The 70,416-nt window shown below is 36.8% G+C and overlaps 6 protein-coding genes and 3 pseudogenes across 17 annotated transcripts; 6 read left to right on the forward strand and 3 right to left on the reverse strand.

The window, feature by feature from the left end:
* Positions 1-3,785: 3,785 nt before the first annotated feature.
* On the forward strand, positions 3,786-5,874 carry LOC137713694 (transcription factor TCP14-like). The gene has a single exon (XM_068453031.2). It carries the CDS (start codon positions 4,334-4,336, stop codon positions 5,603-5,605), a length of 1,272 nt encoding a protein of 423 aa, XP_068309132.1. The 5' UTR covers positions 3,786-4,333; the 3' UTR covers positions 5,606-5,874.
* A 7,032-nt stretch (positions 5,875-12,906) lies between these two features.
* Positions 12,907-16,048, forward strand: LOC137713515 (uncharacterized). 5 transcript variants are annotated; one of them, XM_068452819.2, is made up of 10 exons: positions 12,907-13,161; positions 13,251-13,420; positions 13,503-13,567; positions 13,859-13,899; positions 14,037-14,125; positions 14,230-14,343; positions 14,541-14,618; positions 15,190-15,255; positions 15,580-15,660; positions 15,766-16,048. In XM_068452819.2, exons 1-10 carry the CDS (start codon positions 13,044-13,046, stop codon positions 15,871-15,873), a joined length of 930 nt encoding a protein of 309 aa, XP_068308920.2. In that variant the 5' UTR covers positions 12,907-13,043; the 3' UTR covers positions 15,874-16,048. The 5 variants fall into 5 exon arrangements, 3 of the variants coding, with proteins under 3 accessions (XP_068308920.2, XP_068308919.2, XP_068308921.2); XR_011065315.2 differs by having other exon boundaries at positions 12,917-13,161; positions 14,230-14,320; positions 15,157-15,255; positions 15,766-15,833; XM_068452818.2 differs by having other exon boundaries at positions 12,917-13,161; positions 15,157-15,255.
* A 1,411-nt stretch (positions 16,049-17,459) lies between these two features.
* Positions 17,460-20,270, forward strand: LOC137713692 (transcription factor bHLH47). 3 transcript variants are annotated; one of them, XM_068453028.2, is made up of 5 exons: positions 17,460-17,580; positions 18,115-18,216; positions 19,044-19,162; positions 19,309-19,436; positions 19,641-20,270. In XM_068453028.2, exons 2-5 carry the CDS (start codon positions 18,143-18,145, stop codon positions 20,064-20,066), a joined length of 747 nt encoding a protein of 248 aa, XP_068309129.2. In that variant the 5' UTR covers positions 17,460-17,580; positions 18,115-18,142; the 3' UTR covers positions 20,067-20,270. The 3 variants fall into 3 exon arrangements, with proteins under 3 accessions (XP_068309129.2, XP_068309128.2, XP_088540243.1); XM_068453027.2 differs by having other exon boundaries at positions 17,483-17,718; XM_088684117.1 differs by lacking the exon at positions 17,460-17,580 and adding an exon at positions 17,605-17,729.
* A 333-nt stretch (positions 20,271-20,603) lies between these two features.
* LOC137712594 (HVA22-like protein a) lies at positions 20,604-22,284 on the forward strand. Its single transcript, XM_068451691.2, has 5 exons — positions 20,604-20,795; positions 20,937-20,963; positions 21,090-21,212; positions 21,654-21,888; positions 22,034-22,284. Exons 1-5 carry the CDS (start codon positions 20,734-20,736, stop codon positions 22,118-22,120), a joined length of 534 nt encoding a protein of 177 aa, XP_068307792.2. The 5' UTR covers positions 20,604-20,733; the 3' UTR covers positions 22,121-22,284.
* A 222-nt stretch (positions 22,285-22,506) lies between these two features.
* On the reverse strand, positions 22,507-26,367 carry LOC137712592 (microtubule-associated protein RP/EB family member 1A). Of its 2 annotated transcripts, none has more exons than XM_068451690.2 (8): positions 25,860-26,367; positions 25,078-25,146; positions 24,876-24,962; positions 24,123-24,229; positions 23,872-24,014; positions 23,681-23,754; positions 23,434-23,547; positions 22,507-22,936 (listed from the first exon to the last, which is right to left on the reverse strand). In XM_068451690.2, the coding sequence occupies exons 1-8, from the start codon at positions 25,965-25,967 to the stop codon at positions 22,781-22,783; spliced, it is 858 nt and encodes a 285-aa protein (XP_068307791.2). In that variant the 5' UTR covers positions 25,968-26,367; the 3' UTR covers positions 22,507-22,780. The 2 variants fall into 2 exon arrangements, with proteins under 2 accessions (XP_068307791.2, XP_088540242.1); XM_088684116.1 differs by lacking the exon at positions 25,860-26,367 and adding an exon at positions 25,261-25,340.
* Positions 26,368-29,407: 3,040 nt separating this feature from the next.
* Positions 29,408-30,277, forward strand: LOC148691087 (small ribosomal subunit protein uS4y pseudogene; annotated as a pseudogene).
* On the forward strand, positions 30,278-31,086 carry LOC148691088 (pectinesterase 3-like; annotated as a pseudogene).
* Positions 31,087-42,455: 11,369 nt separating this feature from the next.
* Positions 42,456-47,130, reverse strand: LOC137713106 (RINT1-like protein MAG2). Of its 2 annotated transcripts, XR_011065275.2 has the most exons (5): positions 46,701-47,119; positions 46,486-46,584; positions 45,359-45,462; positions 43,254-45,263; positions 42,456-42,826 (listed from the first exon to the last, which is right to left on the reverse strand). XR_011065275.2 is itself a non-coding variant. In XM_068452361.2 (4 exons), exons 1-4 carry the CDS (start codon positions 46,990-46,992, stop codon positions 43,347-43,349), a joined length of 2,412 nt encoding a protein of 803 aa, XP_068308462.2. In that variant the 5' UTR covers positions 46,993-47,130; the 3' UTR covers positions 42,456-43,346. The 2 variants fall into 2 exon arrangements, 1 of the variants encoding a protein (XP_068308462.2); XM_068452361.2 differs by having other exon boundaries at positions 42,456-45,263; positions 46,701-47,130.
* A 6,831-nt stretch (positions 47,131-53,961) lies between these two features.
* On the reverse strand, positions 53,962-56,622 carry LOC137713205 (F-box/kelch-repeat protein At1g74510 pseudogene; annotated as a pseudogene). Of its 3 annotated transcripts, none has more exons than XR_015955995.1 (2): positions 56,476-56,622; positions 53,962-55,700 (listed from the first exon to the last, which is right to left on the reverse strand). The product of XR_015955995.1 is annotated as an F-box/kelch-repeat protein At1g74510 pseudogene, transcript variant X2 (transcript). The 3 variants fall into 3 exon arrangements; XR_015955994.1 differs by having other exon boundaries at positions 53,962-55,787; positions 56,476-56,621; XR_015955996.1 differs by having other exon boundaries at positions 53,962-55,696; positions 56,476-56,606.
* Between the last annotated feature and the right edge of the window lie 13,794 nt (positions 56,623-70,416).

Consider the following 70,416-nt stretch of genomic DNA (forward strand, 5'->3'; position numbering starts at 1 on the left):
AGAAGGAAGCACACTCTTATAGCCAACTTAGTGCGATAAGGCTTTCATGTTCAGTTTTAAGCTTTTAGCAGAGGCTATATAGATTAATATGTTGAGTGGAACTTTATTTGATTTGAATTTAGGTTTAGGGTTCCAACTTTTACATCCAGAAAGTTGCCAATGTGAAGAAGACTCTAGTTTTCGATAAGATATTAACAATTGCACAGCTGACGAAGATGGTAAGCTGTCTCGTTCAATGGCATTACATAAGTGGCAAGGCATGTGGTCTCAAAGAAAGGCAACATTTTGCTAATTCCTGGTTCACATTTCTCGACAGTAACCCCACAGTGCTGTCATGTACAGTAAACTCTGCCATCTCAAATCAGATGTTGCCACATGCTACAATGGACTTGTTCAAATGGAGTCCCATTAGGTTTCGTTCAAGTTATTAGAAAGAAAAAAAAGTCATTAAACTAGTGGGGTGGAAGTTATTAAATGTATTAGGAATATATATTTACTTGCGGGGAATACCTTTTATTTTCACTGAAAGACCTCTTATAATAAAGTGAAACCCTAACTGTCGTAGAACAAACGATGACGTGCAAAGTTTTAAATAGAAACTGATTTTTGCACATTTTTTCCTCTTGCATTTCTCTCTGTTTTTAGCCGTTTGATTGAATAAATTAATCAAAATAAAAGAGAACAAATGAACAAAAAAAAAAAAAAAAAAAAAAAAAAAAGAGTCGGAAGAAGAAAACAGGAGTGCTAAAAATCTTTTTCCTTTTAACTGTAGTATAGTTGACAGTTAATCATAAACCAAGAGTTGATAGTTAATGTGTTTCTGCAAATATCATAAACCAAGTGACCCTACAAAGTTTTAAATATACGTAAAGATTGAAGGCATTGCAAATCATTCATACAAAGGAAAAAGAAAAGATAAGGGGCATTAAAAATCAACAGTGGTTGTGACAATCAGGTCAAGAAACTGTCAAAAATGTTAGTCATTATCTCTCTGTTGTAAATTGGTACTTGACAAAAAACCTGAGAAATTCAAAACCAGCTATATAAAGATTAAGACTTGTTTTCTTTGATATAGCAATTTTGGTTATGTATCTAGAATAGTTCATCATCGACATCTTTATTCATCCAGTTTCTTTATTTAAGGGATTGTGCTATCCACACAATCCCGTTTATCTTTCACACATCCTCTCAACTTTTAATCGGATCGAATGAATTGAAGATGATCAAATAATAGAAGGGGGTGTATGAAAAGTAAAATGGAGTGCGTGAATAGCACCACCCTATTTAAACTACCAAATTAGATTATGCCACATGTTCATTTGATTTGCAAAAGACAACAATACTATCAGATTAAGTATATCACATCAAATATTGTGTGGAGCAGATCACATTAGCTGTGATACTCAATAAAAGCATCCAATCAATTTCAAGTTGGCAATTTTCAGATATTATAGCAAGTAATCTGCAAATATATTACAACTTTTTCCCAGCTTCATAAAGCTCAATATCCAGATCAATTCAACTCAACATAGACGGAATTTTCTTTCATATTATATATTGTGGTCTAATTAATGATGCAAATGGATTAAAAGAGAAAACCAATGGGGTTTGTAATGTGATTAACTAATTAATTTAATTAAGTAGATTGGTCAAATGAGTGGATTTATGGACCAGCATGAATGTAAACAAACCTTAACACAGATTCTTTAGAGAAAACCAAAATGATTTAGATGGGCCTGCAGCCTGCACATAAAACCAGTAGCCCTGTTCGATCATGATTGCATATTCTGCATGTTTTGTAATTTAAAATTTGGAAGGAGTACTGCTGATCATCCAGGGCCATCTGCTTGTCCCGAAGGGTAACCCACATTAGCATTTATTAAGGAACACCAAAACCAAAAACTTTTAATACCACCTAACCGTCGTTATATAGTACAAAATGTAGGGTTGCGAGAGGTAGCAGAACTCTTGTGGTCAAAACTCTTATCATGAATGCGTAAGTAAATGATTTGTTTATCGTTGGAGTAACAGATCCTCGCAACTTGCATAATAAGGTAGAACCCTAGTTACATAAAAGGAATCAAAATATACAAAAGAATTGAAGATGCTTCCGAAACTCGACCGGAACCTATAGGCCAACCATATTATAATAAGGAATACCAAAACCCTAAACTCAATACCATTTATCCATATACCAAAATAAAATAGGGGTGTGATATCCACACACCCCATTTTACTTCTCACACACCTTTTTGATTTTCGGTCGTCGGATCGGATAAATTGAAGAATATCAACGGACAAAAATTATCAAGAGATGTGTGAGAAGTAAAATGGAATGTGTAGATAGCACATTCCAAAAAAATATATAAGTACAACTTCATAATATATAACTCTTGTCGTGAATGCGAGACTAGAACTCTTACCGTTAATTCATAGATAAACATTGCGTTGATCACTTAAGTCACAAGTCTTCGCAACATGCACTAATAAGTAATCCAGGTACCCAAGAAAAACTTGCATAAGCAAACCCTAATTAGGGTTTTGGATCAAAGAGAAGAATGGAACACGTCTGAAACCTAGAGACTAAACCCTAATGCCAACAAAGATTATAGGCCCAATAGGCAACAGTCAGCAAGAAGGATCGAGATCAGGAGGAGGGTAAGTTTAAAGATATTTTACTGGTTGGAGGACTTAAGGGATCCCAAAGTTCCCTTGCCAGCAACTAACAAATAACAAAGGTGCAGAGCAAAAGGCAAAGGGCCAAAGGCAAAATGAAATGATTAATTGAATGAGACCGGGACCCACTTTATGTAATCTTTCCTTTTTTTAAAGTCTCTAAAAATTTTTTTGACTTGGGGTTGGGTCCCACCTCGGCCACCATTGTCTTTATGGGATTGAATGATAAAAGGAGCACCTCACGTGGAGAGTCTGAGCCAAAGGGGATGTCCAACCACAATAAAAAGGGGAACCCGTTCACCTGGTCTCCTCCTCTCCCCTTTCCCTCCTCATATCCTGAAAATTCCCCAAAAAATTGAAATTTAAAATCTAAATGTTATTTGATATTTGGGTATTTGGCAATAGATGTTTTGATATTTTCCTCCACAGAACAGAATGAAAATTTTGGAAAGGAGTTTTAGACTTGTAGTGCAAGCAGCTAAAGCACTTATTTTTTGTATCTGAAGTCTTGTGTTTGATCCCCGTTTTCCTTTTTTTCCTCTTAAAAATTTTCAAAACTAAATAAAAATCTAGATATTAAATTTTTTATAGGATCTAGATTTTAATTGATTTGGTGTTTGATCGATATCATGGATATCTTGATATTTTCCTCTAAGGAATAGAAAAAAAACTAAAGATGGTTGTAACTGATAAGTGTTTAAGAATATTTATATTGTCATTTGCACCCTAAACTTTCTATAATTAGAAATAAAAATATACTTGTGAGGAGTGTATAATGAGATTTTTGAAATCCTAATAAACATTCTTTATTTATCCATGCATGTATCTGAAATTCTGTGTTTAATAATTAAATAAAAAGCTAGATATTAATTGATTTGATATTAGGTGTTTGATCATATGGATATTTGGATATTTTCCTCTAAGGAAAAGGAAAAAAAATGAAAGATGCTTGTAATTCATATAAGTGTTTAAGAATATTTATTTATGCATATGAAATACTGAGTTTGATTTTTTGCCTCCTTTACCATTACTTGTGTAATTTATATTTTTATATATATGAAAAAACAATTACAATATAAAAGAAAGAAAGCTAGAAAAAGCTCAGCACAATAACAAAGCAATTTCTTTCCTTTAAAAAATTGCTTTTTAAAGCTCACCCATATAATTCCCACTCATTATCTTTGTTGCTTAAAGCTTGCCCGCCCAGCCCTCTCTTCCTCTCTCCCTCCCTCCCACCCTCCCTCCCTCCCTCCCTTATCTTCTCTCTCTCTCTCTCTCTCTCTCTCTCCAAAGGACCATTTTAGTCCATACTTCTTTCTTTCTCTAGCTACTCTCTAACAAAACATATCATCTAAAACAAAATTTCAGTTTTTTTTCATACACAAATTCCAGCCAACCAACAACCAGAGAATTTTTATTTATTTATTTTTAGAAGGAAAAAAACAGATTTGTCCTGTAAAAATACTGTCACTAAGTGACTGAAGAGAGCTGAGAGCTGAGTTGAGCTGCTGCTGAGTGAGAAACCCACCAAAACCCAATTATACTAACAACTAAGCCCTCTCTCTCTATCTCTGCACTCTCTCTCTTCCACACTCTCCCTACTCTTCTCACACAAAATCCTCCACAAACCGATCATAATTCTCTTTCCCATGCGATCATGGAAGGAGGTGATGATCATCAACTCCACCACCACCACCACGACTATCAACAACACCAACAACAACATCACCACCGTCCGAACTTCCCCTTCCAGTTACTAGAGAAAAAAGAATTAGATCACCAAGAAGCCGCCTCCTGCTCCAACACCACCTCCCCCTACCCTACTCTAGCCATCACCACCGTCGACCCCACCACCACTAACAACACCGTCTCTACTGCCACAACCACAACCACCTCAGCTCTCCAAGCTTCTTCCCCCGAGGCCTCCAAAAAGCCACCCCCCAAGCGGACCTCCACCAAGGACCGCCACACGAAAGTCGACGGCCGAGGCCGCCGCATTCGAATGCCGGCTCTATGCGCCGCAAGAGTCTTCCAGCTCACGCGCGAGCTAGGTCACAAGTCCGACGGAGAAACCATTGAGTGGCTTCTCCAGCAGGCCGAGCCCGCCGTGATTGCCGCCACCGGTACCGGCACAATCCCCGCCAACTTCACGTCACTTAACATCTCACTCCGCAGCTCCGGCTCCAGCATGTCGGTCCCCTCGCAGCTAAGATCCTCTTATTACAGCCCGAATTTCTCTCTCCAACAGAACCAGCGGCGGAGCCTCTTTCAGGGCATTGGCCTCTCATCTTCTGACAGCTCTTCGACTCTCCTAAACTTCCAAACAAACACCATGCACGCTTCCATGTTGCAAGCCAAGCAGGAGCTCCGGGATACTGTGTCTTTAGATCTCTCGGAGGCGGCGTCGGCAGGGGAGGGGAGCTTGGGAGGGAGGAAGCGTCGGCCGCCGGAGCAGGACTTGAATCAAATGGGAGGTGGCGGCGGTGGTGGTGGAGGAGGGTACTTATTGCAGTCGAGCACTGGTGCGGTCCCGGCCAGCCACCCACACAGTCAGATTCCGGCTAATTTTTGGATGCTGGCTAACTCTAACAACCAAGTTATGAGCGGAGACCCTATTTGGACTTTTCCAGCTTCGGTCAACAACAGTGGAATGTATAGAGGAACGATGCCCGGTGGCTTACATTTTATGAATTTCCCCGCCCCAGTCACCGTGTTGCCTAATCAACAACAATTGAGTGGCTCGGGCGGCGGCGGTGGTGGTAATGATGGCGATAACATGAGTGATGGGCAGTTGAATATGCTCGCTGGACTCAATCCGTACCGGCACATGTCCGGTACAGGTGTTTCAGACTCGCAGCAGGCAAGTGGCTCACACTCACACCACGGCGGGGGTGACGATCGGCACGATAGTACTAGTCACCACTCATAAAGCGGGCGAATGGCGGTCGGATTTTATCTTCATGGTCATCGTTGGTGGTCGTCATTTCTTCCCACACGTGTAGTAGTTTGCTGTGTAACAACACACGTGAGGTTTGATTGATTGCTCTTAAAATTCTGAGGTTTATTTTTATCTATTTATTCCCAATTTTTTTGTGTGATTAATATGATATGGCCGGGAGAAGAGAGGTTTTGTTAGGGTTTGAAGGAAAAAAAAAACAGACACTTATTTTTAACATGAGTTAATTATTTTGGCTGCTCTCTTATTTCTCTAATTTTTGGCGATTAATCACAGTATACTATCATCATCGTTTGTGTGATCAATTCTCCCTTCTCTCTTCTTTTTATCTTCTACGAAAAGTAACTCGTCGAAATTCTAGAATAAAACGGCTCATACTATGAATCAAGTGAATGAACGGTTGGACGAACAGCTTATACTGCTTCGTAATTTATGCATTTTTACTGTGTTGGTGAAAATGACTTTTTTTGCATGGTATATGGTAAGTCTCCTACCTAACTAACAATTGGATTCCCTCTTTTTTCCTCTCACTTTCTCTCTCTAGATTCTCTCTCTAGGCCACCACCATGTTTGTGTCCATGTTAATGGGCAGATTGTGAAAGGGCTGAAACAGTAGCACTAGTAGTTTTACTGCAAAATGCAGGATTAAAAAAAATCCACAGCCTTTTGATCATTCTGATTCTTCATCTCTCCTGCCATGAATCTCTAGGGTTTACTGCATCAATTATATAAAATTTTCAGCCAAGGTGGGGAAGGGTAATAGGACGGTAGGGTCCACACCTTATCAGTTCCAGGTGTTCGCTCAGGTGGTGGGACCCGGATGCTGGTCATTGCCCAAACCGATATACAACGTCACTGACAAACAGGTGCATCATTCCTCATCTTTTTTTTTTTCTTCTTTCTTTTCTTTCTTTCTTCTTTTTAATGGTGCAGTTGCTGACACCATAGAGGGTATCGGTAGTGAGTTTTAAAATTATTTAATAACTCTACTGTGTCGTGGCCCACCATCTCATCAATCAATCTGCACCTTTTATTTCTATGAAACGACCTTTTGATTGGGTACCGTTGAATGATTGGGTCTCCGACTCTCTTATTCATGGAGGGGAGATTTTATCAATCTACGATATGCTACGTTTTATTACATAAATGTAGGAAAGTGTATTTTTTTTCTTCAAGTGTTTCTTCACTTATATAAAGACATGTGACATACATACTGAAAAATCTCTTCAATGGAGGGTAGGATTTTTTTCAAGAATTTTCTAGTTAGCAAACCATGCATAAATTTATAAATTGCTATTGCTATTCAAACACTTCTTTTTATTTCCTAATTACTTTTGTTAATTCTATCTATTGATCTTCTTGAATTCATTCGACCCGACGGTTGAAAATTGAGAAGAGTGCGTGAAGTAAAAATGAGTGTGTAGATATGATTACTCTATTTCCTTTCTTTTTATAGGAGTAGATAAATTAGTTGTGCTTTAAACTTCAAGAACAAAATAACACAAGGATTGTACACTTTGCACCAATTGGATTCCACACATTTAATTGATACCCACATATATATATATATATATATATATATATATATATACCTAAAGATTATATTCTTAATCACACAAGGGACGATTGCCAATTACATTTGCCAGAAGGCACATGACATAATCAATCTTAGTAATGTCCTATCCTACATGACTTAATGGTGGTTTGGTTGTGGTTGGCCGGGTTTGTTTAATTTGTAAAATGAATTCATGAAAACTTTATTATGATTCAGCATATGACATGCATAAGAGTACTTGATAGTTGGATGTGCGGTTAAGAATAAAATAAACAAAAATTCAACAGTCATAGACTTCGGTGTATAGACTTGTGCATATTAGAAAGTCCTTCCTTTTCTTTGATGGTGGTCAAAATGCGATCGAGTGAAAGAAAGAATGACTCGTTCTTGAGACAAACAGTTTAACTGGATGAAACTTGAAAGCAAGATAAAGGTTCTAGCTAGGATTTATGAAAATTGAGAACTGATAAAAGTTTTTATGGGCTCCCTGGTCTGCATAATTTTGGAGTCTTGAGTTAATTGGGATCAATGCAACTCTTGGTAGTGCTCTAGTTAATTTTGTGGCCATCGATCGCTGTTCTTATATATTCTTAGTGATCCTTTGATGAATAAAGTACACAAAAAAAAACAAGTGTAAAGTGATTAGTTGTTGTTATCGTGTATTAAATATGCAGATTTATCAAATATAAAAGTATAATCTCATTAGGTGTCCACACGTAACAGATTAGACATTTTTATAATATTCCATGTCGAATAAATATCATGTTCACAAGATTTAGCCAAATTATAATTGAGTTGTATTTGGTTTGGAACAAAAGGATATTGTAGTAGATCACCGTTGGAAGATGTAATGTACACATCAAAACTAACAAAATCACCTTTAATCAAGTGAATATATATTAAACATAAAAAAAAAGGTGTTAAGTAAAAAAGTTCAATGGTGCAATACATTGTTAAGTTCGATGACTAAAGAAACTAAAATAAGAGTTCATGGACTAAAATTAAACTAGGGGTAAAGTTCAGGGATCATTGCTATAATTCGGTCAAATGGTTCACATTCACATATATGGCTACATATGCATCTACATTCACTTATTCATGACATTCAAACCCTTGCGCATAAGTTGCAAGCTAACATGTTTATGGAGAATCGAATTTCAGTCATGATTAGTTCTTATTACACATTATTGGTTTGTTAATATTCTTTAGCAATTTCTTCGAAACTTTTGTATGAGTAAAGGAAGTTAAAGATCCTGAGAGGATCATCGCTGTAATATAATTTCAGTTAAAAAGTACGTTTAATTTACAGCAAATACACATTTAAGAGATATCCTGATATATATTTGTTGGACGTTGTTCGTTGTCATGACTGATGATCATGACAAGTACTGTGATTTGGCATGTACTATCTTTAATGTTGTTGTGTGAGAAATCTGTGTCAAACCCATCATCGCAAAATATAACTTGGTCTGGGTCGTACACATATTGTGCACATGGTTTTGAACCCTGTCGACGACACAGCCGATGGTCCCATGCATGCAACCAGGAACCAGCAAATGAAAATCTCGATAGATTGTATGCCAGAAGTAGCATGATTAGACCATCTAAACTTATTTAGCCATGCATGAAATCTTCCTGAGCGAACCAACAAACCTGCCTCCAGTTGGGAATTAAATCAAAACCTTATTAATATTCTACTAATTTGGCCCATAAAATCACTTATAATCCCGTTTTCTGTGATTGATTATTAGGGCCCAGAAAATCTAATAACCCCACCTTCCACGTAGGCAGTTAGCTTTTTTATCCCCTTTTTTTTTTTTTTTTTTTTTTTTCTGATGGAAATAGATGGAGTGGCATGTCACATGTGCCTGCCTAGCTAACTACTGGCTTTTAGCTTAAGGATTGTTTGTTGGGCAGCAAGAAAATTGGATCAAATGACCCACCACCACATCCACATCCACCCTTAAATGTCATGCTTTTTTGCGATAATACGACCTAGAACTCTCCACTTCTGTAGAGCAACATCTTGGGTGTAATTGTTTTACAATTTCTCTCGTTATGTGATCATTATTTGACAAGTCATATGATAATGAAGATATATTGGATGACTAGTTCATGACTAGTTTAGATACATTAACGAATTAATGTTATTACGGAAATATTTAAAAAAACACAAACACCTAATTTGATCGACCTCTCCAACTAAATTATTCTTCTATAAGTATCATTGGTTAATTCATCTAACTACTATATAGGTAGTGCAGCCTAGCACACAGTTGAATTTAGACCCAATTTTTGGGGAGAAATGATTTTAACTCCTCTTTTTCCCTCATACTCTCCTCTCATATATGTTAGTTGATAATTGTTTTTTATTTTTTTCAATCCAAAGGTTAACCACCTTTGAATTATCGACTATGGATTTAGGGGTCCGACAATAAGGGGAATCTAGCATACAACAAGATACTCACACTATCTCTCACATTACGTGCCCTCATGTGGTGTGAGAGAAAAAGAGAGAGATATCATCGACACGAACAAGATCTCCTCCAAGATTGGGCATAACAAATTGGTGACAATGGTAGTTGTCAAAAGTTGTTTCATGTATACTCAATCACAATGAGTTTTTTTGTATTAGAAATGAGTTTTCTGCACAAACTATTTTCCTATTCTACACTTTTATTTATTTTTATCATTTGATTCTCTTATTATAATTTCATCCAAATATTTAAAAAATAAATAAATAAATAAAAAGACGTGGAGAAAGAGATGGCCATGGTAGTTGTTTGGGTTTATATTTGACACTGGGCTTTGTAATAATGAAGGCCCAAAGATGCGAAAACAAATAGAAGATTAGGCTCGGGCAAGTCAATGGGCCCAAGATGAATTGGAAGCTATTTCAATGAAGGCATAGGCCACATGTCTATGATTGAAGTGCCCAAGATGAATTGGAAGCTATTTCAGCGAAGGCATAGGTCATCTATCTATGATTGAAGTGATGGGCAACAGAGAACACCTCACCACCAGCCAAAAATCACTTTTCAAGGGCATGGCTGAGTAAATAGGTGATGACTCACTGCCATCAGAAAAGACATTGTCTAAAAGTAAAGCTTAGACAGTCGGGCCAAATTGTCTATAAAAGTAGAGAGGGACACCAGAGACAATGACACTCAACCAATCAATCAAAAGACATCCCACTTTGCTCTCAAGCAAGCAAGAAACCAGAAAGCTAAACTTTGTCTATATCTTGTCCTTTTTAGTTATAGTTCCCTTATGGAAAGCCATCTTTTGTCTAGATTAGAAGCTCTGCTACCTTCCCCTAATGTTGTAGTATCGATTCCCTCTTATAGAACCCTTTTACTTTTCATCATCCAGATTATACAAACCCCCTATAAACATAAAGAAAAGTGGCTGCAAGAGGTTGAACCTTGCTCGACAAGGTTAAATCTTGCCCAACTCTCTTTTGTTTGTACTTACATATAATATATCTATTATTTAGTGCATTTTCCTTCAAGTTTTAAAATCATTTTCAGCTGTTTTACACTTAAAAGTTCCATCCGCAATCAAATCTGGACAAGTTAATGAACCTGTTTTCATTAAAACGAACTTTGACCGAGAAAATGGTTGGAAGGGCCTTGAACTCCCTTCATTTTGGACATACAAATGTTATGGATTAAAAGTCCTTGTTTACAAGGCAAGAAAAGAACCTTATACAGACTTAACCAATCTGTGACAATCCTTTGATAAAACAAGAAGTCTAAATAACTTATGGTTCAAGTAACCAACCTATTTCACCTCCATTCAATAATCTGTTACACAAAGATAACAGTGGTACGCTTAGGTCCTTGTTAGTTTTGATTGTGAGCTTCAAGGCCTAAACCAAAGGCTCGACAAAGACACCTTTCAAACTAACAATCAACTTGTATTGTAGCACAACAAGCAGCAAGATCTTGCCCGACATGCAAGAAAAAGCTAGAGGCTTGAGAAGCTGTGCGAGGGACTAGATCCTAAAATCCAGCCCGAACAGTAGTTAATCATTTTTCGTCCTTTTTGTATTATGGTGTAATATTCTTATAGACTAAAGAGTAAACTGTCCCCATGAACTAACAACCCTTTCGAAATTGTCTCCCAAAACTTATATTTCAGAAAATCAAGGATTTAAACTCGAAGAAAGAAATAGTTCGTGAAGAAACTGCCAATTTGTTCTTGTTTTGGCCTTTTCATGCTAGTCACATTCTCCTTTTCTTCTTCGGCTCAAAATCCACGCACTCACCTAGTCACACGAAACGTGAGAAAACTTACGGCACGAAGCAGAAGTTAACAAAGACAAAACCAAGGTCCTATTGGTTTCCACACATAAACAGTTGAATGTAAGGTATTGATCACAGGGCTTCCTTCTCAACAACAATTTGAAACGCATTGATACAAAGATATTGCGACGAAACTATTTTCCCTATCGCCAGTCTGGCCAAATGAACCAAATACACTTCCATCATCTTACAAAATGGAAATGGAAGACAAGCAATCTCCAAAACCCCACAATTCTAATGGCATGCTAGTGAATACGCAATACGACCATCATCAACTTCCTTCATCGTGAAGAAGAATGGTCGCATTCTTCCAAATTGTAAGCTATAATAATTACATACAAAATTCAACTCAGAGTCACAGAGATCATCATAGTTGCAAAACATTCCCTTGATTTGCTCCATACTGTTATTCAAGTGACAGATGATAGATACAGTGGCTACTGAAAGAGAAGGAGAAACAGAAAAAAATGCAGAAAAGAAACAAGGCAACAACTCCATATACAACATAAACACAATCTGTAATAAAACACTAAACAGATGAAATGTAGCGTTTCTTATTGAATGTAAGATGTGGAGATTATTTAGCCACTAAGCTGGACAACGTAAAACTGAGTGACTAAATTCGATATCCAACTTGTCATTCACAATTTTACGGAAATTAAATCTAAAACCACCAATTTATAATTGTGAAGAGAAATACCATTAAATTGTAAATTTGAGTGAATAAATTTTCATTTTTCACTCTTAATGATTATTTTTCTTTGCGTGAAATGTAACACTTTAAATCAGCAGTTAGGGGGGTTATTGGTTTGGAATGTGACTCTTAACACATTGATCGTATCACTTGATTGCTGAATGCAGGGAATTTGATGGCTCAAAATTAGAGTTATTCGGTGGAACACATAATAAAAAGAGATGAACTATGCTGCAAACAAACATGGGTCATCAGCTATCTCTACTCTCTATAATTTTGATTTATAAGATAACTTATATAAAACGAGACTTCGTTAATTAAACTTGTGGGAACATTTGTGCACGTAATTACTGTTTTACTCTAAAAATGTGACTTACTTAGGCCTTCAACAGTAGTTTGAATGCGTGTAATACTTATATAAAAATCACGTAACTTAAGTTTGATATCTATATATACCACTACTGTTATACTAATGTGAGTTCAATATATTAGTATCATATTTAAATTTTCCGATCCATTATAAGAATGCGAATCTTATATGAGTACAATATATTAATATTACATTCATTTTTTCTGACATACTGTAGACAGTCTTACACCCCCCTTGTGACGATTTTGTTCCGGACTAATAACATGACACCAAATGTTAACTTGAGGAAAACGACACTTTATCCGGCCGTTTCGTGTAAGTAATTCTCTTCTAATATTTACCGCCACTAACTCTCTCTTGTACTTCTTGTTAAAAAACCGTTAACCAGCTTTTCCCTAGGAAGTTACCAGTCTCGCAGCCACTGGTCAGCTATGGCGACGGCTACACGGCGGTGATGGGCAGGGTGGCGCTAACGACGTGGCGGAATGAATCGCTTCAAGACCGTAGCTTTCATCTGGCTCCTCTATGCCTTGTTTTTCTACTCTCTCTTCCGAATGGCCCTCAGGAACTCCGACTCCTCACGCAATTACTCCTCCGCCTCCGGTAAATTCCAATTCCTTTTCCCTTCACTCTCCCACTATCTTCTGTTTGGTTCCCGAGAAAATTACTTAAATCACAATTTCCCGCTGCAGATTCAGTAATTTCGAACAAAGAGCGGAGGTCCGTATTATACGATCGGATGGGTCGGGATTTGGAAGACCATGGACCAGTTTTTCTCAACCGCGGCGGCCAAACCTCTCAGTCTCTGTCACTTTCTGATATTTTTACAATAAGGGATGGATCTGTAGCACCTGTACTAAAGGTAATCCTAATTCGTTGATTAAAGAGTTAAACTTTGGAGATTTGGCTAATTGGATATTTTATCATGTGTGTGTTCTATGTAGGCAGCAAATCCTCCTGTTCGTGCTAATGTGTTGTATCTGAGCACGCAGTACTCGCTTCCGATTTCGTAAGTATTTAGCTTTGTTCTTTCATTGTGTTTTTGAATTCGAATGGTCAATGATGGTATGGGAAAGAAACAATTTTTAGGGCTGATATTAGCAATGTATGTATTGTTTTGGTTATTAATTATATGTGTGATTCGGGATGGAGCGTAGAATTGACATCGTGCGCATTAAAGTTTAGAAATTTTGTTCGGGGAGGCGTTTTGCTGCAAGATTACAAGATTAGGTACAATTTTCATAGCTTTAGCTTAATGCTCTTTCGGTAATGTCGTGTATCCGTGCTTGGCTTGTTGTAGGAAGGCGCTCAAACCTATACTCGATCCTTACTTCGATAAGGGTAAGCTACTGTTTGCCAATTTATAATGTCTTTGACAGATTATATGATCATAGCTTACGAATAACGGAGTAATTTATCTATTTTTCAACTCGCACATTTACTATTTGTTGGTATGCTAATGTGTCTATCTTGGCTAGCAATCTGGTTTCAGAACTCGAGCTTGTATCATTTTAGTATGTTTCATGCCTCGCATCATATTTCACCTGTTCCTGCTACGCAAGGCGAGGTAGACTGCACTTCTGGAGCCATTCATGTGTTTCTTAACATCTTGTAATTTGCACTTAAACATCAGTTTAGTTTTTTAACCCTGTTTTTTTATTTTTCCCTCAGATTGAAACCGAAGCAGCTGCCGTTAGGACTACTTCACTGGGTCTCTGCCCTTTAAAAATTGTCTTAGACAGAGTGGTCTTGACCTCAACAGGTGTGCTTCTTGGGTGCTGGCAGGTTATTTTCCTTAACCTATATACTCACCTTTTTCTTTCTTCCTGTTCGTAATGTATGTCACATAAGAGTATTTGATCCCTGTAAATACAGATTTTTAGAAAGGTCGCAATTTCATAACCATCAAGGGAACCATATAACCGAGAAACTATTTTCCGGAATCAATCTTTTGTACTTACCTTCTTTTTTTTCCGTTGTAGGTAATCTCTGGATCAGATCCTATAACCATTCGAGCAAAATTGAGGACCGCGCTTCCACGTGCACCAGAAAAGCAACTTGTAAGAACCATATATCTGTCTTTATTCATTTTAGACAAGTACAGTAGCCCAATACTATGCAAACTAAGAGTTGTTAAGTTTACCAATAGACTTACTCTTATTGAGTTGAGATCATGGAAGAACCGAGGTTTTAACGGTTAATATATGTTTGAAAGTGAACGATTGTAACTCTTGCTTGAGGCGACTCTCTCCTGCTACGAAACTTCTTCCTTTCTGATTTATCTTATTGGCTGTCTGTGGGGCGCATGTGTTCCGGCAAAAGTTATTTCATTCTTCTTCAAGTTCTAGAATTTAGAATAGAGCTTTCCTGCACATGAAAGGATATTTGCGGCAATGAATACCTTCTTATTGCTAAATATCTGCTATGAAAGGATAAGTAGTCTGAAGGTGCATTAATCCAATTTCGCTAAACTATAAGAAATACATGATAAATCCTGATGCGGAACTCATTGTGGCATCGCAGATCCCCTCATTATTGCGTTATGAAATATTATTGGTAGACTGACAGTAAAATGCTCCCTGTATCTTATGCTTGTAGCACTTGCTAATCTGCAGCCGTTGTCTCCTGCAGTACGATGCTGCCATTCTTCATACTTCATTTGCAAGGCTTCTTGGTCACCCAAAAGCATCATCCAAGGTAGTACATCTAATGACTCTTAGTTGCCTATCTCATTGCTTGGCATCGTATGCACCTGTTTTAATATTGCGGTTCCAATTTATTTGGCGATCTGCTGAAAATTTTATTCCCAAACGTGCTTCTAATCTTTGCAGAAAATCGGAGTTTTCTAATTGCTTTTCAATTTTCGTAGTTTGTGAAATTTGACAACTCTTTATAAGATCAATCCGGAACAATTCATCGACTAGAGTTGAAGAAACATGTCTCATATCATTCTAATATCGACTGCCACTGCATCTATGTACATGTAGGTTCTGTTATTTACGTAGTTTTTGTCGTGTTCAGGTGCTATCTAATACTTCAGATCAAATCCACTTCTTCCAAGAGCTTGTTCATCGTCTAAACAACAAACTCCAAGGATATGAGGTGAGTTGTTATGCCGTGTATATCACTCTACGTACGTAATTTATGGCTCGTGTGTTTCCATAATATCCGAGTCTTTCAAGATCCTCTAAAATCAATTGAATTCAGGCAGTGGTATCTGAGCTCTGGTATGTGGAGGAATTCGACGTGTTGGCTCTAGCATTGAACGGAAGAATGAAGGCGCGCAGGTTCCAACTTGGCTGCTCAAGAAGTTGACATCACGATTCGCCAGTTCCACTAGTACAAACCCAAAATTCAAGTAAATAACGCATTGTTTTACAAGTTAGTTGTTTTACATCAAAGCAGGTTCTCCGTGTTGGCGTGTAAATTCGCATTTGTTCTTCTAAACTGAAGATCTAAAGCAAATAATTGATGGTGTGGACTTGATGAACGTTTCTCGAACTTGAAAGTACCTTATGATAAAGGAACGCGTAACGGCATATATGATGCGAGGCATGTAACGTACTAAAATGGTGCATGCTTGAGCGCTGAAAGCAGAACATTAGCAAACATAAACAGACGCATCACGGCATAAGCGCACCAACAGATGGTAGGGTGGACGAGTGGTTTGAGCATATAGCGACCAGCTTGACTGTCGGAGAGTCCCCATTACCGCCCAAAAGAGAACCAATATTTTTTTTTTTTTTAGTACAACAATATATGTTACCTACGGGAGATGGGAGTTCGGCTAAAGTCACACGATGGACAATCTAATTTGGTATCGATTGTCATCCACGAGATTCAAACCTAAAACCTCTCACTTACAAGTGCAGAGAAATACCATAAGACCGTAGTACTGAGTGACAAAGAGAACCAATAAATCTTTTTTCTTTTTCTTTTTCTTTTGGAGCCGGAAAGATTCGCAGAACCTAAAACAAATTAAAAAATTACAGTCACTTTTAGTAACGCTTGGAAAATACGTATGCTTCCTTGTGGATGCCACAACCCTCTCTTGCCAAGCAAGTCCTTGTAAATTTTAGACCGTGCACATTTTCTTTGCTAAAGTCAAACGTCAATTTGTCACCATTGATCAAAGTATGTGTGCGCGGACGAACGACGATTTCACAAAAAATGATCTTTGATCAGAAACTACACACGTGCAAGTAGATGATTGCTTGTAGCATAACTGAATTACAAAAATTAACTCAAATCCACTGGCGGAGAAATTTTCTACATGTGAGAAGACTAAGATGCAATGTCTATCTCGAGCTTGTTACACAATGTTATATGCTTAACTTTTTTTGATCTTTTCGAGGGAAGGGAGACTATCATATCTCAAGGTCAGGGTATACTACAAATCTATTTGAGAACTTACAAATAAGGTCTTAATCTCTTTTTTGGTTTTTATGGATCGGTTACCAAGAGGGATTGCCGGCTACGAGACTTAAACATAAACCTTGTATAGCAAAGAGAATGATCTTTACTCATTCAACCAATCCTCGTTGGCTATATGTTTTAACTTGATCACATGGCAGCTTGTTGTTTGCTTGAGATACTATCATGTGTTGTCGTAAAAACTTACATGTAATCAAACACTAACCAAGACAAATCACGATAAGTGGTTTAGTGGAAAGGTACAGATTGTAAATTATGAATCTGCTTAATCGTAATCACGAGTAGAGTGCAATTCCTAATTAGCATGAAAGAGAGAAGATTAATCAAGACATGATAAAATTAAGGTTCTAAAAGACGTTAGACGTTGGACACTAATCGAAGGGTAAGCGGCGTTAGACGGGATTTTGTAGATAAAATGTAAAGCAAATGGCACGAGGGAAGAAAATCGTAAAATATACAGAGACACAAGCCACACGTGTCCGGGTTCATTACACAGCAAAAAGCCAAGCGCTCGCCACACGCCCTCCGCTGCCTCGTTTTCTCCCGCCACACTCTGTCTTCCTCCTCCCCTAAACGCCAAGCCTAACAGTTACCTCTTTCAATCCATCACATTTCTCCGGATATATAAAATCTCCAATTTTCCTCAGATTCCTTGAAAATTCCTCAACTTTCTTGATCCAAGTCCCAATTTTTTGTTCCCGCCATTTCCATCTGCACGTAGCTAGGGTTTGTTATCTGTAATTCTACATTTTCTGATCAAATTATCCAGTTTTTTGTTTGTATTTTTGTTCAATATAGTTGATTAGTTTGTGATCTAGCGTCTCTGGAAGTATGTAATTTCTGAAAAGCATAAATCTTTTGTAGTTTTGTTGGATTTTGGGTTCTGAAATTTAATAGTTTTTAGTATCTGCTAAGCTGGATTTATGATTTTCAACTGGAAAATGTAAATATAATTTCAATTTATTAAATTTTTAGTGGGCTATGAGGTAGACGAAGTAGTTGGGGGAAAAAGAAAACTAGGGTTTCCCTTTGAATGTTGATTGTGTACTTCGATTATGTTAAATACAGCATGCTTTATATAAGGAAGTGCAAAAATTTACGTATTGTTTGGATGATTTGTAGGCTACAGAGCCTTATTCGGTTAATCGAGATGATCATGGGTTCACCGGATCCTGTGCCGGCAGCTGACGAGGGTAATGTGGCAACGGAGGCATCAGTGCGCCGGTGAGTTCTAGAGATCTTAGGTTTGGCATGATTTTATAAGCATTCTTACGTGTGCTAGCAATTTTCTACTATCTTGATTGGATCTAGTGCTTGGAGTATTAATTAGAGGTTGGAAGTTCACGTGTACTTAGGAACGGTAAAACTTGTTTTGCTTTAGAAACTTGATGCGAATTAGTGTAGCATTTAGAAAACGATTTGTAAAATGAAAATGCAGAAATGCGATTTCTGAACTGTTGTTTGAAGTTACAGGGTCTATGTATGTTGTAGCATCAATATAACCTTTGTACCTGGTGAAATCTACGTAACTTTCTGGAATGTTGGATGTGTTGCTCACTAGTTACCGATCATGAATTAGCTTTAATAGAAATAGCTGCAACTAGGGTTAAATGTGCTCAACGTTTTGGTGTTTATGTGAAAGAAAGAATGCTATGGTTGGTAGACTCGCATTATCGAGGTTAACAGTGGTGTCTACTTATTGCCTTTCTAACTGACCAAAGGATTCAATAAGGTGTAATATTGTCAGCAAGCACTTAACTCCTGTTCATAAATCAATCTGATGTACTTTGGCTATATCTCTTTCCGATGTGGTAATATTGTGTTTTTTATTTAAACAAAAATATAATGAGCACTAGTCTTTTATTGATTTTGAACTTCACAACAGTTTACGCTTTATAAAATGTTTAAGAGGGTCTTCTAACAATATATCCTCTGGCCATGATCAATTTGTGTGAGGTTCTTAGAGTTGTGGATACAGCATGACTATTTATCTGGATGAAAAAGCGCTCAGATTTCTTGGTTAGATGTTTAGGAGGCTGTTTGATGTGCAGGGCTTGTCCTGGAATAAAGAAACAGGGGAAAATTCCTAAGAGAATCCGCAAGGCTGAGAGGGAGAGACGGAAGCGTGAGCAGTTTAACGAGCTTTTTCTTGAGCTGGCTGATGCCCTCGGTAACTTCTCTTTTATTTATGCGGACTTCACTATAATTTTGTTTTTGTCTGCAGTTCATCTTACATTGATAATTAGCTTCAGTGTTTGGTGTAATTTTTTTTTAATGATGGTGGGTCGTTCTTAATTTGGGATAACTCTTGTGCAGAACTGAATGAGCAGAACAGTGGAAAGGCCTCTATAGTAAGTGAAGCTACTCGACTGTTAAAGGACTTGTGTGGTCAGATTGAATGCTTACAGAAGGAAAATGCATCCCTGTTGTCTGAATCGAACTATGTAAGGCACCCGACATCTTTCTTCACCCCCTAAACATTTTGCTCATTTAATGTTTATACAACATTTAGACTTTATATGTGTACTTGTTTATGTGGATATCTTAGCGAAGTTCCTACTTGTTAGAATTGAGAAACACTTCTACATCGAGTAGTGCATTCCTTTAATCCATCATATTTTCATTAAAGTTCTTTAAAAATTGAACAGATGACTCTCGAGAAGAATGAGCTGAGAGACGATAACTCTGCCTTAGAAACTCAGATTGAGAAATTGCACAGTGAGATACAAGAGAGGGTGGCACAGTCTAAACCGGACCTGAATGCACCACCTCGCGCAGACTTGAGACCAGAAGTTCCCTCCCATTTTACCGGAAATTGCATCAGTTCGCCCACTCAAGAACCCAGCTTGCAGCAAGCACCTGCTGTCTTTGTTATACCCCTCTGCCCGGATCTCCAAGCTTATCCACTGCCGGATGCCACCCACCTCACATCTAACACCACCTCACATGTGAGCAAACCGCATGCTAGGTATCCAACCTCGGTGGATTCTTGGCCGTCCCAACTTCTCGGCGAGAATACAACCGCAGGCAAAGGATTTCGACAAAGTGGTGAAAACGACCCTAGTAATATGTAAACTTCGTAATCAAAATGGTTTATGTGCAATGCTTCACCATTATAATTGACAATGCCCCATATTTTGTAGTTAGTATATTTCAGAAATGAATGAAGAAATAGCGATGGTGTTCAGTATTACGGAATTTGGTATTCAATTTGTACGGAAATTTTATTATATCTCGGGATATTTTATATTATGAGATTTTGAGCTTTTAGATTTTTATCGTTGTATCTTTGATTGTTAGATCTTTGATTGCACGTTTAACGCTACATTTACCTAGTGCATAATATAGACCGGAGCATAATAGAATTTTTAATACATCGGAGTTTTTTCGGACAATCTACTTTGAAAATCTATTAGACTACCTTTAACGCCTCCCATAAGTCCGTACACAAGCATGCACCCTTTGATCAATCATTGTCCTTTGATTAAAGGGGACCACAGTAACTCCCATGAGCGCGACTCCACACGATAGTTCCTCTTCAAAGCTTTAGCTTTTGCCACGTCACGTATTATTTGGTAGTGGTGTAAGTTGTTAACCACACTTGTCCGCTCCTCACTTTCCCTCCTCCAACCGACGCTTCACACACAAACTGACAAAAAACCTAGCTTATTCCAGAAGCACTTTTTCCATAAGCTCATAGTTTCGGTTCAGAGAGTGAGAGTTGCTTTGAGAAATCCGGAGATGGGATCTGGCGCCGGCAGCTTCCTCAAAGTGCTTCTCAAGAACTTCGACGTTCTTGCTGGGTACACCCACACTCTCACTTTCTCACTTACTTTACCAAATTTTCCAAACCCAGCAAAAAAGTTTTGATCTTTTTCTTTTTCTTCTCTAATTTGATTTATGGGCTTTTTTTTGTTCTTTTTTTTTTTTTTTTGTTCTTGCAGGCCTGTGGTTAGCCTTGTTTATCCGCTGTAAGTTGGGTCCAAAGACAACTTTTTTTAGTTTTTTTTTCCAGTTTTATCTATTTTTTGCATTGTTTTGTGCTTAATTTGAAGTTTTTTGTACTGGGAAGTTGAAATTTGGGTTGTTTTCGATAGATACGCATCGATTCGAGCGATAGAGACGCAGTCTCCGACCGACGATCGCCAATGGCTGACTTATTGGATTCTGTATTCCATGATTACTCTGATTGAACTCACCTTTGCCAAAGTCATTGAGTGGTAAATTATTTTCTACTTTCGAAATTTACTTCCTTTTTTACTTGTTTGCAATCCGGGTTTGCATTGAATGTGCTTGCATTACGTTTGCCTAAGATATGAGATATTTCCCCGAAAATGTAGATTCGTTGTATGAGATTATTCGTTTAGTTTTCGGGGTGAAGATTTCGTCTTGCTGCAGTTACATTCTTGAACTTGTATAGAAAAGTGGTTCCGATTGTATGATGAACTTTTACTAGTTTTTTACTTGTGCTTCAAGGAAGATTTATGAAGACTTATGTTTGAGTTTGCTAGGTTTGCGTTGTCTTGTCCGCCTTGTCGCGGCTGTAAACAGTTGTCTTGCATTAGATTCAATTAACTCTCGAGCTGTTATAGTTCACGAATGATGTGCCGTCGCTGCATTTGATATAATTTTGTGTGTAATGTTCTGATCTTTTCTGGCAGGATTCCAATCTGGTCGTACGCTAAGCTGATTGCAACTTGTTGGTTGGTCCTCCCATACACAAATGGTGCTGCGTACGTTTATGAACATTATATCCGGCCTTTCTTTCTCAACCCGCATAAAATTAACATTTGGTATGTTCCGAGGAAGAAGGCTGACCCAGACAACATTTTAGATGCTGCGGAGAAATACATTGCAGAGAATGGGACTGAAGCTTTCGAGAAGATCATCCAAAGGGTATGCTTATTAACCATAACATTTGAATAATTCGTTGTAATATACTTATAATGTTACATATCCCACTGAATATTTCCCAGGCATGCAATTATCAGCAAATTTTTTTTCCGCAAGCTGGCTTAACGTGATCTTTCCGTTTCTGTAGGCTGATAACAACCAGAGGAGCGTGGGATCCGTCTATCATAGGGGATCTGTCTTTGATGAGGACCTTAGGTACTATCGAGAATATTAGTTGTGGTACGTTTCATTGCATCTCGTCCCGCGGTGTTGTAGAGAAAGACAATGTTGCTGTTACCTTTTCTGTAGCTTATAGCGTATCTATATCTTTCGGTTTTGTCAAGGATACTGAATGTTCCTAGTTTAGTAACATGTAGTTATCATGGTTCGACGACGTCATTTCTCCTTCTTTGTTTCTTAAATTCAGTTAGTCCATTTGCCTGGTTCTTAGGGTGCTCTAGAGTATAGGAGATTTCGTGATTTTCAACCGTTAGATCTTGGTTTTTGTGTTTTTGTGTTTTTGACTAGAGTTGTAAGTATCCGGTACTCTGAAGCAGCATAGAAAACTCTGACATAAGCCGGGATTAAGCGGGATTAACCGTGAAACTCAAACATCCGGCGTGGCTTGAAACAATTTGAGCATAAGAAGCTCATCTCTTAAGCAGTTCAACACGATGCACAAACTAATAGTTGCTTATCAAACATCAAAAGTCGTCAAAAAGTACTTTCAAGAGAAGTTAGTTGATTTGACAAAAGCTAGAAGGCCTAGCACAATTCAGCACACATACGAGAGGGCATAAGTTGTTCATTTCCCGGACAGAGACCGCTAATTCATCGTCCCGTTTAGACGCTAGTTTGTAGCACAGGCAATGGCCTACACTGTTGGCCTCAAAACTCAATGACCGGTTTCTGTTTCGGATTCAGCTTCTGCTTCGGTTTCATCTTCGGCTTCACCGACGTTTAGCGTTTGGTAGAGGTACTCCTGGGCTTCAGCAAGTGGTGATTCTTTCGCATCAGCTGCGTACAATATCTTCTTTACCGCCACCGACATCTGCATGAAATTGACGATAAGTTGGTTAACCAGATCAGTTAACAACATCCAACATTCATACACGGACGCGTAAACCTGCTAAATCACTCAATTTCAAGAGAGGAAGGGGCAGAGGCAGACAGCACAGGGAGGAGGACGGACGAACGGACGAACGGACGGACTTTTTTCTAGTCAATACTAGCAAGAAATGCCAGCCTAAGAGAAAAGGAAAAAGACATAACCTAGCTCCCTAAGAAAAGAAAACCCAAGTCTAGAGTACTCATAGTCTAAAGATCCATGAACAATTCCTGTATTTTGCTTCAGAAATTATAAAATGTTGCAACGCCCGGCAAATACAAACTTCTTTCGTCAGCTTTAGATGCACCATGAGATTTGAAAAGGAGGCATGATAACGGGGAAAGAAATATACATCGTACGAATACCATGCAAGGACGTGATTGTATACATTGATTACAAAACCATAAGTCATATATGACAAACATGACAGAAATTCATACCGGGATATCCTCCAACTCTGATGTCTGACAAAGAATTTCAATATCCCTTAATTTTGCAAAGTAAAAGTCCCTTTCTTTTTCCAAAAGGTCCACAGAGAGCTTGAGATCTGTAATCTGTAAAACAGAAGTATCGAATGAAAACTATTAGGAATCAGACAGAATTACGAAGCAAGATGAATAATTCCACCGGCAAAGCCAGATACTAGGAGAGGAATGATTTTCTTCGGACAAGGCAAGATACTGATACCTCCTTAGACAAAGCCTGAACTTCTGAAGAATTAGCACCGGCTGCAGGTGCATAAGGTCTCCCTTGCTTTGGTCCTAAAGAAATAAGCATCAAGCAATGAGAAGCACTCTTAGGTCTTAAAAATTAATCAAAAGGAGTAGAAATAAAATTTTCGGTGTTTTGGGGGGGGGGGGGAAGGTGGGGAATCTGACCTGAGGTCTTATTAAGACCAACTGTATCTCCAGAGCCAGGGTTATGTAAATTGCTTGATTGCAGAGATTTTGAGATTTTCTGAGCACCTTTGGGATGCCGATCCTTCCCACCCTTACTCCTTCGCTCCACAGGGTTATAGTTTCTACAAGGAGAAAAAAATGTGAGTAAGAAAAAGGGCATTGATGTAATACCAACAGACACGAACCCAATGCTTTGAAAGGAGAGGAGAATGTTAGAAAAACAAGCATACTCATTCATAATGCCACCATTTATGGAATCACAGTAACGTTTCAGCCATTGCAAGAATTCCAAGTTGTCCAAAGGCCTGCCTTTAACAAGCCTATTGACTTCAAGATGCTGCACAAGTATTGAGATCAGTAAGAATACAAACATCTTGGTTGTTCTTGTTCGAAAGATTACCTCCGTCTGGTTTCCTGACTCACCTATATTAAAGTTTGCAATATCACAAACAATCCCAAGTCATGGAACCATACTGGAATAAAGAATTACAGTAGAGGCACATCTCAATCTTACTCTTTGATCATTAATACCAAAGAATCTCAACACATGTAAATGCTGGCGTTGTCCTAGCAAACTGGTAATGCAGAGTGATATTTGCTTTTTCCTAATAGCCCAAATAATGTTAAGACCAACCAACTCGTAAAGGTACCACAAATGAGTGGGAGACAATTTAGATCAAACAACACCATAGCATGGTATGGACCTACGAAACCTTATGAACAGTTCCAAGACATAAAGAATTCCTTCAATTCATTCCAGCACCTATATCATAAGTTTTCATCTATACAAGATAAAGTATTCCCATATGTGGTGAAGATCAATACAAGCCCTACAAACAGAATTTTGATTTGGATAATTCTTTATTCTAAAAGTGAGTGCATGTATTGGAGGTTTTTGTAAATAACTTTCAAAATAAGGTTATTCCTCAAAAGCCAATTATGAAAAAAAGACGAGGAGTGGAGGAGCATCGTAATGAAAATACCTTCGCAATTTTTAATTTGTTGAATACTTCCTGTAGAACCTTATAATTCTGGATCATATCATATTCTGTTTTCGCATCAAAATTGACCTGCAATAGACCAAATAGAAGGAAATCGAAGGGGGTGCCAGTCCGGCAACAAAACTGTTAATCCCACCACAATGTGCTGATCAAATAAATAAAAGATGCAGAGGCACGCAGATACCTTGTGCATTGGAACAACACCAGGATAGGTCATATCCATCATTTGACATTGTACAGCACCAGATGCAGCCTAGCCACATTTGTTTGCACGGTTAAGATTACAAGAAGTTTAGTGTTCGTTTCAAATGAAGAAAACTTAAAGGACCAAAATCGCACAATGTGACGTATATCCTAGGGAACAAACCAATGAATGCCAATCACAATTTAATTGTCACTGCAAAAGCTGCTTTAGTTCCATCCTTCCATGTTACGATGAGTACAGAACTGCTATAAATTATTCAAAAGGCGAAAATCTGAGTTGAGTTCAAGACAAGGGTTAATGATGTTAAAGATTTCGACGTGTGACCGGGCTCACCCCATACACAGCTCAACCAGAAGCAGTATACTACTTCCTATCACTTAATTTGTGAAACACAAAAGAAACCCACACTGCAGTGTCACCTCTGATCAAATGGGTCAACAAAATTACACAGGTTGCCAACTCCTAAGTAGCACAATTAACAAACTTTCATATTTCAAAGCAGATAAAGCATTCAACTTTCCAATCATAAACACAATAAGTTCAGTTGGGTCATACATTAACTTCCATTTACGAATTAATGCACCCAATTCTAGTGGATAAAAAAAAAAAAAAAAAAAAAAAGGAACCCAGAAAGCATTTCACAAATTGAACAAATGGGTAATGCTCAGACAGACAAACCCAAGATCAAGATCGTTTCTTTTCAACACCGAAATTCTCAAAAATCCCAAAAAAATCACCAAAAAAGGATAGAAAGAGAGAACCTCTTCAATGCGAGAGAGATTCAGCTGAAGGCGATTGTTGATCCACGTCAAAATCTCATTTCTCCCAACAAAGTAAGCACTGTCCATTATCCCAATGTTGGAAGCCATTTTTCTTCCCCCAGATTTTTCCCAATTCTTCCACAATTTTTACAGACCCAGAGACACAGAAAGGAGATAAGAAAATGCCAAAATAGAGTCGGAGAAGAAACAAACCTTGTTTAAGTATTTAAACCGATGAGGATTAGGGTGTAATCGGCATTTCGAGAAAAATAAAATTTCAAACAAAAAATCGAAAAAAAAAAAAAAAAGGAATGTGGAAATTGTGAGAAACTGATGGAAGATGGAAATTGAATGGTGAGATAGAAGAGAGAAAAAGAAACGGAATTGGAAATTTGCACGACTGGCGGGCACTGAAATGAGGGAACTTATTTGATACCCTTGGCAAATCCAAGCGTGCGAAGAGGAGAGAGGGTTTTATTTTGTTTTTATATTAGTTTAGCTTTATCCCTTTTTTTTATTAGCTTATTCCCTTTTATTTTATCTTGTTTTTTTCTAGATTTTTTTATATTTTAGTGGTTGATGAGAATTGTTTATTGTTTGATGCCTCGTGGGATTGATGGTGACTTTTTTCACGAGCATCATTAGTTGTAGAACACCATGGGTAGAAACAGGAGCTGATGTTGAATTCGCAGTAATCAAGTAGTGATCTAATTAGATCGTCTTGTAATTGTCACGTTAATGTCTTCTGTAAAATTTAGTCCCAAAATAGTGTGGTAGGTATGCGAAACAAATGAAAAATGTTGCATGAATTAAAAATCAACATTTTGACATTTGTGTCAGGAATATCAAAATTTTAAACTAAATTTAGTGGTTGATGATTAGATTATTAATTAAATATTGATTAACGTGCTTATTTTTTATTGGTGAAACATCATTTAATTTGTAAATTTGATTTAAATTTTTGATCTCCCTAACATTATTCTATTACTTTTGTAAGTTAATAATCAATAAGGCTGTGTGTATAATTTAAAGTTTTGGGTCTCCATTTGGGGAAAGGATTCTAGCCAAATCTTTTCCTAGGGATCCTAGGGATCTCGTGATCTCGTCCGTTCATCGTATACCGTGCGAATAGAAATCATTTCAAATTTTAAAATTAAATATGAATAATACCTAATGAAAACTGACCGCACGATATACGATGAACAAGTGAGATTACGAAATCCCTAGGAAAGGGTTCCTCTCCTGAGCTTAGGATGAGGATCTTCCTTACCAGCCCATCTAGGCCGTTCAAATTTAATCTAATGGCTTCAAATAAGGGGACCCTCTAAAAGTTATATAATTACGACCGTTGAATTAAGTTTGAACGGTTCAAATTGGCTGATCAGGAGGATCCACATCCTAAGCTCAGAAAACGAACATTTGTCCAAAATTGATGATGGCCTGCAAAAGTGGGAGAGCAAGACAGCAATTGAGATTTTTATTTTACTTGTTATTTAATTGAAAATTGGAATTGGAATTGGCAATTGGGTGGAATTGTTCATTCAAAAGGCATCTCTCCTGTGTGCAAGCAATGCTCGAAAGTAAAGCCTGCCGTCCAATCTGTTTCCCCAACTTTAAGTTTTTCTTATTCTATTTCATTGAAGAAAGAGGCATGCTCCCGGACTGCTTTTACAACGGTTAAAAACGCTCTTAGATGATCAAAACTGTTGCTTATAGTGTTGGTCATAAATAACTACAAGTGTTTCCATTTTCTGAGTGTCTTTTTGGTATTCTCCGAATAGGACAAATCAAGTTGATACAAATAAAGCACAAATAACAAATGTTTCGTACATAAGCAATTCCACACAGACTAACATGGCAAACTAGAAGGAAAAAAACATAACGTCTCGTACTTTTTTAGACAGATTGCATGCACATATATGTATGTAAAATCCATGAAATCCATTGAGAAATGATAGATATTGTGGGTGCCTTGGATATCATGTTAAACAACACACACACACACGTTTCCACAGTTGCAAGTTTTGCAAACTTTATAGCTTTCGTCGGTTTCACCTATCTTTCATATTATGAATGGATAGCGTTAATTACGCACTTTTTTTTTTATTACCTTTTATACGCTTTTGTTAATTTGAGATCATTGATTTTCTTCAATTCATTCGATCTGACGGGAAAATTGAGAAAAACGGGTGGAAAGAGACAACCTTCCCCTTCTTTATGGGTTGAGGACCTTGGGGTATAAAAATAAATAAAAAATAAAAAAATAATAAAAATAAAAAAAGGTAAATTGCCATTGACCCCTTGAGTTATCACGTAAGTTGAAATTGACCTCCGAAATTAAAATTATCCATTTTATCATCGATTGAGTAAAATTAAAAGAAATGTGGACAAATTTAGGATTGTTATTGATGGGGCTAAAAATGGTTTATACCAACTAAAAATTCTTTCAACTAGGTTTGGCGGAAAAACTAAAATGTACTTATAGAAGCCTTTGGTAAAGCAGCAAAGAAGCATTCACAAGAATCCACAACTACATTCAACGTGCTCCTAATAAAAGCAGTTCTAACACAAGTGCTTACCCCAAAAGCAGTTCCAAACGAGAGATTGATGAATTCTAATGGGTTGGGCATAACAAAAAAGCTGGGTTTGGTCTGTAGGCCCAAAAGTAGAAATGGATCGTCTTATAAAATATGGATCAATCCATCTAACGAAAGCAAGCAATTTGATATCACTCGAAGCCAGTCTTGCTCTCTTAAGATCCTCATTCTGAGTATTTATAAGGATCCAATGCATATTAGCTACAAGCTTATATTAATTTAGACTCAAAAGTTTAAAATAGTTGACGCTAGGTTAGCCAGCCAACAACTTCACTAGGGTTTTTGAGCTTCACTTTCTTTATAGACAGAGCTTAGAAAATTAGGTTTTATTTCCAACGAAGCACCAGGACGACTGGCATCGTCGGAGCACAGCCATGTTTCACGTCTCCTTCTACCGAAACTGTAATCCCTCTCGCTTTCTCTGATGTTTAATCCCACATATACAGACATATATACGCGCACGCGCGCGCGTGTATGTGTGTGTGTGTGTGTATATATATATATTCTCTGATACTTATTATATCGAGATCATTGAGAAACTTTTGCTGTTCCTGACGTGGGATTTACATTTTCAGGGTTAAATGATTTACATTTCAAAGTCTGTGACTTTACATTGTTCGATGACAATTTTTTTATTTTTATAACGGAATTTAAAGGTACATCTCCTGTGGTTAGTGTTTGGTTCTGAATTTATAATGGTAAACTATGAAAAAGTTTTCTGAATTGTGAAAATTTTAGATGGCAAGACGTTTAAGAAGCCGCGCGCCCCTACGAGAAGGAACGGTTGGATGCTGAGCTGAAGCTCGTGGGTGAGTTCGGGCTTCGGTCCAAGAGAGAGCTGTGGGGGGTTCAGCATCCCTGAGCCGTATCCGAAACAATGCCAGGCAGCTTCTGACCCTTGATGAGAAGAACCCTCGTCGGATTTTTGAGGGTGAGGCTCTCCTCAGGAGGATGAACCGGTGTAAGCTTTTGGACGAGGGGCAGAACAAGCTCGATTATGTCTTGGCTTTGGATGTCGAGAACTTCCTCGAACGCCGCCTGCAGACGATTGTGTTCAAGACTGGTATGGCGAAGTCCATCCATCATGCTCGTGTGCTCATCAGGCAGAGGCATATCAGGTAAACTTATTTCTTATGGTGCTTTTATTTGATTTAGTGCTATTGGTCTAAAATCACTGAAGCAATGTGATAATATGATCAATCTCAAGTGAATGCGTAATGTCCGGGAAAATACGGATATTTTAGTGCATCACGCTTACGAATTTACATTTCATGTGATGGTATTAATTCTACTGAAAGGTGTTCTATTTGCTCGTACTTCATGTTTGATCTAGAAACAAATGGAAGTACTTGATAAATGGTTTGTTATTATACCAACAATTTGTCGTGCCGGATTGTTGATTTTTCAGAGAAAGGAAAAACTTGGAGCTAATTATGTTATAGAGTTGAACGGAGGAGTCTATCGTTTTGATGATTCGATATCTGTTGTACTTCATGTTTTATTTCGATTTCTGGTAGTAGAGAAGATGCTCTAGTGATTGAATGGATCACATTGTTTACATATTATATAACACCAACCATTGTTTCGGTTGCTTGAGCTGCAAGGTGAACATTCATCCTCACTATGCCTTGTTTTTTTATTGTGGACAGAGTTGGGAGGCAAGTGGTGAACATTCCCTCATTCCTGGTGAGATGTGACTCCGAGAAGCACGTCGATTTCTCGCTTACAAGCCCGTTAGGCGGCGGACGCCCTGGCAGAGTGAAGCGAAGGAACACGAAGGCGGTTGCTGGCGGAGACGCAGACGAAGAGGATGAAGATTGAATAACACCAGTGACCACCCTCGCAATCGCCACCGTCATCCACCACTCCACTACCGAGTCACCCGCCGAGTCCCAACCCCAATCTCTCTCCAAATAGGCCGAGTCTACCATCAAAACCGTCTGCAACGTAACTCGGTACCCCGCCTCGTGCTTTACCTCCATATCCGCCCCCAACCGCTCTCCAAATCCGGACCCAGAAGCCATTTTCAAGGTCTCCCTCGAAATCTCCGCTGCCGAGCTCACCCGCCTCTCGGCGCTGTTCATGACCGTGAACTCCGATGTGGCGACCCAGGACTGCGTTTCTCAGCTGGGGGAAGCGATGAACCGAGTCAACGACTCGGCGTCGGCGATGAGGGTGGGCCCGGGAGAGAAGGCGTTGACCGGAGATAAAGTCAGCGACATACAGACGTGGATAAGCAGCGCGGTGACGGATCAGGAGACGTGCTTGGATGGTTTGGAGGAGACGGGATCGACGGCTGTGGATGCGGTGAAGCGAGATGAAGAAGTCAATGGGTACAGCAGGGCAATTGTGGCCAACTTTAAGGGAATTCTATTATTCTAGACAAGTTCAATACTCCCCTGCACTAATTATTTTTAAATTAAACAACTGTTATCAGAACTTCAAAAATCTCGTTCTACATTGTAATATTTTTTTTCAATTATAAAATTTTTAGAGTACAAAATGAGATTTTTAGAATGCCAATAACAATTCTCTAAAGTAATTGTATAAACAAAAAAAAAATTGAGAGGTGTTAAGTGTTTTTCATTTGATTTTTCTTCTTCAATTATAAATGAAGTTTTTTTGTTGTATGATTTGTGTTTTTCATTTATTGATATATTTGCACTTGCTCAGTTGTGAAATTTGAACGTATGTATGAACAAAATGTAAATATTTAGATCCAACGGTCTGATGATATTCTTCTTCGCTTAGAAGCGAGAGATCTTAGGTTCGAATATCGTGGATGTCGAATTCGATACCAAATTAGACCACCCATTATGTAGATTAGCCAAACTCTCCCTCCATGTACTAAAAAAAACAAAAACAAAAACAAAAACCTCTTTTGGAATTAATTTTGATATAAGTGGTTAATAATCTTATGCTTTTAATAAGGTAGGTTCTCTCCGTTGCGGGATTGGGAGTCGTAGTGTGACTGCTACTTGTATTTCTCTTTGCTGGTTTCAATAAATTACTATCTTCTCAAAAAGGAAGATTATATTCACACATCCCAAATTACTTCTATTACACCTTTTTAATTTTTTAATATTTTTCTATCAAGTGTTAGTGGTGTGTAGAAAATATTAAAAATTAAAAATGTGTGAGAGAAGTAATTTGAGGTGTGTGAATATAATCTCTCCCCAAAAAAGGGTTTCTATTCCTATTGTGTGAGCTGTCACTCTTTGTGATGACTTAAGTTTGTTATTCTGAAAAAAAAAAATACCAAGATATTTGGGTGGAAACGGGATTCTAAGGTCATTTCCAACCGAAGGGTCCAGAGGGCCAGAGGACCGAATTGCCTGAAAACCGTCTCCAACCAAGGGTTAAGCCAAAGGGCTCGTGGTCCCCACGAAATCTGAAAGGGGCAAAGGGCCAATTGGTTGGGCCAAAATTTTGATTATCCTATCGGATTTCCTGTTGAATATAACTGACAGTAATAGTACTTATTCCTGTCGGATATAACCAACAGGAATGGTTGCCAAAATTTGAAATTCAACGGCTAGTTACTGTTGGATTCAAATGGTTTTTTTTTGGGCCAAATTTTTGTTTATGAAATTTAAAAATTCCTTTTTTTATTTTCAAGCAATACCGAAGTCATTCCTACATCATTTCTCACATAATTTTCACCATTCCATACTATCTCACTTCATTCTATTTCAATTCTTCACATTATATTTTCTTACCTCTTCCAATAATCTTTCCTTCAATTTTTTTCAATAACATTAAATAACATTAAACAATATCAAACTACATTAAATAACATTACACAATATAAAAATTATACAACATAAAAAATAAAATAAAAACATTGCATATGGCCCTCAGTTGGAGACGGTTTTTTTGTGACATGGCTAAAATGAGCCCTATGGCCTTTTGGCCCTTGGTTGGAGATAGAGGCAAATATGACATGTACTATTCATTAAAATATTAATATCTTGGAGGGCCAGATGACTAAAACGAGCCATCTGGCCAGCCCTCGGTTAGAGATGGCCTAAGTTGGTGATTAACGATGTCACAAATATATGTAAAACTTAAGAAGACTTTGACGTCAATGAGAGCAACTCCACCCCTAAAAAAAAGCGCTAGCATCCAGCCCATTTAATCTACTTAGTGAATAATAGTAGACCTCAATGAATAGTAATAGGCCAAATGCATCTCCACTCCTAAAAAATGTGTTGGCACAAAGTATAAAAAATGCCTGGTACAAAGTATAAAAATGCGCGCAGCACAAACGATCTCCACCCTACAAAATGCGCTGGCACCCAGCCCATTTAAAATATTATTAATTTTTTTATAAAATAATAAAGAAATTACACAAAGTACTAATAAGAAATAAGAAATTACATCTATTAATAAAAATAAATAAGAAATTACATAAAGTACTAAAAATAAAGACGACATTACATAAAGTACTGAGAATTAAGACGAAATTAAATAAAATACTACAAATAAATACGAAATTATACAAAGCTTGTGGAGCTAGGATCTGTGTAGCTAGAACCCCCTCGACTTGTTTCCACATCTCTTGCACGCCTCCTTCGCACCACGTCTCTTTTTTCCGAAGTACAAAAATATTTTGAATTCGGAGACAATCCTACTAGAGGCTTGTTCATAATGTCACGATCTGCTTGAGCCATCATTTCTTCTCTAAGCATCTTATTTTCTCAATTAAGTGCTTCTCTAATCATCTCGTTCTCTCGATTAAGTATTTCTCTTTGTCTCTCAGTCACCGCATCACGTCTCTCAGTAACTGCTAATATTGCTACCATAGCAGCATCTTTTTCTTCATCTCTAGCTGCTTCTTGCACCATGTTCAATTCACCTTGGCTAGCAAGTTCGTCCATATATTTAGTGTAGTCATTTTTGGAAGAACTACCTTTTTTCTTTGACGAGTCGGTTGGGTCTCTGGCACTTCTTCAGACGTCATTTCTGTCTCTTCAAATATGTCACCTTCTTGTTCGGCTGTGTCTGCCTCTGGCGAACTATGTAGACCCATGCCGTGCATGACAACTTCTAGACCGGTTGCCACAATTCTATATCTGGGGCAATCTTTGACAATTTACCAACATACCCATTTGCTAAATGATTTGTTGTGGTTCTTCAAATTGTAGAATGCTTGTGCTTGTAGTGTCTATAAATGTGGGATAAGACAGTATTATAAAATGCAGGTGTAACACAAATAAATAAATTAAAATATTGATGCGGGTGGAATACATATAAATAAATAAAATATTATCACCTGATATGCTAAACTTATCCCATTACACAGATTATCGGAAACATGAGAGAGGGCGTTTTTCCAACAAGTAAAGGATGCGTTGATTTTTTTCCAATGACCTTGACTACTTCTGGCGTCTTTTCCATGTACATCACAAAACCCTTTCGTACTTTTACTCCACATTTCTCGCTTGTCCATCTCATTACTCGTAATCGAGTCATGAGTAGTGTGAACCCAGCATTCACACAACGTAACATCTTCAATGAGCTTCCACGTAATCATTTTTTTCTCTCAAAAATTATATGAAAGCTTTGGTAGAAAGTGTTGACAATATTGAAATGTGGTGTAAGGTGGAAGATGAGGGTTAGGTATTTATAGAAAAAATAAATAAAATATTTATATTTTTATGTATTTTTTTAACAATTTTTAATTAATTTTTTATAAATTTTAATTTAGTTAATTAATCTAGACCGTTGGATTTGAAAAAGATTCAAATCCAACAGCCTAAACGTTGACACGTGGCCAACGGTCATAATTCTGACCGTTGTGTTTTTTTTTTTTTAAATTTTTGGAGGGAAAAATGTGGATCGTTGATCTCTGGATCGGACAGTTCAGATCAAGCCACGTCACTAGCTATTGGATGTCAAATTCAAAATTTTTTGACTGTTGGAAATCCAACGGCCTAGAAACGAACACGTAGCCTCCCCATCTGATCCCTAAGTGCGCTTATATTGGCGGGCCACCTCTACCTTTTGTTATTGGGACGCGCAGCCACACGAGCGTGTATTGCACGTGTCTGGCGCAAAAAAAAATTGAACTGGCCTGCGACGTCACGCTGGCGTCAGCATGACGTCAAGTGGACCGTCCCATAGCTCAGTCCATTTTGGACTAGCTTGGAGACCAGCTTGGGCTGGGTGCCGTCTTATCCACTAGGCTGGAGCGAATTGCCTTGGTGCCAGGCTAAAAAGTCCCCGATGGACTTACTCTGAAGGAACACTAAAATTTTAGTTTATATACAACTTATTACCAGTTTAATGTTCCAACTGTATTTTAATTTTAAAATTTTTAACATTTGTACCAAATTATGGAGTTATCTAACAGTAATAACCAGACTATACCATTTCAACTTTATACTCCCCTGATTGAAACAGGTTCAGATCCATTTTAGCGACAACACAACATGGTGATTGCTTTCATTTTCTTGTTTTCACTCCAAATCATTGAATGATTGATTTATAATACTATATATTGTAAATCCAAGACATTGCTTCTGGTCAGTATATTGCAGCAAATCACGATATATGTGGGACCAAAAATTATTTTAATATTTAGTTTGGAGCTAGATCAATGACTAGACACCATTTTAACAACACAAAAGATATCAGAAGGTACACTGAGGATTACAAACATATATATATATATATGCATTCCTCATATATATATAATCTCTCACTGGTTGGATAGTCCAACCAAAACTTATTTCATGTAATTAAAATTGCAAGCCCAGGGAGAGAGAGAGAGAGAGAGAGAGAGATTATTAATGCTGCAAAAGTCTTCTAATAAGCTCTTCATCAACATCAGAGATGTCTGCAGAATCCAGGAGTTGAGATATTCTTTGGCTCAGATCTTCCACCTCCCTATGCAGCCTCTTTATGTAACTGCAAGTTTCTTCCAAAATGCTCGATGCCGATACCTGCGTAAAATTTGAAGCCATCAGAATACCATTTGTGATAAAAACCCTAAATATAGAAAACTCGCAATAGTTTGCTTTAGTTACAAATGCATGCATGACTATCTCCCTAAGCGTGTACCGGAGCATTACGCGTATGATGAAGCTGAGGAAGAAGAGGTTGTAATTTTGAGATGAGCTCCTTAATCTCATCATCTGAGGGTTTAGAAGTTCTTGATGATGATGATGATGATCTTCTGCTTGACATGGCTGGTTGAAGAAGCACTTTTGCTTATTTTCTGCTTATAGCTTTTAGCTTCTTTACACTATCAAATGGTTGGAGGGATGTTTTAAGTACGAGGCCAAAGCTGCTTAAAAAGAGAGTGGGAAAGCAAGGTGGAGACACAAATCTTTTTAGTATGGGAAAGCGAGGTCGAGACACAAATCCAAATCTTATTAGTAAGAATAAGCCAAGGTTCTAAAAACCACTAGTGCTAGTCGAGCAGCATACAAGAGCCTAGACATTTTTTTATTTTTATTTTATTTATTATATAATAATAAAAACATATAAATAAGTGACTGCAATTGATTGAATAGAGGCTTCACCAATAACCTAAACTCCTAAGCTCTACCCGGAGCGCCCGACCTTTGCCTAGCGCCTATTGTGACATCCCACATCGTCCAGGAGAGTGATCCTTATAGTTATATGTATATTCTCATCCCTACCTAGCACGAGGCCTTTTGGGAGTTCACTGGCTTCGGGTTCCGTATGAACTCCGAAGTTAAGCGAGTAGCGCACGATAGCACTCCCAGGATGGGTGACCCATTGGGAAGTTCTCGTGTGAGTTCCCAAAAACAAAACCGTGAGGGCGTGGTCGGGGCCCAAAGCGGACAATATCGTGCTACGGTGGTGGTGCGGACCCGGGAAGTGGTCCCCCCTGGGTCGGGATGTGACAATTCACCCCCCTTAGGGGACCGACATCCTCGTCAGCACACACGCGGCCAGGGTTAGGCTCTGATACCAAATTGTCACATCCCGGCCCGGGCGGGACCACTTCCCGGGCCCAACTCCACCATATCACGATATTGTCCGCTTTGGGCCCCATCCTAGGAATGCTCTCGCGTGAGTTCCCAAAAACAAAACCGTGAGGGTGTGCTGGGGGCCCAAAGCGGACAATATCGTGCTACGGTGGAGTCAAGCCCGGGAAGTGGTCCCACCCGGGTCGGGATGTGACAATTTGGTATTATAGCCTAACCCTGGTCGCGTGTGTGCCGACGAGGACGTCGGGCCCCTAAGGGTGGTGGATTGTGACATCTCACATCGCCTAGGGGAATAATCCTTATATGTATATTTTCATCCCTACCTAGCATGAGGCCTTTTGGGAGCTCACTAGCTTCGGGTTCCATCGGAACTTCGAAGTTAAGCGAGTAGCGCGCGAGAGCATTCCCAGGATGGGTGACCCACTGGGAAGTTCTTGTGTAAGTTCCCAGAAACAAAACCGTGAGGGCGTGGTCGGGGCCAAAAGCGGACAATATCGTGCTATGGTGGAGTTGGGCCCGGGAAGTGGTCCCACCCAGGCCAGGATGTGACAATTATTGTGACATCCCACATCGCCGAGGGGAGTGATCCTTATATGTATATTCTCATCCCTACCTAGCACGAGGCCTTTTGGGAGCTCACTGGCTTCGGGTTCCGTAGGAACTTCGAAGTTAAGCGAGTGGCGCATAAGAGCACACCCAGGATGGGTGACCCATTGGGAAGTTCTCGTGTGAGTTCCCAGAAACAAAACCGTGAGGGCGTGGTCGGGGCCCAAAGCGGACAATATCGTGCTACGGTGATGGAGTGGGCCTGGGAAGTGGTCCCCCCCGGGCGGGGATGTGACACCTATGCCTCGCCAGGGCTGTCTCGGGGGCCAAGTACGCAATTTATAAAAGGTCCATCTTTAATTAGATAGTTTTCCAGACAAAATAGGACAATGATTGATGTTAGAAAGTAATAACTTAAATCAAAACAAATTTTAGGACTCATTGATTATAAGTTTATAAATGTTATTAAATAATAAGTAAAAAGAGCTACAAACATAACATTCACTAAATAATCAAAAGCAGTTCAATTTTAAACAAACAAGCAAGAAAAAAAAACTTCAAAAACTCCAACTTCAAAGTTTCACTTGAATATATAATCAAATTAAAGAAAAAAATTATTTTTAAGATGTTGTTATTAGCACTCCAAATTTTTATATTTAAAAAAAATGAGTTTACACTTATGAAAATGCACAATGACATTTTAAGTGCTAATACAAGCAACATTTTTGTAATATATAGCATTATTACATTTACATATAAATATTATATGATTAGAGCTTTTTTAAATTTAGAGCCCTGTGATTGCACTTTCGTTCCCCTAAAGCCGTCATTGGACCCGCATCAGCTGCTTTTTAGAACCGTGAGAATAAGACACCAACGATGTTGGTATGTCGTTGAGGCCCCATTTGAACAACATTTTGGCACTACAAGGTTGTCATTTCTTGGTTAAAAAGAATCATCAAAATGTTATCTAGTATTACGGTCTAATGATATTCTACTTCAATTATAGGTAAAAGATTTTATGTTCGATTCTCACTAAATGCGAATTTGAACCGCATTATTTATAACCAATTGTAAAACTTAACCTATTTCCCCACCTCTTTAGTATAAAAAATATCGTTTGCTAAAAAAAAAAAAATCACCATCAAAATAGCAGGTTTTTAATTAGGGCATCGCATCTAATCCCATTTGGACAAGTGGCCTATTAGTTTGTTAATCACCCTGTTTAATGTTAGATGTTACATACTACCAAAAGATACTTTGTGATTAAGGTCGATGGGGTTTCTTAATTTGTTTCATGCATTGCCTTTCTATCTTTAATTATTATTATTTTTGTTTTTTTTTCTTTTCGGATTCTTGCTCCTCTCTTGTCTACTGAAAACACTTTGTATAATTTGGTTTTGAAGGTGGGAAATATTGTGGAAAAAACGCTTATGAAATGAGTGAGTTGGTTAAACATCACAGTACTGTGACGCTCTTCATGTTTTTATTTCAGGAAAAACAAAAACATAGAAAAATAAAAAAGGTGGTAAACTAAAAATGTATGTTGAGTCTTACACTAATTGGGAGACCAATAATTTTAAAGGATAGTGCCCTCTATCTAGCTAAGTAATAACTAATATGAAAGCAAAGTTTGGTAGACATGATTAATTTCTTGTTGTAAACATGTCACGTTGGGCGGTTGAACATTATACTTAAGCATTCACGTAAAAATTGCAGTCTCCGCCACTTCCTCCGTGCTGCTAAATGATAATAATATCTCGAGAAATATGATCGAGCCAACTAATCGTAGTAGCTGAGTTATTGTTATTAAATAGTGCAACATTGTAGCAAATCTTATTCGCTAGCCCAAACAAGCCTGTATGATTGGCTATGTTTTTTCTCTCTCTATTATTATGATTATTGATATGAGTAATTTCTTTTAACTTAGGAACAATCACATCAGCGTGATCATATGCAGTCCAATCACAGTCTTTGCCCTTTTTTTCCTGAAGAAAATGTTATATAGTAAACCAAAGTTCAACAATATTTAGATTGTAAAACCCTAAATTTATTGACTGGTGCATTCACTTTGGTTACGATTGTGCAGTAGACAGATTAAGAGAATGAGCGAATGCTCCGTGAGGTAATTTTATTAGAATTTAATTACTCACCGACCAAACTAACTCAAGGAAAAATAAGATTTCTAAGAGCAGTAATATATAGAACTCGAATGGTGATTTTGAAGGCGTTGGAATTGTAGGTTCGATGATTAAGTCGGCGAGATATACAAGAATGCACATGCAGCATGCGATGGGTAAGTTTTTCTCGCGAAGTGATGTGACAAGGCAAGCACAAGTGGGCGAGTGACCAAACTAAACAGACATGCTTATGAAGGCGCCACCTGCGGTGGTGAGGAATTGGCCTGGACAATGCCAAGAAAATGCTCTTTGGCATTATTTACCAACCCTCCTCATTTTGGACCCTAAATTTCCCGTACCCAAAACTCAGGTACAGTACCGTCTCAACATTAACATGCTCTGCATCTTTCACGTGGCACTTCCATGAGGACGACTGTCCTACGTGTTGCCTTTATCCTCTGCATTGTATAGGGCAGGGCCAACATGCATGACTGGTTAGCGTGCAGAAGATACAGTGCAGTAGAATGTCCTTCGAGCTAGCGCAGTAAAAAAACACAGTAGGCCACGTAACCCTAAACCATGAGAAGTAATTCCAATTCTGGTTAGGGCATACGTCCTAAACGACAGACTTTAATAGTCATATAGTTCTTACAGGGGTGTATAAGTGGTCGAACATATTTAAATTTGAGTAATACTAAGTATATCAAATTTGGTTAAATGTTAATAAAACTCTAAATTGTTCTCCAAAGTTCCATTGTTTTCTTTTGAATTATTCAATTCAAAGTTGGAAATAAACACGAGTTTGCAAATTTGGTAATGCAGGACGCCGGTGGACAACAGCAGCGTGTGTAAGGCGAGGAAAACTGTAAATTATAACTCTTTTACATGTGAAAAAACTCACACTCTGAGTTGAATAAAGGATCGAACGTACATAAATTGACCAGACTTGAGATATCCCTTCAGATTCACCCTATATACGGAGTGATCAAATTAATCCACCTGCCATCACATATCAGTCTCTTGTCTGGCTCATTTACAAGTATATGATCACTATGACACAATCCCGGTTATATAAACTGTTCAAGTGGTCCATCCATGAAAGACGACCTCTGCAGTAATTAACTGCAGCCTAGTAGTGGACATTAGCTTCCGTATAGCTTGATTCACGACTCTCAAGTTCCAGGAAGATTTGCACATGAAAACACAAAGCATGCAAAAGATTTGGTGGAAATTGCATGGCCACACACTTTATATCATGCTACGCACCCTGCATTCTAGTAGTGGACATTAGCTTCTGTATAGCTTGAGATCACGACTCTCAAGTTCCAGAAAGACTTTATATAAAAACACAATGCATGCAAAAGATTTGGTGGAAATTGCATGGCCACACACTTTATATCATGCTACGCATCCTAATGAACGAGAAAGACATTCATGGCACGGGTTTACGTCGTATGGCATTCTGTGCCAACAATATAAGAACATATGTTAGTTGTTTTCTAGGAAAAATTAGTTTCCGATCCTTAGTTTCTAATATTGATTGACTAAGACCTTATTAGATTTTAGATTTTGATCAAAGTCTCTAGCATTAATATATTAATGAATTACATGTAAGTTAGATAATTTTTATAAAAAAAAAAATTAGTAATTGATTTAGAGTTTTAATATTCACACCCTTATTAAACTCCTAATTAATTTTCAATTCAAGCATTTCCCAAATATAAAAAATAAAATTAGAATAATTTTGTAACCATTAAATTTTTATAAATTTTTTTTTAACTTTTTAATCTTACATGTATCCATTCTTAAATATACCAATTTGTTAAAAATGTACCCTTTTTTAATTTAAAATGTAACCATTTTTATATAAAATTTCATTCAATCTTTTCTCTAATCTATTTTTTAAACTTATATGGGTACATTCTATTTCATTGATTTGAGAATGTATCCATATCAAGTTTAATAGAAAAAATTTAATAATGTTATTAACTTATTATGCCTAATATCTTTTTCTTTTCTTTTTTTTTGTGCTTTTGAAAAATGTACCCATGTTTGGTACAATAATTTTTTGGTTAGTTTTGATGAACGTACCTATATATATATATATATATATATAGAAACACACACACATACAATATATTGGAGAGTATAATTCATCTTTTATATTTTTAATCCCATAAATAATGGGTTTTATTTAAAATCTCATTAATATAAATAACTGCAAATTTCATTTTTAATTTAAAAATGTAATAACCTACATAGAAATACACTATTACATTAATGTTAGAGACTTCAATAAAAAACTAAAAACCACCAAGGTTTCAGTCAAAGAACAATAGTAGTTAGGGATCGCATCCAAAGTGTCCCTTTTTTTGTACATGTCTTTATGTTATTAGTATGGAATGCCACCATAACGGTGAATCTGTCATACAAGTTGTTCTCCTAATGCACACATGAATAACATTGTTAATTAAAGAGTAGGTAGCTTATTGGTTTATTTGTTCATATGTATTCTCAAAACTTAAAATGTGCAACTGAGCCTGCAACGTTCATGAATAACATTACATTGTTAACTAAGCCTTTTTAGCCAAACTAATCTCAGAGATAGTATAACTTCTCACTTTGGTCCTAAGATTAAATATCAACATGACTAGCCCTGAGTTTGTCCACTGTCAATCATTTCGGTACTTCCGTGAAAAATCTCAGAGATAGCATAACTTCTCACTTTGGTCCTAAGATTAAATATCAACATGACTAGCCCTGAGTTTGTCTACTGTCAATCATTTTGGTACTTCCGTGAAAAATCTCCATTAAAAAAGAATAAAATTACAAAAATACCCTCAATTTTGTCAAATCATTTTGGCTAATTGTTTATTAAATTAAGGATATTTTTATCATTTTGGTTCTTATTTAATAGATTTTTTTTTTTTTGAAATGACCAAAATGACTGACGATGAACAAACTCAGGAATTAGTTCTATGATTTCAAATTTAAGGACCAAAGTGAGGAGTTAGGTCAATCTCAAAGACCATTTTAGCTAAAATGTCTATTGTTATTAAAGATTGATTTTAAGTAGTGTCAAGATTTTTCTTTAGTAGAGTGATTGGCTGGTGCCACTTATTGCTACGTTCTAATACTATTCATATTCATTTGTAAATGAAATGTCTTAGGTTCGATTCGCACCAAAAACGAATTTGAACTACATTATTGTTAACCCGTTGTAAGACTTAGCCCACTCATTACCTCTTTAGTGTTGATAATATCGTTTGTTACAAAAAAAAATTATGATTGGCTGGTATCTAATACCAAATCTACGTTCGAATATTTCTTTCGATATTACTAACATTTCCTTCAAATACAAACACAATATCAACAAAATATCAATATTTATTAATTGTACTCTGAATTAGTACGTCGTACAAAACAATAAATTTCCGTTTTTCGTTTTAGGTTAGTAGCTTCTAGGTTAGGGAACAGGGTAGGATCAAGGCCGAATGTCCATCTTTTTCAGTGCCATGGAAGATGCCAACGGCCTTCCCTCTGCACCCATAAGCATTGCTACACTCCATATTATGTCAAGTAGCCACTAACAACAACAACAACGTCCTACTCTCTGTCGTTGAGTGGCAGTTAAGTTGACAAGACACCCGAGGTAGACCCTCCGAACGTCCAAACGAACACCGGCATGAATGGCGCCAAGAAAAAAAGAGACAAGATATCCTCCAATTCCACGGCAGAAACTATCCCAAAAAATAAAGAAAAAAAAACCACTCTGAAAACATTGTTGTGATGAAATTGCATGAGAATATGACATTTCAATTCACTACTATACGCAGCGAAAGCCATTCTGAAAACATTTCAACTTGAAATCTTCATGAACTTAGAGAACGAAAGAAAAAACCTTCTCCAACACATCATGCAATCATCAGTAACAATTTCTATTTGCAGAAGATTTCCGATCGTTTCCATTCCCGCCATTCCCGCCACGAGTTCTCAAACTCGTATACAAGATTCAAGCAGATGGCATAACCAACAATCATCATTCACAATCTTATATGAATTTTGAGAGGATCGATATGAAAATTCTTGAGCAATTTTTCAGAAAAAAAATTTGATTGAATTAACAATAATCAAACGCACCTATTTTCCGAAAATAAAATGGCGTACCTTTTTCTCTTTACTGTGTTCTGTTTTATGAAAAATGAATGGGTCAGTCCAAGGGTTCCTAAGTCATGTACAACACGAAACACTCGGGAGCCCTCAACTCGTAAAAACTCTACTCTTCACAATCTTTTCTACCTCTGTTTCACTCAAATGTCTAATCCCATTCTCCTTCATCCATTTCTCCCCTCTTGCCAAACTACTTTGAAGTTTTTCTTCTTCCATCTTTAACAGCTTCAAGCCTTCACTTACTTTGGGGAAAAAGCCCTCCGGCCTCAAACACCAAGCCCGAAATGCCCCAAATAAAACCTCCAAATCACTACCAAACCTCTCAACTCCGCTATCATAAAACTTAACATTGCTCATTAGAATACTGCTGAAAAACAATCTATCAATCCCAGCTGCCAAACTTCTCCACACCCCGACAAAGTCTATCCCATTCAAATCAGCTTCTACAACTGATATCTTACATTGCAAATAATCTAGAGCACCAACTAAAAATCTGGACACTGTCCAACCGTCCTCACTCTTTTCTTGCCACTGCCTCCTGTTCTTCATATAATCTCGACATTGAGCAACAAATCCCCTCAATATAACAACAGACAACTTTTCAGCCCACTCTATTCTAAACTTCTCCAACTTTACAATCTCCTCATGAAAAATACCACTTTCAAGACCTTCCTCTGTCTCGACATTACCACTTTGATCATCAGTGGATTCTCCCAGTTGATCACTTTGACCTGACCATATCTCAAGGAAGAAGACGTCCTCACACCATTCCCTTAAAACAGATTCAAAGTATCGAGCGGCATTAATGGAGTTTGCAACTTTAACTAGGCCATCATCATCGGTCAAGGCAGTCAGACCTTCAGCTTCTTGGCATCTGATAAGTAAGCACTCCAAAAAAATTTGTATAATAGGTACCCCGGCTAATCTCAGAAACCTAGACCTCATAGAGATGCTAGGCAATGAACGACAACGATCAACCACAGATGATAAACACCGAAGATAGGCACTACAAATTGCAGGAGCTTTGTGATCTTCAGTATCAGATAAAAGAGCCGCTCCTTGGACTTTCATGGTCCAGTTTCTCTCATCACCAGTATCAGGTTTCAACTTCTCTAGTATATCATTTAATTCTATCTCTGCCCATAAATCAAGCCAATCTGGTCGATCACTGAAAATGGATAGAGAAGAAACCTTTAAGAAGTTCCCATCATCCTGAAGTGAAAGCAAGATTCCAGAATTTTCTATCAGAGACTTGATTCGTTTATCAAAAGATATCATCAAGTCAATAAAATGCAGCCAGGATATTCTAGCCTGTGACTGAGTACCTGTTATGCTATCTTCATCTGGTTGTCCAGCATATTTTGGGAATATCTCTTTTGCTAAGTAAGTTGATAAGGATGATACCATTGCTGAAATCCATTCTTCTCTGCAACTGTACCCTGTTAACATTGCTTCATCAACCAGTGGTTGCAATAATTCATCCATAGAGTCAACATAATCCCTGGTGGTCTTGTAGACTAGAGCAAATATGAATTCTGGCTTGTCAACCCATTTTTTGAAATGGCGTTGCGATGCTAATGATATAGGATTTACAAGCTCTTCAATCACCCAAAGTGGTTGGTGAAGAGCAAGTTCACGATTATAACCCTCTAGTTGACGCGATTTTCTTCGTCTCTGCAACTCCTGGAGGCCGCACAAGGCTAAAAAGTTTTCACAGTACTGGTCTTTGAGGTCTCCTTGCATCGTGAAAAGAGGATTCAGAACTTCAGTTGATCTCCCTGTATCTGGAGTGGAGGAACTCAAAGTGGCAAGAGGTGGTGGCCATCCAAGGGAAGTAAGCAGGGCCCGGTGATCTGCTATAGCATGAGGTCTTAAAACAGCCAGAGCTCGATCTACTCTGTGATCAACTGCTGACACAAGATGTGCCCATTGCGGGTGTGTCTTTGTAACAGCAGTTAAAACATCTTCTATCAACTTAAGAGTTTTAATAGCACCCAGACGCATTTCCTGCCAGAGAAAAAATGAGGACTTTGCAAAATAAATAGGATATAAGAAATTGTAATTACTAAATTACTTTGTTTTTGCAAACAAAGTGTACTTACTTCTGAATTCTGTCTTGCTGAATGTTTCCACGAGTTTTTCTTCATGGTAGAAGATACAGCATCTTCAATATCACCAATCATAGTTTGAAGCTTCAATGCAGTCTCTGAAGATAAAAATAAAGGACCAAAAAACTGTGAGAAAGTTTGATGTCGAATATACAGATAGTACTATGCTTCTCAGTAGTTAGTAATGCTAGGAAACAAAATGTAGTACAGGCATACAAAACACAGAAGACAGAGGCTAAGTGGCAAACAAACCCAATACACAGTATGGAGGAAGCACTTCAGAAGTTAAAGGACTACTTCATATTAACAAAAAAATCTATCCCAAATGTGAAAAACAAATTTGACTGCATGATTTTGAAGAAGTCCAACAATTAATGTAACCATTACTAAGAATGCATTGACATTTCTACTAATTAAGGGGCCCGTTTGATAACTATTTCATTTTTAGTTTTTCATTTTTTGTGCTAGAGATAGAGGAAAAAATAAAAGAGTAAAGTGAGGAACGAAAAATAATGAAGGGAGGAGGGAGGAATGGAGATTATATGAAAACAAAAACTTGAAAGTCAAAACGAACGAGATGAAATTGTTTTCAGTTTTTTGGTTTTTAGTTTCATTTTGTGTGTCATTTCACACACATTTCTTCCACCACACCATCCTTCTTTCAAATTCCTTCATTCCTCGTTTCTCCCACATACCTTTCCTTCATCTATGGCACAAAAAGAATGAAAACTAAAAACTAAGAATGAAATATTTATCAAACGGGCCCTAAGAAATAGGATGGGAACCGGGATTCTCATGTTTAGTATCGAGCCATTTGTAGTTTCGCAGAACAGATTCAGCTTCATGGTTCTACATTAGCAATCTGTTACTGCCTAAAATAATATGTGATCATACCACAAATAATTGAACCATCAATGTAGTATTTCATAATTGATCTTACTATTATCCAGGGATTGAAGAACAATCCTTCGGTTATACATTTCCGGTCTCGATTCAAACAAAGTGAGCTAATTGTAAAACTACTATAATCTGAAAAACTAAACCTTTTCAGATAAATCTAGTTTCTTAAATTTATCAGTTCATCTTCCAATTTCAGTTCCATTGTGTCCCAAGAAACGCACCTGCGTATGTTCGAACCGACTCGACTCTCGCCACTTCCTTGGCCAACGCCGGTAGCTCCTCCCCCAATATCTGCTCCGCCCTCTCCTTTCCTTCTCCATCTAAAAACAAAAGTTATCCAAATTAGCGAAACAAAAAACGAAATTATACCCAAAATTGAAAATTTTAGCCAATTGCATTCAGAATTGCCCGAATATCAATACCAGCACACACAAACCTGAAGTGCGAGAGCTGGTGGAGGATCCGAGACCCGTCAATTGGGCATTGATGCCGCCTAAGAGGCCGTGGACTCTATCGGAGAACGAAGCGTAAGTTAGAAGCGAGGATCCGAGGATCCGATTCAGGTCGATTAGGGTTCGATCCAGGTCGCCGCACTGGGCTTGGAGCTCCGACAGGAGAGTCGGAGCCCCGCTCCGATTTTCATTGGTCCGAAACTTGTCGTCGAGGAAGGAGATGACCGAGGGCGGGAGGTCGGATGCTGGAGGGAAGGTCTGGACCGCCGAGTCCATGATGGTCTCAAGCCATTTGGGTCCGGTGGTGCGAGTGGGAAATTTGAATGGTGCGCGAGGGCAATTTAGGGTTTTTAACAGGAATTTCAGCGACTGGAAGGCTTTTTGCGTTGGTTGAGAGACGGAGACTGAAATTTGACTCCCACCAAATACCGTTATCCGTTGCGCGGGTCAATTCGTGGACTAAATTGTTGTTGGGCTTGGGCTTTAGTAAATCATGTTGGGGCTTCGAATGGGGCAACTATAGTTTTGTTTTTGGAGGAAGGTTATGCTCTAGAAAGACTATATTCACACACCCCAAATTACTTATTCTACATCTTTTTAATTTTTTAATATTTTCCTCTCAAGTGTTAGTGGTGTGTAGAAAATATTAAAAAAATTAAAAAGGTGTGCAAGAAGTAATCTGGGGTGTGTGAATATAATCTCTCTATGCTCTACTCTTCGCCTACCCACCATGGGAAATATAGGCTCCGACCGTCGGTCCACGTTATATGTCCAATCATTCTCACAAAATATGAGATCTCATGTATGTACTCAATTCCATGTTGAGCCAACACCTTCTAAACTGCTCACCCACAAGAATTACTTCGGCTTCATCATTGGTGCGGGGCATGTAACTATGTAAGGCAAGTCAGTAAGACATCAAAGTGGAGAGATTTTTCAATATGGTGGGAATACGGCCCGGTACACCAATTGTAATATAATTGGTTGAGAACTTGATAAAAAAAGAAATTTCCAATCAATTGTATTATGATAGATAGTATATCAAGCCGTGTTCCCAACACACTGAAAATTTCTCGTCAAAGTGGAGCTAGATTAACAACAAAGCAGAGGTTGAGGGTAGACCTGTAAACGAGTTAGTTTACTGGGTTTGGGTCGAATTGAACCCGATCCGTTAATTTAACCGGTCATTCGAACCCAACCCGTTAAGTTAACGGATCACCCAAACCCAACCCGTTAATTTAACGGGTCATCTATTTCACCTGTTAACAATTTTTTTTCTTTCTTTTCTTTTTTCTCAAATCAAATCAAATCAAATAATTTCAAGAGAAAACACAACACACAAACACCAAATACAAACAAATCAGCAACAACAGCTGCCATGGGAGACGTAATAGTGTTGTACGCAGCTCCAAGAATGGGTCACATCATTTCCATGGTGGAGCTCGCCAAGCTCATCCACCGTTACGGCCCCCACAAGTTCTCCATCACCATTATTTACACCTACGGCAACTTCTTCCACACCCCTAAGTACGATGTTGTCTGGAACTCCGGTCAAACTGGTCCTTCCATGAACCACCAAGTTCGCATCATTAATCGAAATCTGTGGTGTCACCGTCATGGTTAATGACTGCATGCCCAACTAATGTCTCACAACATGAAATGGCATTGACATACATACATTATTAGAACAACTAATTAACACATTTCACATTCAATGGGATAAAACAAAACAAAAATTCAAGTTTTATATTTATAATCAACAATCAGATAAAATATTTCAAATTTCATCTTTGGTTCCTAAGTCAAAAACACATAATCTTTGGGAACAAAAAAGATACCATCAATGGAAAAAAATTAAGAACCCAAGTGAGTTGCATGTTTGTTTTTCTGGTAAATGTAAAAATTTGAGGCAAAACTGATGCAGAAAACAAAAACCTAGAAGCGAAAAAGGGAAAAATTGAGGATTTTGAAGCAAACAAAGAGGTCAGGCCTTGTCTATATCCGCCGCATCTTCACTCCCACGGTGGGAGTCCCACCCTTTCCATTTCCTTTCGCCAATTCCCTCGTGTCACAAATAAAATTACCCAAACATCAGCAGCACCGCAATCATGGTCGACTTCGTTCGCCAAGCCTGTGTTTCTCCATAACAGGTGTTAACGGATGGTTAATAGGTTCGCGGGTTCACTCAAAATGACCCGTTATTTAACGGATTATCTCGTTAACCACCCACCCCGTTTATCACTCATCCGAATATTAATTTTAAAAGGTCGGGTTGGGTGGGGTTGAAAATGCTAGGTGTAGTTGAGGGTGTTTGTGAGACAGTGGGTGGATCAAATAAGGGAAGTTTTGTTGTTAAGAATTTTTCAACCGACAAATCTTTCATTCAATCATTCTACGTTGGGCTTTACTAAACATTGTTAATGGACTCAAATAGGCCGACTACATTGGGGTTGGACTAAACTATAGTTGAGCTTACTTTTTTCTCAAGGTTTTGTATTTATCCTTCGCATAAATTCTAGAGTCTAACTGCCGGATCACTTCACCATTTCGACCCTTTCAAAAGAGTTGAATCTCTGTATTAGGCCCATACAACCCCAAGTTGATCTTGGGGTGTTGAGTTTGCTTCCTTGCCGCACGCAAGAACACTCGCACATGAGTATTGAAGTTTTTTTATGTGATTTTATGGAGAAACATTTTCCTTGTGCTTCTCCCTATAAAATGATTCTGGTCGTTCCAGAAACACTTCTGAATGAGCCCTCAATCTACCGGGGAAAAAAAGAAAAAAAAACTAATTGTGAGGTTTGAGGTGGTCCAAAAGCGTGGCAATGGGTAAAGGAGGAGATAATCTTATTATTCATCATGTGTGAGGATTTTAGATAAACACTATCCCAATCTTGGATTGCCTTCCTTTTTATGTATAGTGCAAATAAACCAACCCACCATTTGTAAACGCATCTAAATTTTGTCCACAATTTTAAGCTTTTACATTTTGGACCACTTGAAACATGTCGATGAAGCATGAAAGTCTAAACACTTTCAAATTAGTGTGCTATAAGCATGAAAATCCCTGACTTTGGTAAGCAAGCACCTTAGTGTCTTTATGAGTGGAGATTAATCTCGAACACGGGGCCTCAAATGTAGTACCGCTGTTCTTAATTGATTATTAAAATTGATTTTGTTTTTATTGTTTGATATGGTGTAGGAAGGAAGCTGTATTTAGAATCACATTGCCAAAATGTTACATGATAAGGTTGAAACCTGAAGAATTGATATTTTGGGAAGTAAAATTTTGGATAAACCCTTTCTTTCTTGCTTTATGGATTCCCTTTTTTGAACTTTCCATTTTCAATCAATCCATTTGGTTAGCGCCAAAGGAAAGACAATCACTTCTATTCACCTCAGACGAATGCGATAGTAACTCAACCAGTTAGGTCGAATTTAATTTCAACGTGATATAATACAATAAGATCTTCAATTTGAACAAGCTACCACACACAAGACATCGAGTTTGAAACATCGAATGCGGCGAGAATTGCTACAAAATATCAATAAAAACTTCAGAACTCTCCAACTTTACTTTTTACTGCTCAAAAGGGCTAGCCTTTCTTCATTAATCTCAAAAAGTTGAGATTGCTGTTTTCCTTTCTAGGTGCTTTGAAAACCATCTTATCCAAAAACAGCTCCATGGAATTTGCTGACATCATTAAAATATGCTGACAGAAAGTAAAAAAGTAAAAAAAATTCACAGCCACACGAGGAAAAGTTATAAAATTAAAAAAATTAAAAAAAAATAAAAACAGTAAAAGTGGGATTTGAAGTCCAAGTTCAACAGCAGCAGACACGGAGATCAACGACGCACGAGCCCGCCACGTGAGCAGCTGAAAAGGGAGTTGATGGGTGGGGACCACGTCAGCATTTCGCCGTTTTTGCACAAAATAAGGTACGATTTTTTGTACTTTTTTATGTTTTAATTTCTCTGGCGGATTATGATTGGCTGCCAACAGAGATTTATTCATTTTTTCGTGCAGTAAAAGTACGCCCTGCTGCAGTGCGAGCCAGTACAAATAATCAATAAAAAGTCATAAAAAAAGGACAATTCATGTTTTTTTTTTGGCTGTAATATGATGAAGTACAAGAATATTATGATTTTATGTGGTACTTAAAAATAAATAATATTCTAAAGTGTTTTTAGAAATTTAACGGTTAAAATATCTAAAATATTCTGTACAGTGTTCTAAATTTTTTCGAGAAATATAACCATGTGGTCGATAAGATAAAAAAAAAATGAAAAATAAAAGAAGAAAGAGAGGGAATATTGGCTGCCTCATCAATGGCTGCTGAATGACATTTAAATACTAGATTTTACTATAATTTTAAAATAACCCATAAAAATTTTGAAAACATTAATACATGCTGGTGTATGTTAAGATTTAGTGGTTAAAAATCTTAATTATAATACTTTCAAAGCATTCTAGAAGGTGAAAATTGTATCAATGATATCTCAACGTTAATACAATTGGAGTAATGGTCTATCAACTAAAAATTTGTAATTATTAGTCCCTTAACTCATCAAAATGTGCAGTTATAGTCTTTTTCGTCAACTCCATCAAAAGTTTTGTCAAATGAGTCATGGTGGAAGGACTATGGCTATAATTGGTTTAAAGATGAGGGACCCCATTGCTACAATATTCTCATTTGATTTTTCATATTTGCCCCTTTATTCAGTCTTACATGTGTGACACATAACTCATTTCGACGGAAATTCTTAGGGCAGTTGACAAAAAGAACCATAGTTGCACATTTTGATGAGTTAAGGGACCAATGATCACATATTTTTAGTTAATGATCATTACTCTAATTAGGTTAAGGTTGAAAGACATTTGCTACAATTTTCTCTACTAGAAAAGAAAAATGATTGTCACACCAATTTTCTCCTTCTACACGCACATGTTTAATTATGTCCGTTATTTTCATTTGATTTATTCATTCTAATGCTAAAAAATAAAGAGAAATGTATAAAAGGCTAAAAAGAATGAAAATAAGCTCCCACTAGAAAATCACTTCAAATTCAACGGTAAGTGATCATGAATCTCTTTGGCAACCAAGAAAACGGAACTTTCGTTTTCTATATTGATCTCCGTTTCTCTTTTGCTCTACACTATAACACACGAATTTTTTCGGTCCGAACATTCGTATAAGGCACAAGCTCAAGGAGGTATGAACCGGAATGAGACCAAAATACACAGGGCCAAGGTGTTTGGTGTGTGCAATTAGAAAAATCTGAGATTGCCAAAACAAACAGAGATTACAGATATGGTATTTCACCAACTTTTTTCTTTCCCTAAACAAACAGAGAGAGAGAGAGAGAGGGCCGAATTTCCTAATACGCCTCGAAACACTTTCTTCGATCGCCATTTAATCACCGGCAAGAAAGGAAAGAAAAAGACCCTGTAAACACGAAGAAACATCGGTCACAAAATCTGTTCCCCCAAGTCAAAAACAACAAGGTTTCATACATGAGAGTTTTCCAGAGCAATCACTATCATAGCTAAATGACACATCTATGAAATGCATGCATCTGCTAAAGAACACGTCTAAGAAGATATATATATATATATATATATATATATATATATATATATCTATGTATGTATGTATCTGTCAATGCCTGTGACGTATGAGTTAATAGCAACGAATGTCGCTTACCACAGCATTCCTGGAAACATTCATGTAACCAAACATTGAAAACACCTCATCAGCAATTTTCAATGCGGAAGTGGTTGCTTGCATCAGCTCTTACTCAATTTGTGTTTCTGAATGTATGATTTCAGAAGCATCAGTTTTGATGTGTACATTCGTTGAATCGAGCAACATCTTCAATTGCGAAAACAGAAGAGAAATCCAAGCTTCCTACTCATTTCCTTGTCTTCAAGTTCATCCAGGAAAGAAATTTAAAACTTTACCAAATCGATACACAACCCATATATGTTGTCACAATTGTATAGAAGCTAATTCACGGAAGCAATACGTGATCATCTTTTGAAAAGAAAAAGAAGCGAAAAAAACCCTAAATATACACTGATGCAATGGCAAACAGCTCAAATACGAAACCTAAGAGTTTATGACTAAACTGATAAAAAAGACTTTGACATCGATTACAATACAGCGAACGTTAACCAAACAGTAATGCAGTCCTCATAAAGGGTTATGCAGCGGCAAATAATGGGAGCGACAAGAAAATGGGCATGCTTATTATGACAATGAGAGATTGATATGGTAAGCACTAAAATGACTTTAGATGGAATGAAATGCAGAAGCATTTAGAAAACGTAAGGAAAATTTAAGGAACAAAATAGCATGACAAGAAAGAGGAAAACCTGATGTACAAGTCCCACCTGTGGTCGAAAAACTATCTAACTTGATCTGAGCTCGTTGCAGAAAAAACTGAAGTAAATTTCACCATGCAATTGCTTTCTGGATTAAGTTCTCTGAGAACAACAGTCATCTATGAGGCTTATAAATCACTGTTTCTGCTTCAAAAATGCCATGAGGCCTTGAAAATAATGCCAGGATTTCATTAGATGCACTCTCAATGAGCAAAGGCATCGTCAATGGAGTCCCGTGTTCGCTTCGGCTCATGGCGATTCCAACTTGATAAACCAGATCCAAAAGATGGATCCAGTTTAACTTGTAATGACCAACCACATTTACTACATAATATATACATATATATTTGCATCAAACCATATTGTTCTCGTTTAAGTATCTCTCCACATCGTTCATATAATTTGATCAACATGGAAAGGCTAATCATCTATGTCGAGAAAAATATACATAAAAGTTACTTTCTGGACAAATATATACAAGCCTAGCGAAGTTTTCCACAAAGAATTCAACTTTAGCAATGAAACTGAGCAGCAATGGTGTTATAAACATTTAACTTCAAAATTTCCATTGCAAAAAGATAGAAAGAAAGAAATCAAGTTCACAAGAAAAAGAAGAGGGGTAATTCAAATTAAAGTTCTTCATACGGATTGGAAGAAGTTCCTCCAACCTACATTATAGTTTAGGGTCCATTCAGATTGTGCAACAGTAGTGAGTGAAAACGCATATAGAAGGAACATAAGAATATAAATCTATATCAGAAACGGAAGTCATTCTTTGTTCTGTCCTCCAAAATGGGAGGGGAAAAGAGACTTTGGAAATATAAGCTTAGGAAATAAACGAAATGAAGAACTTGAACCATTACACAATTCTTCAATTTTTCAATAAAACTTATGAAAATAGACATAAAAACCTAAAACATGTACCGGTACCGCAGTTTATTCACCTTTTCCTGTTCTACATGATGCCAACCTTTCTGAAAACTCTCAAAGTTACCAAAGGGATAAAAAAAAACGAGACACAATAAAGTTTAAAAGATAAAAAAGGAAAACAACTTTTCAGGCCTTCTTCTGTGAATGTATCTATGACTCTAAATTAAAACCTGAATTTCCCAAAAAGGAGGGCCGAGATTACCCACGAGCTGGAATCCCATCTCCTTGAAAACTGAAGATTGCAAATTCTACCCAGGATTCCATGCAGCGCAGACGGTGCCACTGAAACCGGACGCCGCAGCCCTCAGCATCCCATCACCGCACAATTATACACAAAGCTGCCAGAAGGTTTTCTGGCAAGTAGGTTCCACTGTGGCGGGCCTCCATCAGGGACCCAAGAATTAAGTTCAATTGTCCCTCCGCCTAAGGCCCTAGGTCCACCAATTACAATTAACCGATCTCCACATGCCCTAAATGCTATTCCCCAACCATTCATCGAGGCTGCACGCTCAGGCAAACTCCCAACAGTGATCCACATGTTCCTCTCCTTATCATATCTCCTCACCTCCTGTTCCGCATAATCTGCAGCATACAATATGTTATTTACAACTGCCAAAAGAGGAGGTGCCGCAGCTGCAGCAGGTGCCTCAAGTTCCCCAGCATTTCTTCCAGGGAACATGTTAGGTATCTCAGTCCAAGTCCCCTTCTCCAAATCGTACACCTCTCCACACGTAAGTTGCTTTTGGTCGCCCGCTCCTGTCCCACCAATGACATAAAACTTTCCATCCATAAATACCCCAGAGCACATTCTTCTAGGTTTATTCATGCTAGGAAGAGTCAGCCAAGTTCCTGTTTCGGAATTATAAAGTTCAGCAGAGTTCAAGACATTGCCACGTGGATCGCAACCACCTGCGAGAATTGCAAGTTCCCCACGGCTTGCAGAACCGAACAAGCATCTAGGTGTATTCATCTCAGTGCCCGATGACCACGTGTTGGTCAAAATGCTGTATCTATAAACAACATGGGACGTTATTTCCCTTCCAAAAACAAGAAGTTCTGTACCAACGGCTAACGACTCCTTGTCTGAACACATGAAACACTCGTTTGACGCCATTCTAGGTAAATGCATCCAACGTCGGAGATCTGGATCAAATGCCTCCCATTCAAGGAGGCTGCAAGAGAAGTAAACCCAATGTTCAACAATGCCCACTTTCCGCCTCAGTGTGTACAGCTCCCCACTCCGAATCAGAGAGCGGAAGTTCTTATTCAGCGAGGCAATAGAGCCATAATCAGACCTTGAGCAGCGAAGGAGACAGTTGATTGAGATATCCCGGCCAAGTTGGTGGATCAGTGAACTTGAATCAGAATTGCCACCTCCCTGATGCCCGTCATTTGATTGGTCCTTGGCAGGGGGAAGACCATTCAGATCCATAACCACATCCCCTCCCAGAATAGCATCTGATAGCTTGCATACCTTCCTCAATGTGATTTCATCATCGTCTTCAATGGGGCGCTTATTGTTTGAGAGCTCCATAACACGGTGAGTATTGTAAATCCATTTGCTCTCTTGCTCACAAGAGCTGGGCAACTCCCTTGACACAAGATAGGAAGGACCTTCCAACATCTTGTTGGAATTCTCCAACTCGACTGACGGTGAAGAAACCCTTCCTTTGGTATCCATCAAAACAAAATCAATGATGAGTATACAAAACGAAATTCATACGCCTTAATTACTCCCACATGCAAACCAATTATCTGCCAAACACAGATAATCCTCAGATTAACTCATGATACCACAAATAACGATTTCACATATCCAAAAACACACAACATAACAGATAAATCAAAATTCCAGTACTTATATAACATGTTCATGTGTGGGGGGTGCTAATACAAATCCCAAAAAAAAACCGCCCGAAATCCGAATTTCCCATACAGAGAACCACATGCAACAATGCATTTCGGATCAAGGGCATATCCATATCAATCAAACAATCCTCACTCATTCATTTCAAGTAAAACAGCTGAAAATTCAAGTAAGAAATCAAAAACTTGCATGCACAAATCCAATCCGTTCCCATAGATAAAATTTACCCAATTAAGATCTTATGGTTCGGATTCCTGAATGGAAAAAGTACAGAAAAAGCAAAACGAAAACACAATCAATTGAAAACCGATTAATCCACTCCCCACCCTGCAATCAAAACGTTAATGCAGCAGCTAAATCCAACCACAAAGAACGTTTCTTTCACAGAAGTAAATTCACAGAGAGATCCATTTCAAATTTCCCATCAACATTCAAGAACCCATTTGCTCTTTTCATTTTTTAACCACCTGGAACTCATCAAATCATGCAGCTCGTCCCCCCAAAAAAGTAAAAACCATGGCAAAAAATGAACAGAAAGCTTCAGGAAAACAAAAACGCAGAGCAAAAAAAGCTTACAAATTTGATGAGAAGAAGACGGTGCGTTCTGCCCCAGCTCTTCTTCTTCTTCTTTCTCCTCCTTCTCCTCCTCCTCCTCCTTCTCCTTCTCTCTCTAGCTCTAGATTCTCTCTCCTTTGCTTCTGGTTATATTCGCTGTGTGGGAGAGTAATGTATTAAATAATACATATATATAAAGGCTAAGACAATAATATTTTAATTCAATTTTTTTTAATTATTTTTTTACAGAATAGAAAAGAGGCTGGTGTGGGACCCGCATTTGAGTCGCCGTTTGGGATTGCGGCCAAGAGGTACCGAAACTGGTAACGGCCGTTTCCCACGTGTTAGAAACCCGGGTGGGCCCCGTCCGAGTAGATAAACGACAAGTCTACGCTGCGTTGTAAGGCGCATTTGGTGATTGCAATTGTTGGTTTTTGTGAAATTATATTTTTGATCCTTTTTTTTTTTTTTTTTTTTTTTAAGCTCTGCTTTTCTGGATTTCTTCTTTTCCTTTAAGGAATGCCTCCCTCGATTTTATTGCTTGCTTCGTTGTGTTTTGAATGAGTTTGGATTCCTTGGGGATAAGTATCGGTTTCATTTTCTGAAAAAGGATAAGGATAATTTCAATGCCATGCAAGAAAGATGAAATAGTCTAACGTTCACAAAATTCAGAATTCTAGATTAGTACGACCACTAAATATTATTAATGTTCAGAATGGTTCATCGATAAGGTCATGAAAAGTATTTAGGAGGAGTGTCTAGTGTGGTTGCGCTAAGATGATCAACTTCTGGAACGTTGAATACTTCATCAGCATCGGAGTAGACTGTTAATGTTTAGAATAGTTCATCAGTGCGATTCTAATGTGTTTTGTAAGAGATTTTAATATAAGAACGTGACGATCAAACTTTGAAACAGTGAATGCTTCATTATAATATTAATATATATTCAGCATACGTTATTGAGTATACAGTTAGCTTCGATAGCTATTTTACGTAAAATGCATGCAGAGTTTTTTTTTTTTTTCATTTTATCGTACGTATATATATTTGTTATTTATCGTGAAAGTTAACTTAGAAACAAAGTAATCATTATAAGCAAGTGGTGAATTTCTATACTGGTTAGAGTCTTGCTCTTCAACGTAATGTGTCACCAATTCAAATCGTCTCATTCTCTTTAATGTAAATTAGTGTAAAATATTATTTTTGGTAAAAAAAAAAAAATAACACATTACAATTATTGTGTAATTCTCTTTCCTTATAGTTATATGATTCATTATGTTTAAAAGGCGACTTACATTTACATGTAGAGCAAATTATACTAGGATAATATTATTCACACACTTATTTTTACCTGCACACACCATTTTTTATTTATTTTTTCAATAATCTCCTTCAATTCATTCGATCCTACAATCGAAAATTGAAAGGGATAGGTGAAATAAAAATGAGTGTGTAACACTACCCATTCTACTACCCAATGTTCAAAATAGCCATTACTTTTAACTAGTACATACATCGTACATCTAAAAAGCTTCATTATGTTTAGCTCCGTGTATATATAATAAGATGGAATCGAAAAAATATGACTTTATTTTTTGAAATTTAATTTTTTATTTAAAACACACAATAGTATTTTTTTTTCTTAACAAAAAACCCAATTACTAGTGTCCGACTAAGTAAATTCATTAATTAAGTTTGACTTCACTTAATTTGTATTTTCGGATGCCTAAAATTCCCCTAATGACATTTTGACCTTGGGTTTATAACTTATTATCTACATTTATTATACAACTTATTTCATACCATTAAATGTATGCATAATACATAAACTTAATGCGAATTGAAAAATATATTCAATGTCATGATTCATTTGAATGTTTATGTAAAAAAGTGGGTTTATGTTAAAAAAAAAAAAAAAAAAAAAACTCTATAAATTAAGTGTCTGTGTTAAATAAGAAAAATTCTCATTCCAGCATCATATAGTGTAACATTGCAGGTAGACTTTGTACGAAAATTTGGCTTCGAAATCAGAATTACAGTCAACAAACACATTTTATTTCAATCCCAGCCACATATAATACACATCTCACCTATAAATCATAGATTTAATTTTATTCTTTTATGGTTTTTAATCTCTTTTTCTGGATTTCTCCTTTCCTTTATGCATACATCCCTCGCTTTTCTTGCTTGCTCATTTTGTTTTCGTTTGCAGATTTCAACATATTTATGGAGGTTTTGGTTGGATTTGATTTTGAATAAGTTAGGATTCCTTACGGATGAGCATCGGTTATATTTTTTGAAAAGGGAAAAAGATATAATTTCAGGGCCATGCAAGAAAAACAAAATACTTGAGTTTCAGCGGCTCAGAAAACTCAGAATTCTAGATCAGCACGATCACCAAATATTAATGTTCAGAATGATTCGTCCCTGCGGTCATGAAAAGTATTCAGGGGAAATATATGTTGTAGTATATGTGCTTAGTTGATCAACTTTTGAAATTCTGGATACTTCATCAGCCCCGCCGCTGACTAATAATGTTCAAAATCATTAATCAGTGTGATTTTGTGTTCCGTAAAAAATGTTAGTATAACAGTGTAGCAATCAACTTTAAAGCTATGAATGCTTCATCATAGTATTAATCTATATCCAGCATATGTTGTTCGTTTGGTATTGAGTATAAACTTAAAACTTTTAGTTTTAGTACGAAGTTGTTTTACGTAACATACATGCAATGTAATTTTTTTTCAATATCATCGTATGTATATATGTTATTTCTCGTGAAACTAACCCCAGATGCAGATAATGCAACATGTATATATAGAGGAGTAGAGGTGCATGGAGTTCGGAGGGGGCAACGTTCTCATGTTCAATGTTTTTGAAACAAAGTAATACATTACAATTATTGCATAATTCTCCTTCCGGAGTAGTTAGATGAATCATTATGTTAAGAGACGACTTATATAATTATATTCACCTGCAAGAGCAAATTTTATTACCATAAGGCGTTGTTTGATGTTTAATTAAGATTAAATTTGCTTGAACAACTCACTAAATTCAATGAATATTGAATGAAAATATATATGAATGCCAACCTGAAGTGAAGCTAGCTAACTCAGTTGCGATAGGTCAAAAGACTGAAGATGCTTGGTATGGAAAATACATTATCCACTTCCACGTAGCAAAGATCGTTTGGTAATTTCGCCTTTGGATGCGCCTTCTTGCCTTTTTGATTTGTTTTACATGACATATATGCGCAGGTCATTTTTTTCCTCAATTAAAACATACAAATATTTTATTTATCATGAAACCGTCTCCATTGCAAATACTCTAGCAGCTATATATATAGTATATATAAGTCTTAAGATGTTATTTGGTCTTTGTGACAATCGTGCGTTATCCATTCCCAATAGCAAATAGGTTGTTGTTACAAGGGTTTTTTTTAGATATAAACCTTTACAATTTTTATTCGTTAAATAAAAATTCATCTAGTTATAAATATTATAAAACTTAAATTTGAAAATGACTGCAAAATAGAAAAGTAATTGGCCTATTATTACAAAATATTTAGGGGAAACTTAATATAAGTCTAATTTTTTGAGTCAATAGTATGAATAGTCTAATTTCTTAAATTTAATTATTTAATTATGGAACGTTTTGATATAGGTGCCTTATTTTTTAATTACTTAGGCAAAACATCTGTTTCTTTTAAATTTTTGATTAAACATTCTCCTATAAATTTGGGGATTATAATTTCATTTTTTAGTATTTCCTTTTGGCAAATTATCTTGTTTTCTTTTCATTATTCGTGCATTTACAATTTTAAAAATTTTCATTAGTTCATAAAATTATGAAAATCAGAAATCTTCCAATACTCATACAACATTGGTGTTTTATCTTAACTCATAAAACGTACCTAAACGACAACTTGCAAAAGTTTTTTCTTTAAATAATTGGCAAATACATAATACACATATAAAATGTAGATACAAACAATAAAATAGAAAGTTAAATATACATATTGGTACATTTAAAATAAATGTACCTAAAATCCATTGGTACACTTCAATTTAACATGGGTGCATTTTAATTCAGCATGGTTACATTTTAATTTAGTTATGATACATTTTAATATACTATGAAGACTTTCAATTCGGCATAGGTATGTTTTAATTTAAAAATAAGTTGTGTTGGTACGTTTTAATGCTTTGTTAAGAAAGATGGCACATTAATTTCACCTGAATCATAGTTGAATTCTAACGAAGAAAATAGAGAATGAGAAAGATTGTACCAAGTTAGAAACGATTTATGTATATTATCCTATTGAAAATTCTTAATAATTTAAGTCTCTCAGTCCTCAATTAATTTGGTTATTATCTATTTGGATCTTATTGAAGGCATTTCTAGCGTACAAATTAATTTGAAAAGCATCTAAATCAGGAATATACATGGAATAGATGATTTAATCACAATTAAAGCACCTAAATCTAATATTAAAAAGGAATGAATGTTTTATCTAACAATGTTTAAAATGAGGCATCTAATTCTAATTTTCTCTTTAATTATCAATAATTATCTCTTGGTTCATTTTTGTTATTTTTATTTTTTGTTATTTCTTGTTCTTCCTCCAACTTCAAACCCCATTTATAAATTTTATTTTTAATTTTTATAATCAACCTATATCACATGTTAATCATATCTACCTATATGACAGATTCTTTTTTATAGTTAACCTTCACGTGCAAATTAATGTATCTTGCTTGTAGGTATATTATGTTTTTCTACCTTTTAGTTAGGTTTCATATCTCGCTTATATGTCACATCCCGGCCCAGGCCCCCACCACATCCTGGACTTGACTCTACTGTAACACAATATTGTCCGCTTTGGGCCCCTACCACACTCTCACAGTTTTGTTTTTGGGAACTCACACGAGAACTTCTCAGTGGGTCACCCATCATGGGATTGCTCTCGCACGAACTCGCTTAACTTCGGAGTTCCGATGGAACCCAAAGCTAATGAGCTCCTAAAAGGCCTCGTGCTAGGTAGAGACGAGAATATACATATAAGGCTTACATGATCCACTCCCATGGGCAATGTAGGATGTTACATATAGGTATGATAGACATTCATATATTAATTACTTGAGTTAGGGTTGAATGGTTTGCAGATAAATTTATGTAAGTATATTAGTTTTTTTGTTATAAGATATTAATTATATTTTTTGGAGTTGGAAAATGCACAATATTAGAAGATTTTAATTGATTTTTAATATTTTTAGAAAATATAAAATGAGTATAAAAGAAATAAAAACATGTAATTAGATAACTGGACTCACTCCTAAAAACCATCCATGTTTTTGGACCTGGATCTAAAAACCCCAAATATTTACTACTTTTACTGACACACCCAAACTGGAGTCGAGACATGCTGACCGTCACCCGAAGGTGACATAACAAAAAATGTCAGTGATGAAAAAATGTGAATAAATTTAAACCGAAACTCGAACTTATTTAAACTAATAAAGTGAGTGCGCAGTAGTGGGTAGAACCCATAGAATACAAAATATTCAGAGCATAGATGACAAATAGTGCCGTCGAAACTAAGTAACTACTTAATACACAACGAGAATAATTCCTACATTTAAAAAGGGATATGTTAGAATCGCCCGCTAATCCTCGTACGCCACAGAGTAATTCAACTATCTAGGACCTGGTGGGGCGAAAAACAGAAGGGTGAGTGGGCAAAAACAAAGGTTTATAAAATCCATTTATTTTCAGAATATACTAACCTTTCGTCGTAAAACATGTATAGTTTCCAGAAAATCATACTACGCATAGGTATGAAATCAATGCAAATCAACTGTAAATCAAGAAGTATGCCACATCACAACATCTCAACAGTAATATAAATAAAATAAGGTGTTCAATTAATCTATACTAGCACACAAGTCGGAGTCGCCTAATGTGACATGTACGACTCACCCTGATGCTCATCAATCTATGTTAGCACGCGAGTCGGAGTCGCCTAATGCGACCTATACGACAGGACTTGGTGTAATAATATACGCTCTACTGCTATAATCACGTGAAAACTGACGTTAATCACGGTCACCTACGAGTCGAAGTTGCCTAATGCAACTTGTACGACAGGATTGGCACATACTTGGATCCAAGGCGAGCGTGCGATGTGGAGGTGAACATACACGTGAAAGACTGGCCCTGACCTAGGGCGAGCACTAACACCGGGGTGCAGCAATGATGAGCAGACTATATGAATATAAGCATGCCATAACAATTCAATAATTCTAGTCAACATAATAACCTTACCTGACAATATATTTACCTGCGCATCCCCGTAGGATTATTTAGCATTTCACCATAGTACAACATTTCTAATAACATTATTTAATCATGGCATGATATGCTAATCTATTCAAAAGCAGTTGTGGAAACTATAAAGTTTACACACACACACACACACACACGCACGAAAACAAATGCTCACTCGCTGATAAGTCGATGGATCGTAACCCCTTAGCCTCGCTTGTCCTCGTACGTCCTTAAGATAAGTCTCCCCTATATGCGAAACAACTAATAATAATTAATTAATTAATTAACATGTACACTAAAAGCTAGGAAAAACCCCTTATAGTTTGCTCAAATGAAAGGTTTGATATACGAAAACACTATACTCAACGTCACGAACCCATGCATAGGCCAGTGACTGATAGAGACTGACGGACGTTAGGAATATTCCGTCATATAGTAACGGTGTTACCTGATGCCGTTAGAATATTCCATCAACTCTAACGGAATATTCTTCGTCTTCTCCAATGAGCTTCGCCGTTCGGTTCGCTGTTTTCTAGAAATTTTCGCTGGTTTATGGGTAAAATTCCAAAACTTCATAACTTGCTCATTTCTTAACCATTTTCAATGAAATTTATATGGAATTGAAGCCCATGACAAGGAGAACAAGATTTTACCTTCCGAAAGTCCAAAAATGAATGGGAAATGGCCTGAAAAATCCTCGAAAAGTTCAACCTAAACTTCGACTCCTCGAACTCGCTTGTTTCGACGTCAACTCGGCTCCGAGCTTAGTCTAAGGACCTAAGGAGTTGTGTAGAAGCGTCCCCACATCCTAAAACCTTGTAACTAGGCATGAAACTCGTCGAAGCAAAACCCACCAAGTTAGACCTTCCGAGTTGATAGGTCAAAACTCGATCATTTCATCATCGGTTGGTACGGCTAGGTTCGTGGGTTCAAAATGAGTACAATGGTGGAGTTTGTGAGCTCAATCTGTGATTTTTGACGAGGGTCCTTGTTGTTACCGAAAGGAGAGAGTTACGGGATAGAGAGAGAATGAGAAGAAGATGCGATAGAGAGAAAGTTTTTTCTGATTGGCTGAAAAAAAGAAAGAGAAGGATGTTGTCTGATTGGGTGAGAGATTTGAGGATGAGATTTGATTGGCGGGTGAGTGAAATGGGGAGCTCGGGACATATTTTTAAAGAGGAAAAAGAGATAGGGTTGTACAATTGAAATCCACAAAATCTTACGTACCCTATCAAAAACAGTAGTTTTCCAGTACTAAAAATTAACACACATGTACCACTCTACCCGTTGGTAACGTACTTTAATTGTGTGTAACATTTTCATTACAGATCCGATTCGGGTCTAATTCATGCTCTCACGATCGTAACAACAAATACCATTTAATTACGATAGCGAGAAAAATAATTTCAAACTGAATAACCACGTCCACGTCACTTTGCCAACAAGGGCATAAAAGTTAATTTATACATTCGGGGAGAAATTACATGGAAAATTAGGGACGGGTCATCACATTTACCACAATATTCAAAATAAATCAATAAATGATATTACTCACCATAATTACAATGAACAAATAATTATGCACATATTATTACCCCTAACACACACACACACACACACACACACACACACACATGTATGTATGCATGATACTATATATATGATCAAACATATTATACTAATTAATCTACCTATATGTAAATCTATGATGAGAAAATAAATATATTTTGTAGGTAAATTAATATTGAATCAAATAACATTCTTTTATTTTGTAGGTAATTTATTTTCCAAGTATTATTACATATATTTGGCACATTTTATTATTATATGTACAAATAATAGGTAAACTAGTATTGAAAAAAAAAAATTCATTTTTTATGTAGGTACATTTTTTGCATAGATTGGGTTTGCTTTATTATGTTGGTAAATTATTTTGCATGTATTTTACATATATTGGGGAAAATATTTTGCTTTTTTTTTTTAATGCAATCTAACATTTTAAAATTCAAAAAGTAGGTGCACTGAATAAATAACATTTTTTTATGTAAATTATTTTGCATGAATTTTTATGTATATCTGCCTTTTTTTTTTCCTTTTTTTTTTTTTGTTATATATATGTGTGTGTGAAATAATTGACCTACATCTATATGTAAAATACAATTTTATTGACTTAACTAAGCATGAATTATTACATATATTAGGCATGTTTTATTGTTATTATATATTAGGCCATGAATTTATTATTTTTGTAAAACTATTAATCATTCCTTACAATTTGTGTGGAATTAATTGTGTACTTCAAACATTTAAATATGGGTATTTTAGGCATCAAATTTTTTTTAAATGTGTGAAGTCAAATATAATTAATGAATTTGTTGACGTGGAATATAGTTAATGGGTTTTATTCGAATAAAAAACTTATATCGGGTTTTATGTGGAGAAAATTAGGTGTCAAGGGCTGAAGTCATATTTTCAGTTGTTATAATCTGTTTTTTGCTTTTCTTTTTGTTTGTGTGCATGGCAAAGGACTATATGAAGAAAGCTCGATAGTTGTTGGAGGTGACTCATAGCAATGTTTTTTTGTTGATATTTGCAAGATCATCAGACGTGGTGTAGTCTTTTCATGATGATGTAATTGTTACAGTGATTTAATTTACTACTCACAAGGTTGTTATCTCAATGTAAATATGCCTAACCCCACAATGCCATGAGCAACCATGCTTGTCCTCATGTAAATATGCCTTACCTCACGATGCCAGAATCTAGAAAAAAGGTATTGAAAAGCCAAAAGCAAAGAACGGTCATGTGAAATAATATAATTCACAGGGTTATTCTTTTCACCAACTAGAACTATCTCTTCGTCTAGCGTCTTCATTTGGTTGGAAAGGGTGTCTGAGTTCCAATAACATGGATTCGATCATGATATATAATTTTATAAGTTCGATACATAGTTGTTGCTAGTCCAAATACAGTGGCGCAACTTATCGAACTTTATTGTGAAAGTATTGGCCTCCCTTCTGAAGGTATTTGTGTAAATAGAATATAAATTCAAGTTTTCAGTAACTTATTTGTGAAAAGCCCTTCTCGGAGAGCACTCACACGACCACATCATCATGTGATCCATGCCCATAAGTAATTAAACGCTAGTTGTACTGCAAATGAGAGTCGTGTACTGCAAGGAACAAGGACACAAAAGCATACACATATAAGTGTAACATTTGTACATGCGTCTTTAATCCTGTGCGAAGGGCACAGAAGCAATCCCTATTTATAACTCTCACTAATTAACAACCCTAGCCTGCGTGGCCTGTGCATAATTATATTCATGAGTACTTACTGAACAAAAAAAGGGAAAAAGAATGACGTGGAATAATTAGTCTAAGCAAATTAAGATTATGATTGGCTTTTCAGTTAAAACCTGCATTATCAGTACATTTAGCATTATTATTCACGATAATGACATTGCTTTATTTAGGCCAATATAAGGAGACCACATCACAGATTAAGAAATATGATTAAGAATAATAAAATAATAAAAACAACATCTCCTCTCCCTCTCTAACTAAAACAAATTAATCATGGAATCTTAAATTTAATCACAATTTATCAATATGATTCTCGGCAGTTTTGTCTGTTGCCCTAAGTTAAGTGGTCGTACCATTCAAAATAATGACATATTGGACCTCTAAATTAATTCTTGCATGTACATATGTAAGGTGGTGCCATATATCCACACCCTCGTTTACTTTTGACACATTTTTTTGGCCGTTTGGTTGATTAAATTGAAGATGATCAAAATGATAAAATTTAAGAGGGTGTATACAAAGTAGTAAAGAGTGTGTGGATAACACCACTCTCTATGTAATGCTTCATACTCATGGAATAGTTCTTGTCAATCTATATAACAAATTCAGCGTTTACTCTTTTATGTTTTGTTTTGTTTGTTAGTTTTTGTTTTTCTGTTATTGTTTTGTTGTGTTTAATTTATAGAACAAGGATAAATTTGTTTATGTAAGGTCAAAGTCAAATCAAGGATACAAGTCTTCGCAAATGGAAGACCATTGATGGAAGCATGAAAGGTCAAATGATCTTGGTGGTGTCGAATTCAACCCGCGAGGTTTCTTCTTGAGGACCAAGTCAAGTTTAAAATCTTCCAACTCACTATATTTGTCTCATATAATCAAAGGACAATTTTTTCAATGAACTCGTAACAGCATCATACACGTATGAATTCAAATATATATTTAGTCGAACATTTAGTTGACAAATCTATATCTTCACGTTTGATGATGGTTACCAAAATATGACACTCGAAAAGATTGGCCAGCAAATTTGGATGCTTCGAATTGCACTGTGTGCTGCCCATACTGAAAGCCAAAGTTCTGCTAGGGTTCATTTCAGAGACAATGCTATTCGAGTAGGGTTGACACTGCAGATTAGGCCACATCAACAAAAGAACCTTTCAAAATATCAGAAACTGCATCAGATGCTATGAAAATGACATGTGTATGTTACTAATTTAGTAATTTTACAAAATTATATGTTTGCATATTTATAGTTATACATGTTTTTCAAGACAACCCAAGAAAATATAAAGTATAGACATAGATTTGATCGAGTCCCATTAATCGCAGAGCTAAGCATCTTCTGTGGGCAGCTTGATGCCAATATTCAGGCATCCTAGAGCTAGTCATAGCATGCCCACTTAATACACTTTTTCTTGATTTTTTTTTTTTTTTGGACAAACGGTAGTATCTACACTAATAGAATTGTAGAGCCTCACAATGAGCTAGCAATAACGTAGTTCAAATTTATCTTTGGCGAGAATCAAACATACCTCTCATTTACCAGTGAAGAAGAAAATCACTAGACTGTAGTACTAAGTGATATTTTTTCTTAAAATTTAAAACAGAAGAAAATGAAATTATTTTAGAAGAATTGGGAATAAGTTGGATTTTCAATCAGTCAGGAATCAGTAACCTCAGGCAAACATAAAAAAATCACTTGAAGATCCCCCAATAATAGAGAAAATGTAACTGCTGGACCTTTTCCTGAGTTAAAATTATGTACCCTTGTAGATTGATGGTGAGTTAATTTTCAATCAGTAACCTCAGGCAAACATCAAAAAATCACTTGAAGATCCCCCAATAATGGAGAAAATGTAACTGCTGGACCTTTTCCTGAGTTAAAATTATGTACCCTTGTAGATTGATGGTGAGTTATAATATGGTCCACATCATTACTTAACAGTTAATTTAACAGATTTTTTGACGAATGTATGAAAGTAAAACGAAATAATAAGTAAATGTATGAAATTGAAATATTTTTCAAATGTTTTATGAAGTTGCAATTGAGTACGTATGTACCCGAGATGCTATAATGTAATTTATTCAAAAAAAAATTTCTTATACTTTTTTTATTTGGTGGGATGGAGGCAGCAGCCCCAAAGTTTTGGGCTCCCATAAACTTCTATTTGGGAAAGGTCTAACCAAGATGCTGGCCCTATATTATCTGCAGATCTCCATATGAAGCCCAAAAGTGAAACAATATCAACACAACTCCTAAAGAGAGATCAACGAAGATATATGCTATTATATACGGTAGCGTTAATCAATTACTAAGTTAATAAAAAAAAAAAGTGTTCAAGATAATAACTAAAGTGCTAAATAAATTCTGAATTGAGTCATTTATAAGGATAATGAATAATAGCTTAAAACATAAATGGTTCAAATTATGAGATCACTTTCTAGAGACAAATCGTTAGTATCGTATTAAATTACTAACTAGTTAGCACTTCAACCTCTTTTATATATGTATGTGTTTATTGCTACATTTAAATATTAAAATCTTGGATTTCTTTTCTCAAAATAAAATTGGAATTTGTTTTGGTTTACGTAGTACATTATCACTCCTTTCCATTCCTTCGTTTGGTTGTCGGGAAAAGAAAAAAATAATAAAGGGAATTAGACATGTAATTAACATAAGCTAGCATGATAATATACCACTAGAATTAAGTTAATCTGGTGGAGGTGGAGGTGGAGGTTAATGAATTAAACTAAAAATTAAAGTGGGCACTACTATACAGTGTCAGTATATAGAACTGATCAGAAATTCACGATGCCCATTTTTTGCTGGATTTTCTTAAATTTCGTTTTAATGAAATCATACTGGGGATTTCTTTAATTTTGCCCCACCTTTTCCCTGCATTGAAAGGAAGGGATCAAACAAGTCACACTTTCTACATACATGTTTCCGCGTACGAGTCATTCCAGTAGGTAGCAGGTATTCTCACAAACTCAATCGGGAAAAGCATATGAAGCCAGCAATCACGTTGGTCGATCTGTCAGAAAATAAGTATGTTGTCAACATGCAAATATTAGAACTGCAAGTTGGCATAAACTTACGTTATACAAGCGCAGAGATCAAATTAATTAGTTACACATCCTCTGCCTCTCGCATGTATACTACTAGTTAGCTAGGGTTTACTAATCATACGACACATCGCGGTTAGTTTTATCACCATGATACTGATATATATGGTTCAATGTTCTATCATATGGTTTAAGATTCAAATTAGTCAAAAGCAAGCATGTAACTCAAAATCGACTGATATTTCACTATATATTTCACTATATATAGAGTATGCTCGTCATGAATTAAGAGTACACATGAGGCGACTTAGTTTAATAACCTAACAATTAGTAGTACTAAGAGATGTATATTTGAGATGTAAAAGTAACATTTACAATTCATTTATACTCATAAGCGATGTAAAAACCTACTGAACTTGGTTAAAACCTACAGAACTTGGTAAAAACCTCTAGCTAGCAGATATGACGTCTGACATAAATTGTTTAAAGCAAGGTTCTAAAAGACATTAGGCGCTAGTCGGGTGGCGGGCTAGGGCTTAGCGTCTAAGCGGATTTAAGTAAATTTATTATATTATTGTATAAATAGGTGTCTATTTATACTTAAAAAAAACATATATAATTGTATTGAGAGACACAAATTGTAAAATAAAATGACATATAGGTTATGAAGTATTAGAGCAAATTGAAAACATGGGGAACAAGCGTATAATAAGCGTTCATTTAAGTATTCAATAAGTCTTTTACATTGAAAAATTAAAGTGCAAAATGAAAGTTATCGTTTTTCTGTCTAAGTGAAAGTCACGACCTAGGTGGGTGCTTAGGCGGGTTTAAGCAGGCTAGGCTGGCTAGGCGGACTCTGAAGCAAGTCTAGGCACACTTACTTAATTTTCGAACGCTTAGGGACTAATCGAGGCGGTGACCAGCCGCCTCCGCCTAGGCGGTGCTAGGTGGTGATTTTTATAACAATGGTTTAAAGTGGACAAGGATCCTCTCTGGATCCTCTTTGTGGGGATCCGATGATCAATCAATCGTGTCTATTCATCGTACATCGTACGGTCAGTTTTCGTTAGGTACTATTTATATTCAATTTTAAATTAAAATTTGAAAATGATTTCTAACCGTACGATGTACAATGAACGGAAAAGATTGATTGATCCTCCAAATCCCCACAAAAAGGATCCGGAGAGGATACTATTCTATTTAAAGTATATGTGAACTCAATTGAGCAAAAACTAACTCCTAATAAATACTAAAAGATAGAAAA

The sequence above is a fragment of the Pyrus communis genome, chromosome 14 (assembly GCF_041283825.1).
Source record: "Pyrus communis isolate YQ-2024b chromosome 14, ASM4128382v1, whole genome shotgun sequence".
NCBI classification, from domain to species: domain Eukaryota; kingdom Viridiplantae; phylum Streptophyta; class Magnoliopsida; order Rosales; family Rosaceae; genus Pyrus; species Pyrus communis.

Excerpts from the sequence above, each read along its gene's own strand:
- LOC137713515 (XM_068452818.2), top strand. The coding sequence starts at position 13,044 with ATGAATCGCTTCAAGACCGTAGCTTTCATCTGGCTCCTCTATGCCTTG. Across the intron at positions 13,162-13,250 it reads CAATTACTCCTCCGCCTCCG|ATTCAGTAATTTCGAACAAA; the intron begins GTAAATTCCAAT and ends TTCCCGCTGCAG. Across the intron at positions 13,568-13,858 it reads CAGTACTCGCTTCCGATTTC|GAAGGCGCTCAAACCTATAC; the intron begins GTAAGTATTTAG and ends GGCTTGTTGTAG.
- LOC137712592 (XM_068451690.2), bottom strand. The coding sequence starts at position 25,967 with ATGGCTTCCAACATTGGGATAATGGACAGTGCTTACTTTGTTGGGAGA. Across the intron at positions 23,548-23,680 it reads TTCAGGCTTTGTCTAAGGAG|ATTACAGATCTCAAGCTCTC; the intron begins GTATCAGTATCT and ends TCTGTTTTACAG. Across the intron at positions 22,937-23,433 it reads CAGAGTTGGAGGATATCCCG|ATGTCGGTGGCGGTAAAGAA; the intron begins GTATGAATTTCT and ends AATTTCATGCAG.
- LOC137713694 (XM_068453031.2), top strand. The coding sequence starts at position 4,334 with ATGGAAGGAGGTGATGATCATCAACTCCACCACCACCACCACGACTAT.
- LOC137713692 (XM_068453028.2), top strand. The coding sequence starts at position 18,143 with ATGATCATGGGTTCACCGGATCCTGTGCCGGCAGCTGACGAGGGTAAT. Across the intron at positions 18,217-19,043 it reads ACGGAGGCATCAGTGCGCCG|GGCTTGTCCTGGAATAAAGA; the intron begins GTGAGTTCTAGA and ends TTTGATGTGCAG. Across the intron at positions 19,437-19,640 it reads TGTTGTCTGAATCGAACTAT|ATGACTCTCGAGAAGAATGA; the intron begins GTAAGGCACCCG and ends AAAATTGAACAG.
- LOC137712594 (XM_068451691.2), top strand. The coding sequence starts at position 20,734 with ATGGGATCTGGCGCCGGCAGCTTCCTCAAAGTGCTTCTCAAGAACTTC. Across the intron at positions 21,213-21,653 it reads TTTGCCAAAGTCATTGAGTG|GATTCCAATCTGGTCGTACG; the intron begins GTAAATTATTTT and ends CTTTTCTGGCAG. Across the intron at positions 21,889-22,033 it reads TCGAGAAGATCATCCAAAGG|GCTGATAACAACCAGAGGAG; the intron begins GTATGCTTATTA and ends CCGTTTCTGTAG.
- LOC137713106 (XM_068452361.2), bottom strand. The coding sequence starts at position 46,992 with ATGGACTCGGCGGTCCAGACCTTCCCTCCAGCATCCGACCTCCCGCCC. Across the intron at positions 46,585-46,700 it reads CACCAGCTCTCGCACTTCAG|ATGGAGAAGGAAAGGAGAGG; the intron begins GTTTGTGTGTGC and ends TTTTGTTTTTAG. Across the intron at positions 45,463-46,485 it reads GTCGGTTCGAACATACGCAG|AGACTGCATTGAAGCTTCAA; the intron begins GTGCGTTTCTTG and ends TTTTATCTTCAG.